The following is a 70,255-nucleotide window of genomic DNA, read 5'->3' on the forward strand; positions in this document are numbered from 1 at the left end:
TAGCCCCACTATGTGAAGGGCACAGCAGAAAGGGAAAACAAGGAACCGTGCTGGGAAAGGAGCCAGTGAGTCACGTGGTTGAGTCCTAACTGCATGTGTGAAAATTTAAATATGAGAGCATAATTTCTGGAGCGCAGGAGCCAGCGTGGTAGCTCAGAGGGCGAAGATATTTACTGCAAAGCCTGGGAGCTGAGTTTGATCCCCAGGACCCACACATGGTGGAAGGAGAGACCTGACTTAGCCTCTCTCTTCCACGGTGTGCAGCCAGTGACGTATGCCTATAATCCTCAACACTTAGGCATCTGAGGCAGGAGAATTGCAAGCTTGAGACCAGCCTGGGCTATATAGTGAATTCTAATCCAGCTAGGACTACAGAGTAAGGCCTAGCCTCAAATTTTAAAAATTAAAATAAATATTAAAAGACTAAAACAAGATGTTCTGGCTAAAATACTAGAACTGAGACTCTTTCGACTAACCTGTGTATATTTATAGCTTATAAATTATACCTTAATAATTCATTTTAAAGAAAAAATCCTGTAGTTGTGGAGTGCACGCTCTCTCCCCGTCACTCCCTCAGTTCTGCATGAGCGGCCTGCTCGGGCTTCCTCTCAGCATGGGTACCTCATGTATCACATTGTCTGTTGAGATTTACAGTCTAGCCTGTGAAACCACATAACAAGGCTTCTGTCATTACCACAAGCCCCACCCAGATCCAAAAGCAGGGGATGCAGATACTCATGGAGAAGTGTCAGAATCACACTGTGGGACGTGAGGAGTGCAGTTGGGGCCATCTATAGAAAAATCCAGCCTTCCAAAGCCCACCCTCTGGCCACATCCCTCCCACAGGAAAGTACAAAATATAGGCCACCCCGGCTTTGACTCAGAGTCTAGGATTTCAGCAACCAAATCAGGCCCAGAGAAGATGAGGTTTCACACGTGCGGTTCACCAACCTTTCAAAATCCCGGAGCGCCTGCTCCCACTTAAAAATGAGCTCTAGGGCTGGCAAGATGACCCGGTGGGCAGAACAGAGCAGCCAGCAACCACCATCACCGGTAGGAGAGAGCCAGCTCCTGCCAGTTGTCCTCTGACTTCCACAAGCATGGCCAGGCCGCTGCCTCTCCAGATAAAGAGATGAGCGCAATAAAATACTTCTAAGTGAGATCTGCCCAGCTTGTGGGGTGCTCAAGAGCTCGCCCTGAAATTTGGGTAGCATCTTTACAGCCTGCCAACATACCTGGAATAACTTCTGCATTCCTGGGACCACATGGGTGTGGATAATCTGCCCAACTGAGAAAGACAGGCTCTGTCAACATAAACTGAGTGTAGCCTGGTCCTCCGGTTGCCGCGATATGAGCTGCTTCCAAGGACTTGGACGTCATCCCCAAAGGTGCAGCCTCCCTCTTCAGGCTTCTTAGCTTTAGAACAGCCAACTTCCAAACCCCAGAGCCAAATTCCAAGCTGACTTTAAAGGGTTTTTGTTTGTTTCTTTGTTTTTTTTTTTTTGTTTGTTTGAGACAGGGTTACTCTGTGTAGCCCTGGCTGTCCTGGATCTTACTCTGTAGACCAGGCTGGCCTCAAACTCACAGACATCCTCCTGCCTCTGCCTCCCGAGTGCTTGACCATGCCCGGCAACTTTCGAGTTTTCAATATCAGCCACCCCCTCCAATTACACAGAGGGCTTACTCACTGGTCCTTTCAGAGAACCAGCCAACTCACCATCTTAGAAAGCGTACAGCAATTGCTTATCTTTGCCATTACTTAAACTATTTATGACACAGGACATTGAAGTGTTAAGAAAAAACTCTCTTAAACACACCTACAGACACACATCGTATACACACACCCACAGACACACATTGTATATACACACCTACAGACACACATTGTATATACACACCCACAGACATTGTATATACACACCTACAGACACACATCGTATACACACACCCACAGACATACATTATATATACACCTACAGACACACATCGTATATACACACCACATACACACATCGTATATACACACCCACAGACACACATCGTATATACACAGACACACATCGTATATACACACCTACAGACACACATCGTATATACACACCCACAGACACACATCGTATGTACACACCCACGGACACACATTATATACACACCCATGGACACACATCGTATATACACACCCACAGACACACATTATATACACACCCATAGACACACATTATATATACACACACCCACAGACACACATCATATATACACACCCACAGACACACATTATATACACACCCACAGACACACATTGTATATACATACCACAGACACACATCATATATACACGCCCACAGACACACATTGTATATACACACCACAGACACACATTGTATATACACATCACAGACACACATCACATATACACGCCCATAGACACACATCATATATACACGCCCACAGACAAACTGTTTGAGTTTCATTCTGTTGCTTCGGCACAAACACTCCAACTGTGCCAACTTAGGGAGACAAGGCTTATTTGGCTTCCATTTCCTGGCCACAGACCGTCATTGAGGGAAGCCAGGCAGGAGTCATGGTAGCAGGCTGCTTAGTAGCTTTCTGACTCCATGCTTGCTGACTCTGGTTGATGCTTAGCTAGCTCTTAGCAGCCCAGGACCGCTTACCCAGGACACGGCACTGTCCATGGTGGACTGGACCTTCTACATTAACTAAGTCAACCAAGAAATCAAGATAATCTCTCCCTCCTGGGGTGGTGGTAGTGCACCCTTTTAATTCCAGCACTCAGGAGACAGGCGGGTGGATCTCTGAGTTCCAGGACAGTCTGAGCTATACAGAGAAACCTTGTCTCAACAAACAAACAAACAAAAACAAAAAAACAACAACAAAACCATAATTACTCAATTGAGTCTCCTTCTTCAGGTGATCCAGCTCTTTCCGTTGGATTTGAGGTCTCCTCCCAGAAGGGAATTCATACTGGGTAGTGAAGGCATGGTCAAAAGCCCAAGACTGAAGAGGCCACAGTCCTTAGGGAGAAGATTTACTAATGCTGTTGGCTGATGCTCAGGTTGTCAAATTGCCTTTCAGATATTTGCGTTTGTACCCACAGACCTGTGCGGCTCTCTGTCTTGCTGCAGAAGCGTCTGTCTGCTTGGACAGCACTTACTCATGGCAGTCAGAGGGCTGCTAATAAGTGAACAGGGTGCTCATGAGACACTCAGAGGTCCCTAGATGGGACAGCCGTATCCACCTCCCACCCCCAGGGCTCAGGGAACATCCCCAAAGAAGAAACAGAAAGAGCGCAGGAGTCAGAGGATGTGTGTGTGTGTGGGGAGGGTGCTTCAAAATGGTCCCGTCTAGATATGACACGGCCATTTATACAGTTTCCAAAACAAAATCAAATCAGTCAAAATTCCAGCTTGGAGTGGGGGGACTTTCAAGGCCCTGCCCCTAGCTGAGGAGCTGTTGGCAGCTGTTGGCTGCTGAGGAAGGGAGATTCAATTTCTTTGGGGTTGTGGCCCCTGTCATGCTCCTCCGCTGGATAGCCCCACACCCATGCATGAGATTGAATCAGCGAATTATTAAAAAAGACATGAAGGTGGGGGGAGGGAATGTGTTTCGAGGTTGGGGAGAGAGGGGAAGTGTGAGTGGACTTGATTAAGACACATAGTATGTAAGTATGAAGTTATCGATAAATAAAAATTAATTTAAAATAATATTTTTAATATTTAGCTTTTAAAATAGTAAGTTTCTATTTTCAAAAAGGAAATTTTTGGAAAAGAGATACAATGAGACAGAGGGAGAGGGTAATTGTACTAGCTAGCTAGGAGCATTCTTTGTTCTAATGAAAACAGTGTGTTACTGGCTTTTGTTTGTTTCTCTGTTTTTTGCTTTTGTTTTTTCAAGACAAGGTTTCCCTGTATAGCCCTGGCTGTCTTAGAACTCACTCTGTAGACCAGTCTGACCTCAAACTCAGAAATCTGCTGGATTAGATAGAAAAACCAACAGAACAGAAGAAAAAAATCCATAAATACATGTAGATGCACTCAGGGATGTTCTTATAATGAAAATGAGGGGGGAGGTGAATTATTCAATAGGATGATCAGGCACCAGCCAGAGGGAAGCGAAGCCGGAAGCTCACTTGATGCCTCACACCAAGATAAAGGGCCATGGCAGCACACACCTGGGAGGCAGAGGCAGGCAGATCTCTGTGAGTTCGAGGCCAGCCGGGTCTATATAGTGAGCTTCAGGACAGAGTTACATAGCAAGACCTTGTTTCAAAAATTCACCCTACCCGCCCCCCAAAAAGTGTGCATCTATCTGTTGACAGGGGTTTCTGTCCCACCCTGTCCTGCAGTCATTCAGTCCCAAATAAACACACAGAGGCCTACATTAATTATAAACCAATTGGCCCTTAGCTCAGGCTTCTTATTAACTCTTATAACTTATATTAGCCCATATTTCTTGTCTGTGTTAGCCATGTGGCTTGGTACCTTTTTCAGCGAGGCAGTCACATCTTGCTTCCTCTGTGGCTGGGTCATGACAGCCGACTGAGCTTTCTTCTTTCCAGAATTCTCCTGTTCCCCTGCCTCTACTTCCTGCCTGGTAGCCCCACCTATACTGCCTGCCTGGCTACTGACCAATCAGCGTTTTATTAAAAATAATACAAATAAAAGGATAAAAGACATCGTCCCACAGTATCTGTTAACATGATTAACAAACATATGTACACCTTAGAGAAAACAAAAAGCTCATTAAACTGATTCTTCCTAAGTCCCATTTTTATACGATTTCTTAGGGTCAAGATATGGTCTCTGCCGTCCCAACAAGCTAAGCTCAGCCACCATCTCCAGAGTGCCAGTTAAAGAGACAGTAACAGTGCTCCATGGCCTACAGTGATCATTGGTCTACAGTGCTCCCTGGCCTACAGTGATCATTGGTCTATAGTGCTCCCTGGCCTACAGTGCTCCGTGGCTTACGATGCTTGCAGTACAGAGCTAGGAGAGACAGCGTTTAGATCTCAGCACCATATAATAAGGCAGACATGTAGGAAAATGCTTGCAATTCCACCCTGGAACAATCTCACACCCTCTTTTAGCCTCTGTGCATAGAGGTGTGTGACCTGTACATGTGTGCACACACACTCACAGAGATATGCATATAAATGAACAAATGAATGAATTAATAAAACATTGAAAATGTTTTCTTTAGAAAGGCCTGCAGAGGTTATATAGACCCTCTTGGCCCAGCTGAGATGACAGGGAATGGGTCAGGGAGGGAAACTTTGCACTGAATATTAGTTTATTTTGTTTTTCATAAAACATACGGAAAAGTTTCTGCCTGCCAGTTAGATTCTCCACCAGTGCAATAATCCTAATCACACCAAATCAAAAGGAATTAGAATAAGCCCAGGTTTAATAGGTACCAACACTCCCAAATGGCTTTCCAGCTCCCCAGAGAGGAGCTGGGGAAGGAAGACCAGAAAATCACGTGTTTGTTCTCTGGGGGGCAGTTTAAATGCCTTTTGGGAGTGGTCTTGAGTATCTCTGGGGAGGAGTCGTTTGGTGGACTTTTTCAGTAGTGGGGTCTGGACTGAGGCAACTCCCAGGGGAGGAGGCTTGGGATGGAACTTCCACCTGAACATCCCAGATTCTTTGGATATATGGACACCAGGGTTTGGGATGAAGCTTTAACCCAAACCATCCAGACTCTTTGGGTATGGATGCCAGGGGCTGGGGTGAGGCTTCCACCCAAACACACACCTCTGCACACACATCTAGTCCTGGGCATTGAACTCTATCTAAATTTTATATATGCTAACAAGAACTGTGTTGATAAGCTGTGTTCTAGCTCTGGTTTTAATTCCCAGCATTGCATACAAAGGCAGAACATAAAAATGATCTGTTTCCTTGTGTATGAATTGTAATAGACATTGACCGTGTTGGGGAGATAGCCCGGTAGAGACTGCTGAGCTTATAACACTAAATGGAATTCTATACCACACCCCGCATTAGTCAGCATTCTCTAGAGAACCAAAGCTGGTAGAATAAATAAATGCATGTAGGATTTATTAGAGTAACTTACAGGCTGTGGTCCAGCTAGTCCAACAGCCCAAGAACCCAATAGTCCACGGTTTAGTGCACAAGGCTGGATGTCTCAGCCAATCTTCAGTATCCATTGGAATGGGTCTTCCCACCTCAAATGTTTTAAAGAAAAATCCCTAAGAATTAATACAAAAGTCTCAATTGTTAGGAAAAAAAATTAAAGAAGATATACTGCATCTGATGAATGAAATTTGAGGTTAACTTCCAGCTTCCACACAAGCATGCCTGAACACACACATACGTACCCCTGAACACACACAAACACACAGACAGGCACCCCTGAACATACACACACACACACACAAGTATGACTGAACGCACACACAAGGCACCCCTGAACAAACACACAAATACACACAAGGCACCCCTACACACACACACACACACAAGCTGTTGATGGTAGCCACTTGGAAAAGGCTTTTTTGTTTTTAATTTTTGCATGCTTTGATTTATATGAGAAATACACATTGTTTCTGTAATCAGAGAGCACAGATAATTTTAAATTACTTACTGATTGATTGATAGAGGAGGCTGAGGGTTGGAAACCCTGAGTAATGTGTATTAATGCTGTATGTGTATTTTGATGAGGACCCCAGACTCATGGGAATTGGCAAGGCCTTCCTCTGATCCATGTTGGACAGCTGACAGAGCGCACAGAAAGCAAAGACTGCAGCTTCCTCCTCCCAAATGTGTGTGGCCTGAGACTGCTGCTCCTCTACAGAGACTCCTCCCCAGGCCAGCTGGCTAACTCCTCCCTGTGTATGAATTCACCTGTAGTGAACTCACCCAGGCTGTATTGTAGTAGGTGCCCTCCATCAGAGAGTACAGCTATTCTGTAAGAATGTCTGTCATGTCCTCATTCCCTCCTTGTCCCTCTCAGGTTTCCAGGACATAGCAGAACCCAGGGCCTCATGTTTTCTACTATTGAGCTGTGCCCATGCCTCTGTTTTGATGTGTGTGTGTGGTTCGCTTGCTTGTTTCATTGAAAGGGACATGATATCTATTTCTTTGTTCCTCCTTGGCTGTTTTGTGGCCACTATAAACTGTAGTGTAATGGAGTCCTGGCTTCTACTCTCCTCTGTTCAGTAGGGTTTTTTTTTTTTCTGTTTTTTTTTTTTTTTTCTGACTCAGGCTGAACCCTTCATTTAGTATTTAAAATCAGGTCTTATTGCCTCCATCTCAGGTCTGCTACTCTGAAATTCAAGATAAGTTTCTTTCTTTCAAAAGTTGTTTGGGGCTTGGGGGTTGTAGCTTAGTACTAGAGTGTTTGTATGCAAAGCCCTGGGCTTAATCCCCAACACACACACATACACACGCACACATATTGTTTTGCCTCTTTCAAAGACTAATTTTTTTTCTTATCTGCTGCCACAGTGATTCCACAAATAGAAAAGAATTTCTCTTGTGAACTCCTCCACATCTCGGAGGGAGCCAGAGAGGGGCTCAGAAGCAGGAAGAAAGACCTTTTCCCTTTCCTCCTATAGAAAGAAAAACCCAGACCTTCTGCGCCTCCTGGGGCAGTGAAGACTATTTATAGGCTTCGGATTTAATTATAATTCTGCCCTCTGGTAACTTGGCTGGCTGCTGCTTTAAGCTTCGGCCCCACCCTTCCTATAGGAGGAGCGGTTTTGTCTCCCTGCATTGCAGATTGAACACTACAGACTACAGAGAAGGAACCTGAAGAAGGTGGGTCAGTGTGGCGGCTACACAGCTGCCTGTGTCATCTTGGAATGAGGACCAGGACAGGTTTAAATATTCTACCACCTGATTATAAAATAGTGCAATGAGTGGAAATAAAGTAAAATTAAAACTCACCACACCGTCTCTTCAAACAATTAAAAATAGAATCCCTGTACAACCCACAAATTTTGCCTCTGGTTCTAAGCTCCAGAGAACGGATTTGTTGTTAAGGGCATGGTGGCCTTGCTCTCTACATGTGTGCTCTCTACATGAGTGTGAAGCATGCACGCCATGACACACATGGAGTGGTCAGCTTGTTGGAGCCGGTTCTCACCTTCCACCTTGGGGGACCCAGAGTCAAGCTCAGGTCTTTGTGCTTAGGAGCAGACAAGGTGGAAGCAACTTAAGAGTGGATGGACAAATGGACAGATCTACAAAGTGTGGTACGTGTGCCCAGGGGAACACTTTTCAGCCTCCCCGAAGCTGAGGAACTAGTGACAGCTGACGGCTCCTGGGTGTGGGGAGTTTTCTCTAAGGATGTGGTCCCGCTAGGTCCACCACAACTCCAGTGATGGTGCCACGCCCAAGAGTATGTGAGAAGCACAAATTAGACTCTGTGAGTTAAAAATAAATAAATAAAAGAAGTATGAAGTTGGGAGGGAAGATGAGGTGGGATTGGATCTGGAAGGATTTCGTGGGAGGATTGAACACAATCAAGATATACTGTATGCATGCAGGAAATTCTTAATGAATTCATAGAAATATTTTCAATGAATACTTTTCATCAAAATGAAACACACATGCTGCAATGTGGGATGGCCATATAACCATTACAGCAGGTGAATAAGCCATATTTTTATATGGACAGGCTCCGCGAGAGGGCTCAGCCGGTAAAGACAACTGTTCCCAAGCACAGTGACCTGAGCTTGACCCTGGGTCCCCCAAGGTGGAAGGTGAGAACCAGCTCCAACAAGCTGTCCTCTGACTACTACAAATGTGCCGTGGCGTGGGTGCATCACACTCTTGTGTGCACACACTCACAAATAAACAAGTTAAAAGGGACAAATATTATAGGATGTTGTCAGGGTTTCTGTTCTGCCTGGTTCCCACAATCGTTAAGTCCCAAAGAGATCACACAGAGGTCTACATTAGTTATAAACTGATTGGCCTATTAGCTCAGGCTTCTTCTTAACTCTTATAACTTATATTAGCCCATTATTCTAGTATATGTTAGCCACATGGTTTGGTACCTTTTTCAGCAAGGCAGTCACATCTTGCTTCTTTTGTGTCTAGGCCCGGACGCTGTCCTCTTCCCAGAATTCTCCTGTTCTCCTTGACCCACCCTCCTCTACTTCCTATCTGGTTGTCCTGCCTATACTTCCTGCCAATAAGCATTTATTTAAAATATAATAGGCAGAATACAGACCACGGTTCCACACCAATAGGACTTTACCTATATGAGATATTTCAACTGCATTGGGGGCTGGGGGGACAGTGAAGATTTCCTCTGGTAGGTATCCTAATGTTGGCAGAGTGTAGAGAAAGTGCACACCCCAGCTTCCTCCTCCCGTTGTTTACAGCCTAGCATGCTCCCTACTGAGACTTCATACCAAGATGAGCTGGACCTTGCGTCCTTTTCTGGCTGCGGATCGAAAACCTGCCTCCTTATTCAGCTGTGTCCAAAGAACTCCTGCCCCAGTTCGGTTTCCTGGGTTAGTACTAGGTGCCCTGTTATCCCAGAGAGCCTGGGCTCCCCAACTGCAGGCTTGCTGTACGTGTGTCTGTGGTTTCTGTATCCCGTGTCACCTCACTCAGGTTCCTTGAACCCAACTCCTGCAGGGTGCAGCAAATAAGAAATAATTATCTCCAACCGAAATGTAACAGATTTTCATGTTTTTTCTGTGCATGCTACGTTTTCCACCCTTTGAACTTGTAATAATATTGTAACAAACATTGTCTTCTGCTCTCAGTAGAATGTCAGACCTATGAAGACAGGAACTTTAAAGTCTTAATTCACTGCTGTGTTTCCAGAGCCTAAAATAAGTGCTTAACACACAGAAGAAATCCAATAACTTTTATTTATTTATTTATTTATTTATTTATTTATTTATTTTTGAGACAGGGTTTCTCTATGTAGCTCTGGCTGGCCTGGAACCCACTCTCTAGACCAGGCTGGCATCGAACTCACAGAGATCCACCTGCCTCTGCCTCCTGGCTGCTGGAACTAAAGACATGTACCATCATGCCCAGCTAAAGATTTTACTTTCTAAAGTATGTGTATGTCTGTGTTTCTCTGTGTAACAGCCCTGGCTATCCTGGAACTCACTCTGTAAACCAGGCTGGCCTGAAACTCCACCTGCCTCTACCTCCCAGGTGTTGGGATTAAAGGCGTGCACCACCACAGTCTGGCTCCTTGTAGCATTTTTATATCTTTACTGGTTTAAAGTTTTTCCCCAAAGGTGGCGTTTGAGCTGGAAGGAGCGAGGGCGGCAGAGAGAGAAAGTAATCATGCAAGGGATGAAATAGGACATCCAGTGAAGGGGCAAATAACTGTCCAGTCCCTGTAGACTGGAAACCACCAGCCCAGGGATGGGGCGGGGAGGGTTGCAGCAGTTACAAGCCTGGAAAGGCCACTCAGCAGTTCAAACCCTTACATGTTGGTCTGTCCCCAGCACCCACATGGTGGCTCACAACCATGTGTAATTCTGGTCCCAGGGGTTCTGATGCCTCTTCTGACCCCCATCAGCTCCTGCACACATGTGGAACACATACATGTACTCAGGAATACATACATACATATGAAATAAAGTAACTTTTGAGACAGGATCTGGAGTAGTCCTGGTTGTCCTGGAACTTTCTAGGTAGACTAGACTGACTTCAAACTCACAGAGATCCACCTGCCTCTGCTTCCCTTGTGCTGGGATTAAAGGCCACTACACCCAACTATAGATAGTTTTTTACAATTAAAATTGCAACTTTTTTGCCTGCTGTCTTCCAACCTATAAGCAATAGATGGAGTTTATAACCATGGGAAACAAAACATCCTGACGGTCTTCATATTTCCCACCTAGTTTTAGTACCCACAGATGATTCTTTTTTAATTTTTTATTCTTTTTTGTTTTATTTATTTATTTTTTAAAAGATTTATTTATTTATCTATCTATTTATTGTGTATACAACATTCGGCTTCCATGTATGCCCACACACTAGAAGAGAGCGCCAAATCTCATTACAGATGGTTGTGAGCCACCATGTGGTTGCTGGGAATTGAACTCATGACCTTTGGAAGAGCAGCCAGTGCTCTTAACCACCAAGCCATCTCTCCAGCCCCACTTTTTGGTTTTTCGAGATGGGGTTTTTCTGTGTAGCCCTAGCTGTCCTGGAACTCGCTCTTTAGACCAGGCTGGCCTTGAACTCCGAGATCCGACTGCCTCTGCCTTCAGAGTGCTGGGATTCAAGGTGTGCGCCAACACTGCCCGGTTCCAGGGATGATTCTTAGCTGATACAATTTTTGCCGAGACAACTGAAAAAAAATATAAACTTTCGATTTTCACGTGTAAGTCTAAAACTTGATACTAAGTTTACACGCGGTACAGACCTGATTCTGTTACTTTTCCTTCCTGAGTGTTTAGCTAAGTAGCCCTGGCTGTCTGGAAGCAGCGCAGATCCCACCGAGAGAGGCGCAGAAGGGACTCTCAACCTCCATCAGCCCGCCCCTCTCTGCTTGATTAAAAGATCCTAATCGGCTTGAGGAGATTAAGGGCTCCAACGGGCTGTTCCCACACCCCCGCCCTGGGCTGGGCTGCCAGGGGAGACCGAAGGGGCATCGACCCTGTGACCCCTTAGCCAGGCCCCAGCCCGGGACTACCCGGTAAGTAGAAAATGACCCACTAGGTGGACTCGGGTCCTGTGTGAGGGCGTGGGAGTATCCTCTCCGAACCAGAGGACAGTGACTGGGGAGGGAAGATAAACAAGTCGGGACGAGCAGGCCAGGCCAGGCCAAAGAGACCTTGGGGCGGTGCCCTGCCCCCATCTAGGGTCCAAGTGTGTGGAAGCCTAGACATCCTTAGGGTTGGGAGGGATTTGAAAAACCGGCTGGAGCGGAGAACCCTAAGGGAGCGTTGGGGAATCTCAACTCTCCCCTTCTTCACAGAAGAAGGCAATGACCGCGTGGCTCCTGCCAGCGAGTGGGCTTCCCGACGCCGGGTCCTGCGTCCCTGTGTGGCAGACCTCGTCCAGTCTTTCTCGGGTCCTGTGCTGGTCAGGTTCTCGGCTGCCCGGACTCCTGCTCCTGTTACTGCTCCCGCCGCCTGCTGCCCTCTCGGCCGTGTTCAAAGTGGGGGTCCTGGGCCCCTGGGCTTGCGACCCCATCTTTGCCCGGGCCCGCCCTGATCTGGCTGCGCGTCTGGCCGCTGACCGCCTGAACCGTGACCTTGCCCTAGACGGCGGCCCCCGGTTCGAGGTTGCACTGCTGCCGGAGCCCTGCCTGACCCCGGGCTCTCTAGGGGCTGTGTCCGCTGCGCTGTCTCGAGTCTCTGGTCTGGTGGGTCCAGTGAACCCCGCAGCCTGCCGGCCAGCCGAACTACTAGCCCAGGAGGCTGGAGTAGCGCTGGTGCCCTGGGGCTGCCCAGGCACGCGAGCGGCGGGTACTACAGCCCCGGCGGTGACCCCCGCTGCAGATGCTCTCTATGTCCTCCTTCGAGCATTCCGCTGGGCGCGCGTGGCCCTCATCACTGCGCCCCAGGACCTGTGGGTGGAGGCGGGACGTGCTCTGTCCACAGCACTCAGGGCCCGGGGCTTGCCAGTTGCCCTAGTAACCTCCATGGAGCCCTCAGACCTGTCTGGAGCTAGGGAGGCTCTCAGGAGGATCCGGGACGGGCCTAGAGTGAGAGGTAGGCTCCCACGTAGAGTGAGGGGAGATGGGCGGGTCCTACGGGTAGCGGGCAGCTTAGCGAGCGAATCTCTGTGTCTGCAGTAGTGATCATGGTGATGCACTCGGTGCTGCTGGGCGGCGAGGAGCAGCGCTACCTACTGGAAGCTGCAGAAGAGCTGGGCCTAGCTGATGGCTCTTTGGTCTTCCTGCCCTTCGACACTCTTCACTATGCGTTGTCTCCAGGCCCGGAGACTCTGGCTCCACTTGTCAACAGCTCCCAGCTTCGCAGGGCACACGATGCTGTGCTCACACTCACGCGCCACTGTCCTCCGGGAGGCAGCGTGCAGGACAGCCTGCGCAGGGCCCAAGAGCACCAGGAGCTGCCCGCTGACCTCAACCTGCAGCAGGTAGACGGACTAATGAATAGAGATGTGGGAGGAGAGCCAGGGAAGTGAGCGAAAACGGACAAGGAGAGAAGGATGGAACCAGCCGGAAGAGGAGAGTGGGAAATGGGAAAGGGAAGGGTGGAGACAGTGGGAATAAGGAGGGTGGAGCCAATGGGAAAGGGGCGGTGAAGACAGTGGGAAAGGGAGGAGGGTGGAGACAGTGGGGAGTGAAGCCAATGGGAAAGGGAAGGGTGGAGACTGTGGGAATAAGGAGGGTGGAGCCAATGGGAAAGGGGCGGTGAAGACGGTGGGAAAGGGGAGGGTGGAACCAGTGGGAAAGTGGGGGTGGAGCCAATAGTCAGTAGCCACGCTGATCTGGAGTTGTGTGGGTGCTGTAAAGTTCTGGTCTTAGAATTCTTAGTCTGGTTGCTGTACCTATATCTCCTGCCTGGCTCCTGGCCAATCAGCATTTTATTAAACCAGTATGAGTGGCAAATCTTTACAGTATACAAAAGCAATAACCCATAGCAGCAAAGACTGGATGTATATTGTCACTGAGGAGGCAGTTACAATATGCACTTAAGTATTAATTATAAAATAATGGCTTTTGCATGAAAAAGTGATAACTATAATATATATCTATACATATATACCCAGAAACACACATATATAAAGCTAAAGTATATACACTAATATTGTCTTGTTTAAAAATAAATTTCTAAGTAGTTTGAATTTTCCCATTAAAAAAAAAGTAGTTCTGGTCTTGCTTAGGGCATTCATTACTATGATTACCCCCGAGAGTAGGCAATGAGACCTCTCAAATCCACCTCCAAGGAGTAAATCCTAAACGGCCACGTCATTTTTAGCTTTCTTCACAGCAGGCTTAACCCAGTACCCCAAAAACTTCCATAACAAGCAGCTGGTGTTCTGGGAACGGCAGGAGATACAGATTCACCCTAGCCCAGAGACAATTCTTCTGGGGTCTTGACTTTGTTCCCTGGTCGCACCGGAGCTCTTAACTACATGGAGTTGGGACTCTAGAATCAGATCCAAAGGCAGTTTCCAACACCCAGGTAGTAATCAGAATTCCTTGATCTCCCGGATCCCAATTCAGATCATCTAATTCCTCCCCGGTCACACAGGAAGTCTAGAAACTAGTGAGGCTGAAGGGAAGCTAGATATCAGTAGGAAGAAAATTAGCAATCAAGAAGATTGTACTCAGCCGGGCATCGTGACATGGGTTTGCAGTCTCAGACACTCAGAAGATTGAGGAAGGAGGACAGAAAGAGCTGTGGAGTAAATTCAAGGTGGGTCTGGCCCACTGAGGGGCCTGTCTCAAAAACAAGAGACGATCAGACAGCACAGTGAAGGATGCTTGCCAGAAGAGTGTGAGGCCTTAGGATCAATTTTCCCAAATGAACAAACATCCATAACCGTACTCAAAAGGGACCCCCCGAAAGAAGGCTAAGGTGGGGAGTGGGGTGCAGAGGCATGCTGAACTCTTCCCCACCAATGCCTCTAGATTTCTCCCCGGAGACGTTTGGGATAGAAAGGAAGAAAGAACGGAAATAATCGATAAAAAGTGAGATGGGATGGGGGAATCGTCCGTCAGGGGAAGGAGAGGGAAAGATGAGGGCAAAGACGCTTTCATAAGCTGTCAGTACGCGGTGCTGCCAGCTGTCCACGCTGGAGACCCGGTCTCCCCTTTGTCCCCCACAAGCCCAGGCATGAAGCCCGGTTACTTTTTCTTCCTGAAGGCCTTTAGAGTCCCTTCATACTCTCCTTCCTCGCTGATACTGCCCTGACTCCGGCTGCAGCATTTCTGGGCCCAAATCTGGGATCTCCCATCTCTAGTGTGACCCAGCTTCTCCCCACCACCAGCGAGATCCGGCTTCAGAAATGGGGTGCCCTCTACATTTTCCATCCGTGGTTCAGAGCCCCCTGATTGTTTCTGGATGGAGTCCTGCACCCTGAGTTGGGGACCTCCATTGTCCTGTCTAGACGGAGGGCTCCTCACATGGCCTAGCAGGACTTGAGTCTCCATTTCTCTCACACCTTCCACGAGCTTTGGCCAGACTAAGCCACTTTAGGTTTCCTGAATGCGTCCTCTCGGTTTTTCTTCTGCCCCATTCTCCCCTAGATAATTCTGATTCGTGACCTGGGGGAGGGTCACTACTCCAGGAATCTTCCACCTCTTCCTCCCTTCTCCTCATCCCTCCCACTTCCCACCCCTTCACTATTGCACTTCCTTAACCCTTTTGTCTCTCCCCCTAAATGGAAGAAAACCTCGCTCACGGCAGAGGACTCTCACACACAGCACGGTGTCACTGGTGTTCCATGGTGTCCACCATCCCAAGAAATAGGAATTGGGAATAGTGGTGAGGAGACCACCTCTTTGGAGTTGGCATGGAAGAAACACTGATAACCAAGCTAGGCCTGGTGATGTGGGCAAATAATCCTTGCTACTTAAAAGGCTGAAGCAGGAGGATCAAAACTTCAATATCTGGGGATGTACCACTGTCTGCCGAGTTCCCACCTAGAAACAGGAGGATCAGAAGTTCCAGGCCCTCTGTGTGTGTGTGTGTGTGAGTGTGTGTGTGTGTGTGAGAGAGAGAGAGAGAGAGAGAGAGAGAGAGAGAGAGAGAGAGNGAGAGAGAGAGAGAAAGGAGGAGGAGGAGGAGGAGGAGGAGGAAAGAAGGAAGGTGGGAACAAAGGTAGATCCAACATCTGCCTAGGCTGCAGAATGAGGTTAAGGTCAATCTCAGCAATGTAGAAAGACCATGACTCAATAAAATAAATACACAACAACAGGAAGACATGAGCATGAGCAAATGATGGGGGGCTTTAGATGAGTGGCAGGTGATGGCGTTAAAAGTATAAGCCAGGCAAAAACCTAGATGGGAAGGTCTAGGCTATGGCGAGTCACAGTCGTGATGAGAGGAGAACTCAGTTCCTAAAAGGAGCTGCAGTCTACACCAACAGACACTGGGGTGAATGGAGATAGGAACCCTCAGAATCAGTGGAGCTAATAAAGGGACAGACAGGCCAGTGAATTCTCAGCCATTTATGGGCTCTAAGTCCTCACTCTCTGCTCTCCTCTAGGTCTCCCCACTGTTCGGAACCATCTACGACGCTGTCTTCCTATTGGCTGGGGGAGTGACGAGAGCCAGAGCAGCTGTGGGTGGTGGCTGGGTGTCAGGCGCATCTGTGGCCCGCCAAGTTCAGGAAGCCCAAGTCTCTGGCTTTTGCGGGGACCTGGGAAGAACCGAGGAGCCCTCCTTTGTGCTGCTGGACACAGATGCATCAGGAGACCGGCTCTTCACCACACACCTGCTGGATCCCATCCGAGGCTCCCTGCTCCCTGCTGGGCCCCCGGTGCACTTCCCGAGAGGTGGACCTGCACCCGGGCCAGATCCTTCCTGCTGGTTCAATCCAGATGTGATCTGCAATGGAGGTGAGGGGAGCACCCTCCGCGAGCACCCTCAGGCTCCTACTAAGAGTCAGCATGGACAAGTCACAAAGCTGTGGGACAGAGGGAACTCCAGTTTTTCTCCCAGGTCCTCCTTTAGCCCATGGCTTACTCAGGACCCCTCTCAAGGATTTCCAGAACCCTTGAGGACCCTTGTAGCATCTCTAGACTCCCCCTTTGAGGAATCTGTGATCTTTCACCCAGCTCCCAAGCCCATTTCTTAGATTTGGCATGACTTATTGAACGCCTCCTTCTCTTAAGGCACTCAAGTGTCCTCTCTTTGTCCCTTCAGGAGTGGAGCCAGGCCTGGTCTTTGTTGGCTTCCTCCTGGTGATAGGGATGGGACTGACTGGAGCCCTCCTGGCTCATTACTTGAGGTGAGAAGGGGAAGTAAGACACCAGGTGAGGTCCACAAGACGGGGAGAGTCGCCTTGAGGAGGGACACGAGGATCCAGGGAGTTGGCAGAGTTCCAGGGCATGTTTGGGGAATAGCTACATCCAAGTCCACCTCCCTGAACTAATGTCACCCCTCTGCTCTATCCCCCGCTGGCCTCTTATGGACCTCATGGGGATGCCCACCTCCCCGCACCAGACACCGACTTCTACATATACAAATGGTCTCGGGCCCCAACAAGATCATCCTGACTCTGGAAGATGTTACCTTGCTCCACCCACAGGGGGGCAGCTCTCGGAAGGTCAGGAAAGCAGGGAGCTAGGATCCACAGGACCCTTCCCTGAGCCTCTCCCCATCCCCAACCCCCTCCCACCCACCAGCTCCCACATGAGAAACTTAGCTCCTGCCCCAGCTTTGTCCTTGGAAATCAGAGACCTCATCTACACAATAGGGGGGACAGTCGATCTTGGGCTGGTGTGAAGGTCCAGCTAGAAACTGCATATCTGTTTTGTAAACTGTAGAGTGTGGTGCACTAAGTGCCCTTTCCGCCTGGCCTGTAGATTTCTTTTCCTCTTCTCTGTCACCCACAGAACTCAGCCTCACCCCAGGACTCTAGCCCCAGAATAGATTCTGATATTTGTTTTGACCTCTGTCCTCAGATGGCCCAGGGCAGTAGATCCAGTCTGGCTACCCGGAGCACATCAGACATCCGCAGTGTCCCCAGCCAGACCCCAGAGAACACCAACATTGGCCTCTATGAGGTGAGCTGATCCCCAGTTAGCCTGATCCGTACTTCAGGAAGGGAAAAAAAGGAAGGATGCTGGGACCAGAGTCAGAGGAAAAGTACTCTGGCTGGAGTGTGTGTGTGTGGGGGGGGGGGTAGGGTCAGGTCGCATCTCGCAGGCTCCAGGCAGGGAGATGAAGCTGGGCACAGACTTAGCCACCCAATCTGGAAATCCTCTCTGTCACAAGTCCAGGTGAGGACTTCCCAAAACCCAAAAGCTGGAGGCTGGGGGTGCTGTGGAGTTTGCTGGGATCAGCCTGCAAGCTGGTACAGCCAGTGAGGCCAATTCCTTCTCTACTGAGAGTCCCTCGCCCCACCCTCTCAACATTTCCAACCAGTTCTGGTCAGCTTCACAAACATACTTCAGGGAAGGAATGTCAGAGAACACTAACAACTGAGCCAGGACATGTGCGAGTGCCACGGGACTTGTGAGCCACGAGACTTGTGATCCACTGGACTTGTGAGCCACTGGACTTGTGATCCACTGGACTTGTGAGTCACTGGACTTGTGAGCCACGGGACTTGTGAGCCACGGGACTTGTGAGCCACGGGACTTGTGAGTGTGCCATGGGGCATGCAAATGTGGCACAGGACATGCAAGTGTGGCACAGGACATGCGAGTGTGGCACAGGACGTGCGCGTGTGCCTCGGGATGTGTGAGTGTGCCACGGGGCATGCGAGTGTGTCATGGGACGTGTGAGTGTGGCAGAGTGAGTGAGGGGTACTGAGAGGAGGATTGGAGAACTCAACTCAGCAAGAGGAGTGCGGAGAGCGCCCAAGCTCCTAGAGAGAAAGCAAAAGTTTTTACTGTGTCACCTGAGACCACGGTGACTGCTTCTCAGAGACACGTTACTGTTATTTTAAGCAGGTTGTTCTTTGCATGGGCCCACCCTCCGCCTATGCTAAGCCTTTCTTCTCTCTGGCCATGCCCACTAAATGCAACTCCCAGTCTTTAATGACCATTATAAAGTATCTTCACGTTATATCCAAATGCCGATCAGGAATCGGCACCAAGTCCTCATAACTCTCTTGTAGTTCACATCTCTTAGCAAGGCCCAGGGCAAATTAAGAACAAAGGGCTCCTTGTTCCAGATGACAGCAGCAGATCACTGCAAGTGGCCACACCATGGCATAGCATGGATTGACCCTGCAAGCAGGCAGAGACAGTGTGGCCAGGACCAGGGGGACGACAGCTCCCTGCAAAACTAGTTCCCAATAATCCCTGCCGGCTCTAGCACAGTGCTCTCTCCTAACAAGGGGTAGTGATGTGGGCTGCATATGCGTGAGTGTTGATGGCTGTATCTGAGGAGTGAGGAGCACCACGCACGGCTTCACACCTTCCTCACTGCTCTGACCCAGCTACCTGCGGAACATACGGGCATACGTTGAGCTGCTTGTATCTGATATTCTGTCTTACGACAGATGTGTTCTGGGTCAGTGGAAATGGGAGCTCCCTAGGGCACCTTGCATCTTGAGGCTTTAAGGACTGAATACCTTGACCTTCTGCTACAGGGAGACTGGGTTTGGCTGAAGAAATTTCCAGGGGATCGCCATATGGCTATCCGCCCAGCCACCAAGACAGCCTTCTCCAAGGTAACCCATGATGAGGAGTAGATGCCCATTCTTGGCTTCTTTTTGTAGCAGGCTATGGGGGAAATCCTCAGGTTTTCCTTCCATGCCAGAGAGGCCCTCCCACCATCCTCTCTCATGACATTAGCTTTTTTCTTTGATGTTCTTATCACAACTTATATGTGACAAGTGACATCCTGATTTATCACAAAAGTTGTGCGTTCAACCACAGTCTGTCTTATCTGTCTCCATTGTGAACTGGCAGCTGAATGAGGGTGCTACCGTATTCCCAGGACCCAGCACAGGTCTGGAATACCGGAGGCCAGTGGATTTGTGTTGAGTGAAATGATTTAAAAAGACAAACAAACAAAAAAAAAACAGTAAAAATGAGGAGGCAGTGAGATGGCTCAGCGGACCAAGGTGTCTGATCAAGCCTGACCACCTGGATTTGTTCCCCAGTACCCACATCAGTGGAAGGAAAAAGCCGACTCCTGCAAGCTGCCCTCCGATCTCCACATGGGTGCCATGGCACATTTGTGCCCACACAATGCACCTACGCAGATATGCGCACACACAAACAAACCTTTTTTTCAAGGAAACAAATTTAAATGGGTTTCCGCTTCCGTGAGGACACACAACTGTGCGGAATGCCCCCGCTGTGCCGACATAGAGAACAAAGTGGGCAGCTGGCAGTAGAAGAACTCATTCTGGTGCCTTCAGCTTCCATGTCCCTCTTCCCCTGGCGCTGAGCATCTTTGGTTTGACCTCTTTCCAGGAGGCAGCCACGGGAGCTTGTGATCACAGCTGCCAGTGACTTGAGTGGATTGCCTTTGGGGTGTGGGCGAAGTCACCAGGTCTTTAGAATGAAAGCAGCCCCTTAAAAGGGCATGTGGCCCCGGGGAAAACTGGAAAGCAATGGCATTTGGTCTCTCAGGTCCTTCGTTAAAGACTGCCACGTAAGGAAGAGCAGGTGGTGGCTCCTTCGACTGCTCTTTCCCCTGTGGCTTCACTTAACTCTGCAGTTAATTCAGTCCCTCAGCAAAGTGGGGCCTGGCTGGGCCCTAATCCCCAGTGTGTGTTTGTCTTTTCATTTGTTAGTTTAGCCATTCATAATCTGAGCAGAACTATGTGGAGAAGAACGTCCTCACACCTCCACTCTATTTTACTTACCATATTCAGTCCTACATTTCCAGTTTGGATGCCCCCAAACAGGCACTGAATACGGGGGGATAATAATCGGTGCTCTGTGCATTGCCTCCTGGGGGAAAAAAAATGCCAATCGGTTTCTGCCTTTCAGCTGCGGGAGCTCCGGCATGAGAATGTGGCCCTCTACCTGGGGCTCTTCCTGGCAGGGACAGCAGACAGCCCTGCCACCCCTGGGGAGGGCATCTTGGCTGTGGTCTCAGAGCACTGTACGCGGGGCTCCCTCCATGACCTCCTGGCCCAGAGAGACATAAAGCTGGACTGGATGTTCAAGTCTTCCCTCCTGCTGGACCTCATCAAGGTGTGTGTGTGTGTGTGTGCCTGTGTGTGTGTACCTGTGTGTGTGTGTGAGAGAGAGAGAGAGAGAGTGTGTGCATGTGTGCGCGTGCGCGTTCGCAGGACGTAGAGATGTGCTGGCAGAGGAGGAGTCAAGAGAACTGAGGTTGCCTCTTCCTCTACTCCTTCCAAGGGAATGAGATACCTGCACCATCGCGGTGTGGCCCACGGGAGGCTTAAGTCTAGGAACTGCGTGGTGGACGGGAGGTTCGTGCTCAAGGTGACAGATCATGGCCACGGGCGACTGCTGGAAGCGCAAAGGGTGTTGCCTGAGCCTCCCAGTGCGGAGGGTAGGCGTCCCCAGCTGCCTCCCTGGCCCCGGAGCATCCCTAGGATCCGCATAGCTGCAAGTGCTTTTCCCTCCATCCCCTCCTTGCACTGTTCATCTAGCTGGGGACATGGAGTTTGCTAGGGAGAGCCTAAGCTCTGGGGATGTGGATAAGCGGGGCTTTGCTGAAGGCTGGCTCCGGAGGTAGAGTCTTCCTTAGGCACCGCCTTCGTGAGGGCAGGCGACTTTTTTTTTCCTGAAAGGCTTTGAATCTCAAATAGTCTCTGCTCTGAGATATTTGAGAGGCTATAGGGTTAATTAGTACCAGTGAGAATGAGGGTCTGGACCTCACCGCAGCCTCTCTCGCAGCCACGCCCCTCTTTCTCGCTCCTAGATCAACTTTGGACAGCCCCAGAGCTGCTTCGGGACCCTGCCCTGGAGCGACGGGGAACACTAGCTGGCGATGTCTTTAGCCTGGGCATCATCATGCAGGAGGTCGTGTGCCGCAGCACCCCCTATGCCATGCTGGAGCTAACACCCGAGGGTAAGGTGCCTTGGGGCCGGGTAGGCACCCTGCACTTAAAACAGCCAGGCCAGACCCAGCGTGGCTCTTTAATAAGGTGAAGCTCTTTTCTTAAAGCTGGGGTCTGAAGACAGCAATGGGAAAGCCAAGCATGAGGCGGTGTTCCAGGGCACAGACCTTAACAGCTTCTGTCCTGACCCTGAACCCACCCTGCTCTTCCACCACACAGACAGGTTCCTGTCTGATTCTCAGAGATCCTAGGAAAGCCGAGGGGGAGAAACAGAGGGGTCAGAGGATCCAAATCCAAACCACGCATCATCTGTAGGATTCTCACCCCAGCCCTTACTTGTCTTACGCTCAGAGATGTTTGTTTGTCTTCATCACCTCCCCACTCAGATTTCAGGGCCCTCTGGTTACGCCTAGAGATCCCACATCACACTCCCCCACCAACTAAAGCCTTTATCTACTTACTTATTGGTGTATAGAGTATGTGTGTGTTTACATGTGCAGACAGTTGTGTGTGCGCGCAAATGCAGGCCAAAGGTCAATGTCAGGCGTCTTCCTTGGTGGTTCTCTTCTTTGTTCTTTGAGACAGAGTCTCACTGAATCCAGAACTCACCAGTTAACCGTGCCGGGTAGCCAGCAAGTGCTGGGAGGCCGCTGTGTCTGCCTTCCTGGCTCCAGGGTTACAGGTGTACTCCACCCTGCTGGCTTTTAAAAAGTTATCTGAATGTGGCTGCCGGAGACCCTAGCTGAGGTTGGGTCTTGCATGCCAGGCACTTACCTGTAGTTTTTGCTGGCTTGTGGCTGCTGCCTGTGTGCAGTCCCTGTTTCCCTGGGGGGGGGGGGCGAGAAGTCAACGCACAGACTCCAGGAGATTCCCATACAGAAGCTCTTTACTGTAAACAGGTTAGGGGTTTTATGGGGTTAGGAAAATTAAGCTGCCGCAGGAGCGGTTCTGGTTGGGCCTTTGAAAACTGGTGTGTTGCGATTAGCTAGCAGCGCGTGTTATTAGTGACTGTGCTTTTGATCCCCTGACGGGTTGTCTTGGCCAATTGTGCTTACTCACCGTGAGTTTGCATGCACTGTTGTCCAGCCTCACTTACTGACTGGGCCATCTCCTAAGGCTTGGAAGTGTTAATTAAAAAAAAAAATCCTATCCAGGAGGGCCTTTAATCCCAGCACTGGGGAGGTGGATCTCTGTGAGTTCGAGACCAGCCTGATCTACAGAGTGAATTCCAGGACAACCAAAGCTACACGGAAAAACCTTGTCTCGATAAAACAAATAAACAAACAGACAGACAAACAATCCTCTCCCTCTGGGAAGAAGCTCAGTTGGCCGAGACTTGCCTCGTATGCACGAAGTCCCAAGCTCAATCCCCAGCATCTTATAAACTGGGCATGGTGGTACAAGCCTGTGGTCCTCTGATACACAGCGAGCTGGAGACCAGCGTGGAATCATGAGTGCCCCCATCTTAGGCTAGAGTCAGAGGTGGGTTTTCTCTGGGGTCACCCACTTCTCACAGTCTCTTCTTGCCTCTAGAGGTGATACAGAGGGTGCAGAACCCTCCTCCACTGTGTCGGCCCTTGGTGTCAATGGACCAGGCACCCATGGAGTGCATTCGGCTGATGGCACAGTGCTGGGCAGAGCAGCCAGAGCTTCGGCCCTCCATGGACCACACCTTTGACCTGGTAAGGAGCTGGGACTGTGCGGGGACTGGGCTGGGCTCTGGGGTCCCAGATGGACAAGCAGGCTGGCAGGAGCTTGACCTTTTTGGCTCTTTCCTTAGGGTTAACCTAAGGACTACAAATTTGGTAGGGATGGTTTGGAAAGCAGACGAGGGCTTGTGAAGGCCTTTGGAGTGGGAAAGAGAACTCTGGGTGGGAGAAATACTTAATTCAAATCAATAACATTGAATTAAGAGTCAGATTATGTAATTTGTTTATTGGGACAGGAAAACTTTTAGCCTGAGTTCAGTGCCTTGTCAATTCCAGCTCAGAGCAACTCTCTGAGGGAGCCCTCATTTTCCACATACCCGCTAGTAATATCTGCAAACGCAGGAGTGGGAAGGATCTCGGGTGTACACATGAGAGAGTACAGGAGAGGGCCATAGCAGCCAAAGTCTTACTAGCTTTCTCCTCTCCTAGTTCAAGAGCATCAACAAGGGCCGGAAGATGAACATCATTGACTCTATGCTCCGGATGCTGGAGCAATACTCCAGTAACCTGGAGGACCTGATTCGAGAGCGCACAGAGGAGTTAGAACAGGAGAAGCAGAAGACAGACAGGCTGCTCACACAGATGCTGCCTCCGTGGGTGCCCATGTGGAGTGTGGGGAGAGGGTGGGAAGATGGGGGCAGCCTTCAGGTGACCTTGCTGCTTGCCATTCCTAGATCTGTGGCTGAGGCCCTGAAGATGGGGACACCTGTGGAGCCTGAGTACTTTGAGGAGGTGACACTATACTTCAGTGACATTGTGGGCTTCACCACCATTTCGGCCATGAGTGAGCCCATCGAGGTGGTGGACCTACTTAATGACCTCTATACCCTCTTCGATGCCATCATTGGTGCCCACGATGTCTACAAGGTGGAGTGCGCAGAGACAAAACCTCCCGCCCTTCAGTCTTGTTTTCTGTGTATACCTCTGTGGCTTAGAACCTGCTGTTTAGAGCAGGCTGGCTTCAGACTTGTAGCAATCCTCCTGCCTCTGCCTCCTGACTGCTGGTTTTAAGGCATTGCCTGGCTCTGACTCTCAGTTTAAATGAAGCAGTTCCACCTGCCTCCAGACACCAGCTAGTTTTCCTCAGCCCTCCCATCACGAATCTCTTCCTTCAGGCCCCAGTGCAACTCCTAGCTCACAGCGTGGCTTTCCAGGATGTCTGCCCTGCCCCGTTTAGACCTCCAGACAAGTGACAATGATTTAAGTATTAGGGGAAGGGTGCTCAGAACTGAGCAAACACAACCCCTTCCCCCAGGTGGAAACAATTGGAGATGCCTATATGGTGGCCTCAGGGCTGCCACAAAGGAATGGGCAGCGGCATGCTGCAGAGATTGCCAACATGTCACTAGACATCCTCAGCGCTGTAGGTTCTTTCCGCATGCGCCATATGCCTGAGGTACCAGTGCGCATTCGCATTGGTCTGCACTCAGGTAAATACTCAGCTCCCCCCCCCCAGCTTCTGGGTGCCAGATTTCTGCGATAGGAGGCAACGCTTGCTGGGGGGTGGGCTGGGGAGGGGGCTTGCCTTGAAGTAAATACACAAGGGTGTTGTTATTGGGGGAGCTAATAGAGAGGGTGTGTGCTAAGGTCTCCCCAGGCCCTTTGTGCAGCCTAGCTGCAGGGCACCGCCAGCTTTGACCCAGTCTCTGCCCGCCTGCCCTCTGACCTGGCGTATCTCCCCAGGCCCGTGCGTGGCTGGTGTGGTGGGCCTCACCATGCCTCGGTACTGCCTGTTTGGGGACACAGTCAACACAGCCTCACGAATGGAGTCCACCGGACTGCGTGAGTGTAACAGACCAGGAGAGCTGGGGGAGGTGGAGAAAGCCCGGACAGGGGAAATGGCCCAGGATGGGGAGATGGGAGGTGAATTTTGAGATCATGGTGTCCCTCACTGCCTCAGCTTACCGCATCCACGTGAACATGAGCACTGTTCGGATTCTTTGTGCCCTGGACCAGGGCTTCCAGATGGAGTGTCGAGGCCGCACAGAGCTGAAGGTGCGTGGCCCACACGCTGCTGCTTTGTAGGGGACCCTACAGATATCGGATCTCCCCGTTTCACCTAGACCTAAAGATTCTCCATCCCTCACCCTGGTCTGCCTAAGCCCCCCTCTTTTGTGTTTTCCCAGGGCAAGGGTGCTGAGGACACGTACTGGCTTGTGGGCAGACTGGGTTTCAACAAGCCCATCCCCAAACCACCGGATCTGCAACCAGGGTGAGTGGCTGACTTGAACCTGCTGGGTCACAATTGGATGGCTGGAGACTCAGTGGCACCAGCCATTGGGCCCTCTGTGCCTTTGCCCTCTCTTCCTGCCTCCTACACCAAGTCTGGTCCTCATCCCAAGCAGCAATAACAAGTCCTGACATCCCTCACCCCTATTTCTCTTTGCTGAGGCTGCAGTCTCCTTCCTGCAGGGCCAGCAACCATGGCATCAGCCTGCAGGAGATTCCCCCAGAGAGGCGCAGGAAGCTAGAGAAAGCCAGACCAGGCCAATTCACTGGGAAGTGAAGTTCCCCGGAGACAGGTACTGTGTCTCCCCTCATCCTCAGAGGCCACTCACTTCTAGGGGAGTACTTCCTAGGGATCTGGTCAAGACTAGGTAGGAGCTGCCTGCAGGATGTCCCAGCCAAGCCAAATGTCCCTATTCCTCTCTGATTTAGGGGGCAGAAAAGGGATTTACGCCAGAGGAAGCATCAACATTAGGCACACTGGTTTTGTGGGTCTGGGGTGATCCAAGAATCCAGATTTAGGAATTTTTCCTCAGACCTACCCCTTCCCCTGAACATAAACCAGGCTTCTCAGAGAGACCCCTCGGGGTGTATACTACACCACGACAGAATTTTGGAGACAGCATTTGCCAGAGGCCGGTGTGCAGTTGTATTTGCAGATCTGTCAGATCGAAAGGTCTCTCCATGGTCTTCATGCAAGAATCCCCAGGCCCTGGTCCTCCTTATGTGCACTCTTCTTCCTCTCTGAGACAGCTGCTTCCCTCAGGATTATTCTGCACAACCCTTCCTGAAGTTGCTGCTGTACATCGAACTGACGCCTGACATCGGCTTAAATGTTGGCTTCTGTCCAGTTCCGCCTGCAAGGGTTTTGAGCCCGGAGTCTGCTGCAAACCAACTAGTGACCTTGGGAAGATCTGAAGTGCTCTCCAGACCCCCCTCAGGGATAGAATGAGGGGGGCTAAACGGTTTCTACCACCATGTGGCCCTTACAGTGAGGCTTTAGAGTGGCTGGCCTTGGGATTCAGGACACTGTGGCATACGACCCCCAGCTCCAAGGACCCTGGGCTCATTGAGGGTTGCTCCACTCTCTAGGTCCTGGGAGACCCCAGAAGTAAGGATCTGGTGTCAGAAACACCGGGGGACCTGGAGGCCTCGTGTTCTACCAGGGCAGGGGTCACCATGTGGCCTGGAAAGACCGGGGCTCCTTTAGCCTTCATCCTATCCCCTCTCCATCACCCACTGGTCAGAGACAGGGTCCTTTTCCAATAGGCAGAAGCAAATCACTTGCCCAAGTGCAGAGAAAACTTGTTTTGATGCTGTGGGGGAGGAAAACCAGCTGCACCCAAACGTTGCTAACCAGAATGGCAGATGAATAGTTATCTGTTCAGGTGTTGGTTAATTGATAGTTGAAAACAATCATTTCTCCTGAGATCTTTGCCACAAACATTCACACCGAGTCCTGGCAAAACCCCAGCTGAAGTTTCCTTTGTAGAACCCTGGGGTGCCAGCGCCTGGGCTTTGGCATGTTAGACTCTTGCTGTCTCTGTCATTGGCACAGATTCTGAAAGATTTGGCAGTAGACACCCAGTAGGTAGTGAGTACCCAGGACCTGGTGGTGTGCAAACTCTGTGTGCATGCATGCGTGAGTGCGTGCATGTGTGTGTTTGTGGAGTGTGCACGTGCATGCTGGGGGATGAGGGGCAGGTGTGGTAGCACATACACCGACAGGCAGAGGCAGGTGGATCTCTCAGAATTTGAAGGCAGCTCAGTATACATAGTGAGCTCCAGGCTAGCCAGGGCTGCCTGTAAGAACCTGTCTCAATAACACAACTGTGTATAGTTATATATGGAATAGATAAGCTAGGGCTACAGAGATAGCTCAGTAGTTAAGAGCACTTGTTGATCTTCCAGAGGATCCAGGTTGGATTCCCAAGACCCACAGAGAGGCTAATAAAGGTCTGTAACTCCAGTTCTAGGGGATCTGACACCCTCTTCTGGCCTCTGCAGGGACTGGTAATGTACGTGGTGCACAGACACACATGCAGGCAAAACACCTACACACATAAAATAACTTTTAAAATAAATCTAAAACATTTTTAACTTTCTTTAAAAAAAATTTTTTTTAAAACCCACATAGTTACCCCTGAGTAATCTATAAGGTACCAATTCAAGGACTCTGGTGGACACCAAAGTCCTTGACTCTCAAGTCCCTTGTCTAAGACATAACTTTTTATATAGTACCTGTGTACTTTAAGTAATTTCTAGATGATCTGTACTACACATGGTAGAGAATAATGACAGGAAAAAATAGTACATGTTCATTGCAGATACCTTCCTAGGCCTCCCTGCACAGCACACATCCATGGTGATGGTGCCGACACAAAAACCACAGTCTCGTCATAAGGGAGTAAGAGAGAGCTATTGTGGGCCCTTCTGAGTGACCATGGCCTAGGAACACAGATTTCAGTTACCCCAAATTCCATGCTCCAACATAGAAGCAGTTCCTTAGGGTTTTTACAGAAAGGAGAGAGTCATAAATCAAGGCGACTCTAAAACACATTGGCGGCTTCAGTGAGGTGGGAAGAGCTGGTCTATGTGCCCAAGATGCTACTTCACGGCATTCTTGGCTCTTGGATTGGTGGAAGCTAGCGCTCTGCTAAATTTACAGTTTCTAGAAAGTTTCTATTTATTACCACAAGGTTAGTTCGGATACAGAGCGGGGCAAGGAATGGCTGTTCCAGAGACTGGAAGTAGCTCAAGGTAAAGTAATTCCCCTCTGCACCTACAAAATTCCATTCTCTCCACGTAGTGAATTCCAATCCATCTGTCAGTCTCTGTGGACACACACTCCTTCTCGGAGTTTCCTGGTCACAGGAAGATAAGTTCAGGGATTTTGGTTCAGAGTTGAATCCGTGGACGTGGCATGGGAAAATACAAAGGGCCGACTCTACCAGACTCCCCCACTCCCCCCCCCCCCCCCCCCCCCCCCCCCCCCCCCCCCCCCCCCCCCCCCGTCTCCTGAATGGGAAAAGCACCACATGGGGCTTGCATTGCCCCCTTGGCTGCAGCCACTTTAATCCAGGGCATCGCCCTCCAGTCCTCATGGTCCTCACACTCACCACTAACTGCAAACACCAAGCTTTATTTTGAGAGCACCGCTGCCTGGCATCTGTAGACATTAAGCCTAGGATGTTAAGATCACAGCTACTTCTAGAGCCTGCTTTTTCCTCCTCTTCCTCCTTTTAGTACTGATGAATGGCTTCCTCCCCCTTCCCAATGGCATTTTTATTTTTTTTAGGTAAATGCAGCACTTTCAGTTCTGGTTAGCTAAGTGGTGCTGCTGTAGGCTGTTAATACAATTTTAAAATTTTAACTATGTTTATAAATGATGAGTTAACGTTGAAAGCAAAGCAAAAAAGATACAATGTGCACACTTGCACAATCATTTAAAAATATATTTACATTATTAAACATCTTTTATAAACGTTTTCTCTGTACTTGGGTCCCAGAGTTGAAGGGCAGATTCCAAATTGCTGGCCTTGGACCTGACTGGGGATGAGTTCTCAAAGATCCCGTCCTTCCTTCCCTCCTGTTCTCTCCCACTCTTCCTCCCCTTCCTGTCTGGGATCTGGAGTCGCTACTAGTGTGTAATTCAGGAATTCCCGAGGAAGAGTCACCCTGGGTTAGGTGCTGGGAGACTAGCCTGGGCAGGCTGGGGCAGGGCAGCCCAGGAAAAGGGAAGGATGAACTGAGGGCCATACTTAACCTGAGGATAAAGGAGGAGTGGGCAAGGTTCACAGGTCCCTTGGCTCCTTTGACTTAGCATCCTTTCCAGACTGGCTGGTAGTGGTCTCAGATGACTAGATGAGGTAGGGTGAGGGTGTGGGCCCTTGCTCCAGAGTTCAGAGGCAGTGGGAGAAGGGAAGAAAGGCTGAAAGGCTCCTCCCAAACCTCTCTGTCCTTCACTTTTCTCCATTTCCCCGTCCCCGTCTTTGTCCCTGTTCTTCTCTTCTCTATCCTAGAGCCCTCTTGCCCCGTTTCTCCCTGCCTTTCTCTGCAACGTCCCTCACTTCTGAGGACCACCCCCCCCCCCAGGTCTAGGTTATGAACTGCCAACCTTAGAGTCCTGACTCAAACACTCCCTGCCTCTCATTCTGTTGTCCCAGGACCCAGGCAGCTCCCAGCCACTAAAGCACCTGACACTGTCGCTGGGCACCCCACACATTCAGATGTCCTTACACTACCTCGGCCAGTCGGCCTGCCCGGAAGCCCACACTTGGGGCTGTTCTTGCCTCCGGGATGGCTCTGTAGATGGAACCTGCCATAGCCAAAGCAGGAACTTCCCCCAGCTGCTGCTCGGATGCCGAGACATGCCCAGGGCTCCCGGGCGCCTTTCCTGTGTACTGATGTTTCAGTCTGGGTCCTGCTTTCTTGCTTATCTGCGGTGAGCTGCACCTTGGCAAGGGCTTGTAACACAACATTGTAGGGTCACCCATGTTTATAGGGATCCTCTGGATTCTGCACCCAGCATACCAGGTGGTGCATCCTGGTATTGGGGTCCTGGGATGGTGAAGGCTGAAATAAAGGTGCGCTCCCTTCCATCACATGGGGTGTGGTCCTGTTAATCCCACTGGAGGAGAGTAAAACCACTGCACAATTTCGAGATAAATTGAAGCAAACTTTGTTCTATTTGGGTGCACCCAAGAGCTGACCAGAGTCTGCCTCCTATGTCAGGTTAGAGAGAGCAAGGCTGACTCTCTTCTCAGGGTCCTTTTAAGGAGTAAAATCACAAGTAGCTGCAAAGCAGGTTTACAGAAGCAGGACAATGAGCTGTTAGGAAGGTACAGAATAAAACCTAAAGGAAAAAAAAATCCAAAAACAAAACAATCATCTTGTGGAAAACAATCATCATCACGTGATCACTGATAAGAGAGGGTCAGGGTGTTCTTAAAAACAGGATATCATGGTTGTCTTAGTTAGGGTTTCCATTGCTGTGAAGACACGCCATGACCACAGTAACTCCTACAAAGGAAAACGTCTAATTGGAGCTGGCTTACAGTTCAGAGGTTTAGTCCGTTATCGTCATGCAGAGAAGCATGGGGGCACACGGGCAGACACGGTGTTGGAGAGATAGCTGAGAGGACCAGCTTGAGCATCCATCCTCCAACAGGGCCACACCTCTTGTCAGTACCACTCCCTGTGAGCCTGTGGGGGCCAATTTCATGGAGCAAGTCAGGGTGCTCTCATAAACAAATTGGCCAGGTTCCAGGAAACAGAAACTTAAAAACAGAAACTTGGTTTTTACATTTCATGGAAACTTATTATTAATAACAAAATGGTTTCTGTCTTCAAGATGGAGTCAGGCAGGTTCCTCATTCCCTCCTTGACTTATGTGTCCCAGTCAAATCTTTGATATGGAGCTGTTATTAATAATGTCGTCTGGCAGCGATACTTCTAGCATTGTTCATCTAATGTGTGATCAAGATGGTGACACTTGGAGGGTCCACGGCCCCACTGTGATCACGAGTGGAAACATTAGAGGACCAACCAATGGAGGGGAGAACCGCGTTAGCCATGTTCGCAAGTCAAAACTTTGAGAGATTTTGTCTATTTTTATATAGATTATCAATTATCCGAGAAAAATCAGAGATATTAAAACAACATATACCAGTAAATTGCTGACAACCAAGATTATGTTTAAAAAAAAGGTTGTCTACGGTGGCCCTATTTTATTTTGTAGAACCATTATTCTCAAGTCTCACATTTTCTGATTTATTTTGGCTAATAAATTGTGGTAATATTAGTAGTTTTGGCAATTATCAGGCTAGTTTAGAGATTTTTTTCCTTACAACCTGACAATGAGCCCATCTTAAAGCCTGTATCAGAGCAGATGTGTCCCTGGGCAAGGCTTGTGCCCAAATGATCTTCTGGCCCAGGACTACTGCTTCTTCCCTGCCCCACCCCTGCAAACCTAGTTCCTTCATGAACGAAGCTGCTTCCATCCAGGTAGAGACACACATCTCTGGTAGTGAGAGTCCAGCATCTCCAGACAGTCATGGATGGGTTCCTCAAGGTTGTCATCTGGAAGCAGGATGGAAGGATTGATGGCCAAGGATCTGTCAAAGATCAATCTGCCCTTATCAAAAAGAAGAGCTTGGGACTGAGTCGGCTGGGCATTCGCTCTCCACCAGTGTGTGGCAGCCCTCAGCAAGGTCACCACGGTGTGTGGATGGTCACAGTTAGAGCTGTCCCAATGTCAGCTTCTTTAAAGGAATGGCAGTGGCTGTGACAGCTCTTAGACAAGGGGACCACCCAGAAACTGCAGGATCCACTCTCGGCCTTTTCCAGTCTCTCAACCCATTCAGGACTCTTTTGACAATGCCGGTTCTTTCATGGATGCAAAGATGAAAGGGCTTGGAGATACCAGGGGGAGTTCAATCAGGGGCCTCTACAAGGGCCTCTTTTAAGTTCTTAAAGGCTTGACCATGTTCCTCCGTTCAGTCCAAAGGGGCGTTGCCCCGCCCGTAGCAGAGTACGAGGGTTTGGCGATTTCAGCAGAGGCAGACATCCAAAGACGGCAATACCCAACAGTTCCCAGGGACTCCCTAATCTGTTTCACGGTGGTTGGAGCTGGGGTTTGAGTTGTGGCTGTGTGTGGGTCTAGGGCAGCAGCCCTTTTCCCTGCTTTAGTTCCTGTTCCAGGATGGTAACCTGGAGCGAGCAAATCTGGACTCTCCTTATAGAAACCCAGTAGCTCCACTGAGCCAGGGCTTCCAAAAGGCCTCGGGCGGCTCTCAAATAGTCCTCATTTTTAGCTGCCAATATTAAATCAGCCACATATTGGAGCAGGAGCGCCTCGGGGTACTTACTTCGGAAGACTTAAGTCTTGGTTGAATACTTCATTGAAGATGGTGGGGGAGTTTTTGAACCTCAAGGCAGTCTGGTCCAGGTTAGCTGTTCCAATATCCCTAGTTCAGGGTTGGCCCATTCAAATGCAAAGATGAGCTGAGGTAATTTTGACGAAGGGATGGAGAAGAATGTGTCTTTTAAGTTCAATACAGTGCAAGTTTTTTTTTTTTTTTTTTTTTTTTTTTTTTTTTTTTTTGCTTTTTCGAGACAGGGTTTCTCTCTGGTTTTTTGGAGCTTGTCCTGGAACCAGCTCTTGTAGACCAGGCTGGTCTCGAACTCACAGAGATCTGCTTGCCTCTGCCTCCCGAGTGCTGGGATTAAAGGTGTGCGCCACCACCGCCCAGCTTACAGTGCAAGCTTTATGCTCTAGTGGTAACAGTCTGAGCAAGGTGTAGGGATTTTTAACAATCAGGTGAGTGGTTTCTACCCTTCTTTCATTTCCCTCAAATCTTGTACTGGTCAATAGTCTTGAGTTCCAGGTTTTGGGATAGGTAACAAGGGGGCATGCTAGAGTGACTGGCAAGGAATCAGTATTTTTGCTTCAAGAAGGGGCCTGATGTGAACATTAATCCCTTCCCTGGCTTCCAAACAGATGGGCATTGCTTGACTCAAATGGGCAAAGCCAAGGATGCTAGTTTTACTATGGCAGGTGGCACATGTTTGGCCAGGCCAGGAGTATTGCCCACTGCCTAAACTGTGAGAATTTCCTAAATCAAGAACTTTTTCAATTCCCCATCCAGGGAAAGGGTTAAATTTTGGTGGATCAACTGTCCCTCACTTCTCATGCAGGTTATGGTTAAAGCCTTATCAGGGCCTCCCAGTTGCAACCCAGGAGTGTCTCCTGAGAATGATAGTATTGCCTGGAACTTGTTCAAGAGGTCCCACCCCAGTAAAGGCTAGGGACATTCAGAAATAACAATAAAAGATTGAGTCACAGATTCTTGTCCTAAGTTAACAATCCGGTAAGTGGTCTATTTATAGTCTTTAGTATCCCCTGTTGCCCCTGTATTTCCATTGTTTGGTTAGTAAGGGGTTTTGAGGGGCTCCTGTGTTTACCAGAAAATTTATAGTTTTGACCTAGATGGCGAAGGTTACCAGAGTATTCTGGGAGCCTAGTTTGAAGGTCTCGCTGATCCTCCATAGCCAGGACTGGCTTGGGTGTGGGGTAACCTACCTGTCTCTGCTGTGGGCATTCATTCTGCCAAGCCATTCTTTTGTAGTAGGTATATTGGCCTTTGAAGCTATTCCCAGGAGTGCCTCAGTTTCTTTTATGGGAATCATTCCCTCTGCCCTAATGAAGAGGGTATGGAGAATCTGCTGACAGGCGTCCTACATGGGAAGGGGATTGAAAAAGATAGAACCAATTGGAGAAATTAAGGAATCAAGGTTAGTGCTAAAAGGGGTTCTGGTTCTTCCAGCTGTAGATATCTGTAGTGGGGAAAGGGACCTGCAGGTGTCAATTGAAGAGAAGCTGCCATAGGAAAGCAAGGATGGAAAGAGAGTACTATCCCAGAGTCAGGATCAGGGCCATTGGGGAATCCCCCAGCAGGTGTGGGGAGCGGAAACAACAGGAATGTAGGGAAGAGTTAGGGGCAGAGAAGGCAGGGAGGAAGGGAAGAACTAAAAGAGGAGACAGGAGGAGACAGGAAAGAACTAGGTGGCAGGATAGGGGTTGAAGCAGATGGGGACAGAGTGAGGCCATGGTGGTGGGGGCTGAGGTGGCAAGGGGGAGGTTGAGGTGAGGAGGGGAGTAGGGGTAAATATGCCTATATACAGGGAGGAAGAATTCTTCCTCCTGTGAGTTCTGCACAGTGGGTCAGAGGATGCCCCTGGGTCTCTTCTGCAGGCCTTTGAAGGACCCACTACTGACATCAAGGCCTAACCACCTTGCCAATTGCAGAGGTTACAAACTTTCATTCAGAGGAACAGGTTGGAGGTTGCTTCTTCCCAGGGTAACATGCATCCATTCTGATCTGTGTGTCTGGGTTTGTTGACTGATAATGTGGGCCATTCAATCTCACAGAATGTTTGAAGGTGACTCTTAGTGACTATGGTGTGTGTTTTGAAGTTTGTCAAAATTCTTTAGAACATGGATTATTGGGCTCTTAGGCTTGCTAACTTTATTCTCATACTGTCCATCTATTCAGTCTCTCCAAGTCCAAGATAAACCAATTAACACAGAAAATTCAAGAGACGATAAAGTAATAATGAAGCCAAAGATAAGATGTATAAATACAAGACAAACAAGACACAAAACAAGACCAGAAACTTCAGATGAGTGATGCTACATCTTGCTCTTGTCCTGGACAGGAGAGTATTGGATCTTATCAGACTCCTCATCTCAGATTGGGATTCCAACAGAACCAGATGTTACAGAAAATTGCTATGACTTTACCAGGGGAGACCTCAGTAGACCCTTGCTGCTTTTCTCAGCATGGTAGTTTATTCTGATAGTCTGTGAAACAAAAAGCATGCCTTGGAGCCTTGAAACATCCCAAGGTGTGAACCTCCTGAAGAGGCACTTCAGCCCCAGAGTCCTGGAGTGAAGGTCCAGCTTTAGAATCTGGGTGGATGGTCTGATCTTGCTGGGGCCTCCAAAATGTTAATCCTACCAGATTAGAATAAGACCACTACAATTTCAGGCCAAAACTAAAACAATATTTGGAGGCAAAAGCAGGTAGATTTCCATGAGTCCAAGGCAAGGCTGGTCTATAGAGCAAGTTCCAGAACAACCAGGGCTACACAGAGAAACTCTGTCTTGACAAACAAACAAATAATAAAGTCAATACTTTTGTGTTGTAAGGGGAGCTGCAGGCTGCGTCCCACCACCCGGTTAGCTTATACCCGAAATAACCACACAGAAACTGTATTAATTAAATTACTGCCTAGCCCATTATCTCTAGCCTCTTATTGGCTAACTCTCACATCTTGATTTAACCCTTTTCTAATAATCTGTATCGCCACTTGACTATGGCTTACCGGCATGAGTCTAACCAGCGTCCTTTTTGGGCAGGAGAACCATGGCATCTGCCTGATTCTATTCTTCTTCCCAGAATTCTGTTCTGTCTTCCCCGCCTACCTGAGTTCTGCCCTATCAACTAGGTCAAGGTAGTTTCTTTATTCAACCAATGAAAGCAACACAAATACAGAAGGACCTCCTACACCACTTTTGAGAAAGAAAGAAAGAAAGAAAGAAAGAAAGAAAGAAAGAAAGAAAGAAAGAAAGAGAACTGTGGCCTGTGAGGGAGGTTTAAGGGTGTATAAGAAAGAGATGGTCACCACGTGCTGACTCCACAAAGTGTCAGCTGATCTTGCCCCTGTGGCAGACCTGATGTGGTTGTTAGGAATCTAGCAAGGAAATGTCAGGATCTAGGGTGGGAAACTGGCTCTTCATTTCTAAGCCAACAAGAGTGCAACGCAGTCTGCTAGATTTGTGAAATCTATGTTGACATCTTTGGGAATTAAATGACTAATCTTTGACAAGGAAATTGGGATAGGGACAGATCTCCCTTCAGCTCCCAGGAAGGGAGTAGAAGACAATTATGACATTTGGGAATCTGGCATCCTGCAGGGTATACCCATGTCTCACATCCCAGAGACACACCTATTCCAGCTAAAGCCGTTCTGTCATCCCATGGATGCACCGCATCACCACCCACCCATCCTCCAGTCTGGCAGTCTTGCCCTATTGAAGGTTACATGGCTAGTGAGTGCAAGATAAAGGAACAAGTTTGAGCATTTAGACTCGGCCTTGGTATGGCGGCAAAGGATTCTGGACTCTGTTATTAACAGTCTTTCCTGCTTCGTGGCCTCTTCATTGTTTTTTTGTCAAGAAGACAATCAAAACTGCAAGTCACTTGCAGGAAGACTATGGGCAGGTCTGGATGGTGAGGCACGAAAGTGAACACACTTTCTATTTATCAAGTTACTACCTTTAAAGCTTCAGTCTAATTGAAACCATCCATCTCCCCGGGGATTCTGGGAGATTCCTGCTCATAGCTGTGCCCAGCACAGACCTGAGGGAGGAATTTATATCTGCTAACTTCATTTTCTTGTCCCACGGTGACTGCTCAGTCAGAAAAGGGGACTCACAGAGTGGCCTCATTAGACTCTTACTCTTGTCCAAAGCAAGGGCCATGGTAGAGGCTTGACCGGCCACCAGCTGGGGACATTTTCTAATCTGGTTTGGGCTCAGCTGCTGATGTCTCAAAGAGTCTGTCCTTGCCCTGATGGGACATACGTGTGCAGTACGTGCTCCAGGAAGCTGACAAGTTGAAGCTGAGGGGTCTCTTGTCTGCTCAAATCCCTTCCTAGTCCCCTAAGGCAAGTGGGTCATCACAGCCATCTTGAAGATGTTCGCTAATAAATCAAACACAGACCAGGTGTGCTGGCACCTGCCTTTAATCTTAACACTCAGGAGGGAGAAGCAGGCTGATCTCTGTGAGTTCAAGGCCAGCCTGGTCTACATATCAAATTCCAGGCCAGTCAGAGATAGACAGTGAGATCCTGTCCCAAAATTAATAAACAAACAAACAAATAACTAAATAAAAATCTTGAAAACTGGGTAAGCTCCCAATATTCGCATCTGAATCTTAATACTTTGTGTGATTCTCTGGGGTTGGGTTTCAACTTTCTTCATCACTGAGGACCCTCAGATGGGCACAGCTCTACTGAGTGTAGCATCCTCTCTGCCTGCATGGCTGCCTGGGGAGCCTGGACAGGGACACAGTTTCAAGTCACACTCTATTTGTCCTTTACCATGAGCTGCTGCAGGAACTGTCCCCCTCCCCGGCTTGTTAACAGCCAGCCTGCTGGGCTAGGGTTCCATCTGTCTCCTTCCCAGCCTTCTCTGCCCTAAACTCTATGTAGCCAGAAATGACTTGCCCCATTGAGTGATGGAAGACTCCTCCTCCCTAGATACCACGAGCTATTATTGCTGCGATGAAACACCATGACCAAAAGCGAGATGGGGAGGAAAGGGTTTATTTGACTTACACTTCCACGTTGTAGACCATCATTGAAGGAAGCCGGGCCAGGAACTCAAACAGAGCCAGAACCTGGAGGCAGGAGCTGATGCAGAGGCCACAGAGCAGTGATGCTTACTGACTTGCTCGGCCTGGTTATCAGCACCCAGGACCACCAGCCCAAGGACAGGCCCACCCTCAATGTGGGCCCTCCCACTTCAATCACTAATTAAGAAAACGCCTTACAGCTGGATGTTATGGAGGTGTTTTCTACATTGAGGTCCCCTCCTTGCAGATCACTCTAGTTGTGTCACCGCACCAGTTATCCAGGGACGTGGGATGCTGCCCCCCACCCCTCCCTCTCCCTCTCGTCTCCACCCGTCCCTGACACAAAGACTGGAAAATGGAAGCACAGCTTATGACCGGCCAGTTCGCAAATGCCCAGAGCCTTGGGATGGCAGCACTGGCAGCCTAGAATGTGGAGTTCTCAGTACTTCATTGTTTTAAGTGTGGGCCCTTTTTTTAATTCTGTGGCCACAGGAACAATTTAACTCAAAACTTTATCATAGTAAAATTAATACGTAGTCAGCTTTCTGTGCCTGTGGGATCAGCATCCTAAAATTCAATCAAATATAGATTGAAATTTGGGGGCAAATTTTTTTTATTAATTTGCAAGTGTGTGTGTGTGTGTGTGTGCATGCATGTGTGCATGTGGGGGAGTGCATGCATGTGTGTGTGTGTGTGTGTGTGTGTGTGTGTGTTTCAGCACCATATGTGTGACTGGTGCCTGAAGGTATCTGATCCCTTGGAGCTGGAGTTACAGACAGTCGAGAGTCACCATGAGGGTGCTGGTAATCAAACACAGATCCTCTGCAAGAGCAGGTGTTCTTAGTTGCTAAGCGCCTGTCCAGCCCTGGAAACATTACATGCTCGCTGATCGCTCTCTGCTACATAGGTAAGCCTGTGAAGGTTGTGTCTACACTGAATACTACATGTGAACAAACCTTTTGTGTATGGTTTTTCCTTCACAGTGCAGTGTAACTGCTATTTCCACAGCCCTGACATTGATAGGTGCTGTGTATGAGTAGTTAAGTGATGGCTTAAAATGTATGGGGGGAGGCGTAATACAGTTCTGTGCACAAAGTTTCTACGCAGACACAAACCACTGCACATACTGGATGTGAATGAGTAAGTATCCTGGTGTTTCGGTGTTGGTGGCAGTCTTGGAACACCTGCAGCTACTGAGGGGGTAATTCTCAGCATGAGTTAACATACAACATTAAAAAAAAAACATTAGTTAGGTGTGAGACTAAGTACTCAGGAGGCAGAGGCAGGAGGATCTCTGTGAGTTCAAGGCCAGCCTGATCTAATGATTTCCAGGCCAGACAAGGCTACATAATGGGACCCTGTCTCAAAAATGTATTGTGTTTATTGATTGGTTGTGTTTATGTGTGTGAGCACACACACACACTTGCCACAGCAATTGTGTCAAAGTCAGAGGACAACTTACAGAATTTAGTTCTCTGCTGAGCGGTGGTGGCGCACACCTTTAATACCAGCACATGGGAGGCAGAGGCAGCCGGATCTCTGTGAGTTCAAGACCAGCCTGGTCTACAGAGCTAGTTCCAGGACAGGCCCCAAAGCTACAGAGAAACCCTGTCTTGAAAAACAAATGAACAAAGAATTTAGTTTCCACCTTCCATCATATGGTCCTAGGGATGAAACTCAGGTGTTAGGCTTGGTGGCGAACACCTTTATCCTCTGAGCCGTCTCACCAGCCCACGTTATTTTAAAATGTCAAATAAAATTAGCTTTGTGCACTACAAAGCCCTCGTGATCCTTTCATCTTAACCAGTATAGGACTGTTGGACTAGAATGCGCAGACTCAGCAGGAGGCTTTCCCATCATCTTAACCAGTATGGGACTGTTGGGCTAGAACACGTAGGCTCAGCAGGAGGCTCTCCCGTAATCCTCCCTCAAACCACCAAGCGAAGAAAATAAATGTCCACCCACCCTCTGGCTCTGCCTCTCACCACCATTCTCACACTGATGACCAGTGCTGGGTCCCGAACACCTGCCGCTAAGCTGTTGTCTCCATCGAACACCCCTGGTCTGATTGGGGGCCCCACAGAGTCTCGTGCATATCACTTGCAGGTCCCTCACCGAGGTCCCTAAGGTTATCTCCCTCTCTGTTTAGCCTTCCAGGTCAGATTGACTTACAGAGGTCCCGCCTTACTCTCTGCCTGATCTGGGGATTGGGAGGGTGATGGACCGCCCCCCCCCCCAACTGCTACAAGACCTCAGGACACTGAGGTTCACAGTGAAAGGCTCCAGACAGACCTCACCAGAAAACAGAGCTGGGGAAATTACTGCTGAACATTTTATCCTCACTACAGCTCCTAATGGATCCTGGCCCTTGGAGGACAGGTCTAGACCAGACCTCCTCCTCGGGGGAGTCCCTAGGCCCCGGTGGTACTGGAACACAGGGTAACACCCATGTGCACTAAAGTGGTTGAACCGGGTGATCTTAGATTTGCCCCCAAAATGGGAGCTGGGCCCAGAAACTGGTCCTTCCAGGAATCAGAGCTGCCACAGAAGGCCCAAGGCACACCCTGTGCTGTTCCTTTGCAAGTCAGAAATTGGGGGGAGGGTTTGCAAGTAGAGATTTGTGAGCTTTTTTTCTTTTGAAGATTGGAGAGATTTGAGCCCATCCTCATGATGAAGGGAGGAAACCAGTGTTGACGGAGAGACACTGGATGGGGTTCTAGAGAAAGGTAGTTTTGTATCCAATGGGAACAGACCGGGGTATGAGAAAGATTACACCAGGTGGGGAGAGGGACAACATCATAAAGGAATCCAGAAGGATGGCGCCAGCTGGGACTAGTCCTTTGTAAGCTAGTTCACTGCAGATCCTGAAGCTCTCTGCTTGTGTGTGGTGAGTTTGTCCTTTGAGTGTGCCTGTAGCGTGTAGCGGGGCAGATTGGATGTTTACTACATGCTAGAAACCATGCTAAGCATTTTTTCCTGAGAAAACTCACTTTATAGACTCCAGAGCCAATGAGTCAGGGGCCATTATAACCCCATTTCACAGCTGGGAACACAGAGGCTCACAGAGGTTGGTTGTATGACTCATTTCTGGTTACAGGTTAGCTACTCAGTGAGTGTAACTGACTAACAAAGGGGCAGAAACTGATAGGATTAAGTCACTGGGGAAATGCTAGTAGCCAAACCACTTCCTCAGAGGCAGGGAGCTGTGTCTGCAAGTCATTATGGGAAGTTGCCAAGGAGCTTTCTGGACTGTGGGCAGGGAAGTCAGAGGAGGCTGTGAAAGGACCTGAGGTTAGATGAGAGGGGGAACACACAGAGCAATGTTCATAAAACATCCATAGCCTCGAGGTTGTCAACTTCCTGGGTTCCAACACCCCTGGATGTGGAGACTTTCAGGAAAGGGCCAGTCCAGTGTCAGATAATCACAACAACATTATATGTCACTAGGAAAGCACACAGCATGGAGTCACCAGGGGCGATCCAGGAGTGGAGCAGCAGGCACTCAGGGACAGCTGCGATGGATGGAAGGCATGGGACAAACAAGCGAGAAAGGGCTGGAGTCTGCCCAGTCGTTGCTGGAGCAAAGGGCATCTCCTCCCTCACATACCAAAGCAGACAGAGGTCTCGTGTGCTACAAATTTGTCTGCTTGGAAAATCGTCCCAATTAGGGTCACTGTTCCCGTGACGAAACACCATGACCAAAGCAACTTGGGGACAAAAGGGTCTATTTGGTTTACACTTCCACATCACAGTTCATCCCTAAAGGAAGTCAGAACAGAAACTCAGATAGAGCAGGAACCCTAGGCAGGAGCTGATGCAGACCATGTGTGTGGGGGGGGTGCTGCTTACTGACTTAACATGGTTTGCTCAGCCTGCGTTCTTATAGAATGCAGGACCACCAGCCCAGGGGCTGGGCTCCCCCAGCAATCACAATCACTAATTAAGAAAATATCCTAACCAAAAGAGAGAGAGAGAGAGAGAGAGAGAGAGAGAGAGAGAGAGAGAGAGAGAAAGAACACTCTACCAGCTTGTCTGATTTTATGATCTTATGGGAGTCAGCTCCCTTCCCTCTGCTGACTCTAGCTTGCGTCGGGTTGGCATAAAACCTAGCCGGCAAATACGTGCATGAGGACATCATCAGACTTGGTGGAACAAGCTGCATATTCAGAGCTGGGCGCGCTGACATTTGCAGAGGCCCCCAGACATTTGGTTCTTATTTTCTCTCACATAGCTCAGCAGCAACAGGGGCCAGGGAGTAGGCGGTGACTCAGCCAGAGGCATCTGGGACAGCGCAAGGGTGGGAGGAAGATGTAGGGCAGTGGTTCTTAACCTGTGGGTCACAACCCCTTTGGGGGTGAATGACCCCTTCACAGGGGTGACCTAAGACCATCGGAAAACACAGAGATTTACTTTATGACTCATAACAGAAGCAAAATTACAGTTTCGAAGCAGCAGTGGAAATAATGTTATGGTTGGGGTCAGCACAACATGAGGAACTGTATTAAAGGCTCACAGCATTAGGAAGGGTGAGAACCACTAATGCAGGGTGTTGGAGAGTGTGGTTCAGTTTAGGAGCTGCTCTCACCCACTTGTGGTAGCAAGTGTCCTCCTGCAGCCAGCTACACCCCTAGCCTGACACTGTCTAGTTTAAAACCCAATTATTCTTGCAAGGAGCCACACTGAATCGTGTAGAGCATTTTACGCTGCAGTTTCTACCGTCCAGAAAGAGTCTCCCCACCGCTTCTGAGAGCCCGCACCACCCCCACCACTCACGGCATCTTCAGCCTGGCTACAGTAGGAACAGTCTGTGCAGCGAATTCTATGCTCTCCTCCCACTGAATCAGGGGTGGCCCCTGCCTCAAGCGAGGTCAGGGAGAACCCTTTGCTAGGGAGCTTGGAACTGGAATGAAGACATTCCAAAACCTGTCTGTCTACCCTCACGAACATGGATCCAACGCACAAAACATGAAAACACAGGATGCGCTGGTAGCCATTTTCTGCCGATGGAAAGGAACGGGAAGAGGAACAGTGGGGTGGAAGGGAGACAACAAAGTAAGAGTGCACAGAGGACGGATGAGAGCAGTGAATTCCTGGGTAGGACCTCTCTGCTGTCTCTGAGGCTCTGTTGCCCACCTCAGCCTTACACTCTTCTAGTAGAGCCTCCATTTCCCCAGGTTCTCTCTAGGGAGCTCTTGTTAGTTATGAAGGATGAGTCCTAATTAACCCAACTGCCCCGTCTCTGGAGGACAGCACTCCGGTTCTGCATCCCTCTGTTACGGATCTGCCTGATCTGCCTCCCTCCCTCCCTCCCTCCCTCCCTTCCTGCCTGCCTCCCTCCCTGCTTCCCTCCATTTTTCTTTCCCTCCCTCCCTTTATTCCTCCCTCCCTCCCTCCACTCTTCCTTCCCTTTCTTTCTTCTCTTTATTTCTTTTTTCGTTACCAAAGCGAAATTCTGTGTAAGTGTCTCAGGTCTTCCCAATTTACAGGTTATAACCAGGCATATGTTTCTAAATGACAAGAAAGAGAACAAATCTATTTTCAACACATTAGAGAGGATCTTCCTTTTGCTGTTTTGTTTTCAAACCTTGACATTTGCTTCACAGTGTTCATGTTCCAATGAGCCAGGCATGGTGGACACATAGATAATCCCAGCACTAAAGAGGTGGAAGAAAGAGAATCAGGAGTTCATGGCCAGCCTTGACTATATGGCAAGTTCAAGGCCAACCTGGGCTGCATGAGACCCTGTCTCAAAAGCAAAACAAGCTCCAAATGAGACAATGGTTCTCATTTCTCTGGGGCTTGTCGTCCAGTGCCTTTTACTTCCTGTAGTTTTCTACCCCTCAGCCTCCATGATGGCACTAACCAGCTATATGTGAGGAACTGGATGCACAGCCATAAGACTACAATTCCTGCCAGGTATAGTAAAGAGATTGGGGGAGGGGTGAGCAGGCACACAAACAGCTGCGTGCCATGGACTGGCACTCTTCCCGCCCACTTCCTTCCCAAGCAAGAAGAGACTGGACACTATCTGAGGTGACCCCGAGAAGGGTGGTGGTGCCTCTGCCACTGCCCTCATCTTGTCTCCTGCCCTCATCTTCCTCCTCATCCTCCCCCTTGCTCCCAATAGAACCCCAGCTTCCTGCATGCTGGGCAGGCTCTACCACAGAGCTACCCCTGGCCCATTAACCTTTATCATGTGGGTCAGCTCCAATCAATTGATTGTCCTGTTTGTCTAGTTATGATGAGAAAGATTTTGCCTCAGGCCAAGGGCAGAAGGCAGTCACATCCTTTGCCAAAATATGACATGAACCATCTCTAGCCCTGTTGTAAGGAGACTGCTTATTCATCCTGGCTGCCCAGAACTGAAATAATCACACAGAAACTGTATTATTTGCAATACTGTTTGGCCAATTAGCTTAAGTGTATTTCTGGGTTACTCATATCCTAAACTAACCCATCTCTATTAATCTGTGTATCACCATGTGGCTGTAGCTTACCAGGTAAAAATTCTGTCTATCTCAGGTGGGGGCTACATGGCTTCTCTCTGACTCCGCCCTTCTTTCTCCCAGCATTCAGTTTAGTTTTCCCCTCATATCTCTGATCTGTCCTGCTATAGGTCCAAAGCAGTCCTTTATTAACCAACCGTACGTACAGCATACAGAGGGGAATCCCATATCATAGTCCAGTTGCTAATATTGTCCCCCTCTGAAGTCTCTTGACCTGAGCCTCCACAATCTGCAAAGCTCTCAGCGCCACTGTCCTCCAAAACTATGCTTAGATAGTCCATTAAATCCCTTATAGTATTTGACCGCTTTTCTAGTCCAAAGTCCCAAGAGTTTCAATATTCCCCCACCCCAAAAAATTACTGTCAGGCCTGTCCCATTCCAGGTACCAACTTCTATCTTACTTGCTTTTCTATTGCTATGACAAAATGCCACGACCAAGCTAACTCTTTGTTTTTGTGGGCCAAGTTTCTCTATGTAGCCTTAGCTGTCCTATGACTCACTCTGTAGACCAAGCTGGCCTGGCACTTAGAGATCTACCTACCTCTGCCTTCTGAGTACTGGGATTAAATGTGTGCACCACCATGCCCAACTGACCAAGGTGACTTACAAACTAAAACATTAGCGGACTTCGAGTTTCATAGGTTAGTCCGTGATGATGGAGAGAAGCAGGGCAGCAGGAACAGATGAGAGCTCACATCTTGATCTGTAAGTAGGGGTCAGAGAGAACCCTGGGAATCGCCCTAGTCTTTTGAAACCTCGAAGCCCAGCATCCATGATACACCTCCTAATCCTTCCCAGATAGTTCCACCAACTGGAGACCAACTCTTCAAACATGTGAGCCTATGGGGGCCATTTGCATTCAAACCACGGAAATACACTGTCAAGATTGTCAGGAGGTCTTGTGAGTGAGAGGACCCAAAGGCCCTGATTATAGTCTGAGGGTTCCTTTCACGGGGCTCAAGAGAAGAGGGGCTGGTTACGAAGGGACAAGGTTTAGCTGGTTCTCCACTTCTTTGTTTGTTTGTAGTTTGTTTTGTTATTGTTGGATTTTTTTTTTCAAAACAGGGTTTCTCTGTGTAAGGGCCCTGACTGTCCTGGAACTCTTTGTAGACCAGGATGGCCTTGAATTCACAGAGATCTGCCTGCCTCTGCCTCCTGAGCTCTGGGATCAAAGGTGTGCACCACCACACCCAGCTGCTTTCTCTATTACCATTGTTAGTTTAGGTCCTATTTTTTCTACTGCTCAAGTTCCTTCCCACAGTGCATCTGGCTTTAATCACATGCAGACCAATTAAGCATAAATGTAAGATGGTAAGTAGGTATACTAAAAGACAAAGTTTTACTCAAGTACCCTTTATCAGTTCCGGCCAGATGAGCCCTCCTAATCCGGGTACTTTAGGAATACATTTGAATAGAAATTTGTTTAAGTTTGATTGTTCCAGAAGTGGAGAAACTTTGTTCAGAGATGGGAGTGGTTGCAGAGCCCAGCAGGTAGGAGGCTGAGAGGGCTCTGGGCTGCTAGATGCAGATGTGTTGTTGGGAGGGGAGCATGTACCTGGCCATGAAGAAACCACATTACCAAGTTTCTTATTACAAAAACAGGGCAGCCTTGTTTCAACCACAAGGTTGAAGAGGCAGAGAATGGGACAGCCTGGCTCAGCTTAGACAAGCGAGATTCAGCAGCTAGTGTCCATCTTCCTGTCCCAAACCCAGTGGGAGTCCCAGGACACTAAACCGTGCTTGCCTGCCACAAACATTCAGTTTGGCTACCTGGGTTTTTCCCATCAGTTCAAAGGATCCTGAAGAGCAAGGGCCATGTCCTCTTGGAGATTTTGTTGTTTGGTTCTCAGCATCCATTATACCCAGACCCCTCTCAGAGATGGTTTTACCCCATCAGACTGGTGGAGGAGATCACTAGGTAGGAGCCCCACACCATCACTTTCTCCAGACTATCAGTCCTGGGGGGACTCCAAGTTCGAGGCCAGCCTGGTCTGCAGAGCTAGTTCCAGGACAGCCAGGGCTGTACAGAGAAACCTTGTCCTGAAAAACCAAAATGAGAGAGAGAGAGAGAGAGAGAGAGAGAGAGAGAGAGAGAGAGAGAGGAGATTTAAACAGCCTAGAACTCTGGCGACATTTCCCCTTGCATCAATCTGCTTTACCAACACTGATCTCCTAAATATCGGCTGTTAGAGAACAAACAGTCCAGATCTTAATCTGGGGATAATAGCCACCTTTCATATTTTACATCGAATCACCCATCCCCCTTCCCAATCAGACAACTGTGTGCGTGCCTAGTACCTGGGAGCCAGAAGAGGGTGTTAGATAGCCTGGAGCTGGAGTTCCAGAAAGAGAGTTGTGAGCTGCTGTGTGGGTGCTGGGAATGGAACCTGGGTCCTCTGGAAGAGTAGTTAGTGCTCTCAACTGCTGGACGCATCTCTTCAGCTCCAGGATATTCCTCTTTCAAATGTCCCTGGCCACTCTAAGTTGAAGCCAGGATGGAGAATCAGTGTAAAAAGATTTGCTCAGTTTGGATGTGATAGCACAAGTCCGTGGGAGTCCCTTTTTCCAAATAAAGGAAAAACAATAAAGGTTATCGATGTGAGCTTAGAGCCAACATGCATGAGATCCTGGGTCCGACTCCCAGAACCTCAGAAAACAACAGAACAAAGAAGCCTTTGTTCATCTCGAAAGAAACTTTTTGACCCCACATCCACTGCCATGCTCCATCTCTCTGGTTCCCTATGCAGTAAAATCGACCCTACACAAAATGCCTGTCATTGGTGGTCACAGAGGAGACCCTACATGAAAGGATAAGGATGGGAGGGTGATAATGAATGATATCATTGAAGACATCTTCTAAACACTTCTAAACATCATCTAAACAAGTTTCCAGACAGAAGGGCCCCACTGAGAGCCCTGCTCTGAATAAACACAGCCGTGGCAGGTCACACGGAAGCTATGGGTAAAGACATGATCCTCAGAGCTCCAGAAAGGATGTCAGGTCATCTGATAAGAACGAGGAACTCAGATGGCCCGAGACTCATTTGAAGCAACCCTTTGAAGCAGACCAGTGTTTTCAAAATCCTGAGCAGTTATTTCCAAACTATTGCCAAGCATATAGGTGGACATAGGTGTTTCTATACGCAACACTTACCTTCTCGTTCTTCTCTTTGCTCTTAAGAGGTGTGTTTATAGACAAAAAGAGCAAGCAAGCAACACAGCAGAGAGGAGCATGAGAGGTTGGCAGTAGAGAAAGAGTCCGGCTGAGCAGCAAGTGAAGTTACATGGGGTGAGTTACACTGCCCAGTGTGGGGCTGAGAACCAACTCTGGTTCTTTGAAAGAGCAGTAAGTGCTCTTAACTGCTGAGCCATCTCTCCAGTCCCTGGTTTATGCTTTAAACCTAATGCTTTATTAGTGTTACAGGAGGGTAGAGGCAAAAGTGTGTGTGTGTGTGTGTGTGTGTGTGTGTGGCAACTTCCTGCGAGTTAAAACTTGGAGCTTCCTAGAAGGAAGCTCATTAAAACTCAAAAAATGTGGCTGGGTGTGGTTTAGGCATACACCTTTATTCCCCGGCACAAGGCAGGCAAAGGCAAATCTCTGTGATTTTGAGGACAGCCCGATCTTCATAGTGTGTTTTCTCCAGAACAGTAAGGGCTATGTAGAGAGACCCTATCTCATAAAACCAAACCAAACCAAAAGAAACAAAACCTTAGGAAAGTCTAAGGGAGGCTAGAAAAAAAAAAAAAAACCCTCAGGAGTAAACAACTCACAAGTCTCAGGAAGTTCCTAAAACTTATCAGAAGTACAAAGCCACTCCCTCTCCAGAGTTATATTAGCAATGAGGACAGCTGAGGAGAGGAGACTCTCTAACCTGTAAGTTGTACACAGAGTTCCAGCCTTTATGAATCATTATCCATGCTAGGATGGGCTTTTAGGAAGATTTTGAGTCATCCGTGTTCCTATAAGTAGCCCTTCTCGAGCTTGCCACAGCGCCTGCACAATGACTGGAAGTGTTCCTGGAGGTCGCATCTTGCCTGGGTCTCCTTCATCCCCAGCTCTCACCCACGTGGTCCTGCCATGGCCTTCCCGCTGCCCGCACCATGGGCCTCGGGTACGACTCCTCAGTGCGAGTTGAGTGGATTGCAGCCAAGACATTTGCTGCTGGGACAGCTGCTCTCGGTTACCTGGCTTACAAAAAGTTCTATGGTAAAGATAATCGTACCAAAGCTATGGTGAACCTCCAGATCCAGAAAGACAACCCCAAGGTCATGCAGGCCTTCAACATGGAGGGCCTGGGAGATAAGGCCATGTACTGCCGCTGCTGAAGGTCCAAAAAGTTTCCGTTCTGTGATGGGGCTCACATAAAACATGAGGAAGAGACTGGAGACAATGTGGGACCTCTGATCATCAAGAAAAAAGAAACTTAATGGACATTTTCAGTGCTGCACCCCAGAGTGTTGTGATGTTACCTGATCGTTTAATTAGAATTAATTAATTAATGAGAAAAAAGTAGCTCTTCTCCATATATATATATATATATTGTGTATATATAATTATTTCACTTGATGCTATCATTACTTCAGTCTGTAATCAGTTCCCTATCTGGGGTGAATAGATATGTGTGTCACATCTCTGCAGGAAAAGACTCACACAGCACAGCTAGCATCTAAATGGGGACACAACAGAAGTGGCTGTTGCTGTGGCATAGTGGTCTGATGCTCAGCTATAGATGGACATCTCCATCAGTCCCCTGCAAGGCTTAGGGAACACTATGGAAGAGGCAGCAGGAAGAGAGGAAGAGCTGGGAGGAAGAAGGGGTGGAATGATGTGCAGCTAACTCCTTTGAGTTGAAACAGTCCATCCTGGAGGGAGCAGAGAGGCATGGGATGTGTTTATATGATAGATATTGTAGGGCCCATGTCACGGGGACCCCAAGAAGACCACCAGAGACACAGACTCACCGAAATGCAAAAGCAAGGTTTAATTTTGCAAATTGCAATAGGAACCTCTTCTCGCACATTGATGCAGTGGGGGCCAGAGGAGGAGTCCCACCCTTCTTAGGCAGGGTTTATAAAGGCAAAAAGCCACAAATCTATTGTTATGGGCATAGGGGGTATGGGTGACTCTGTGATTGGCTCCAGTCTAGGGGGTTTTCACTCTGCTGATATCAACTCCAGTCTAGGGAACTTCCGGCTCTGCAGACAGCCACCTTGGGGCCTAGCACAAAATGGAGTTGGTTTTGTCCCTTTATTCCCCCCCTCCCTTTTTTGTTGATCAACCCAATCCTGGGTCTCTTACAGTTAGTTCATAGGTATCTTCTGTCCTGAGGGGTCTACGGTTCTGAAAGCGCTGCACCATAAATTGGATGGGCCCAATCTTTCCTTCATAAATTGGACTAGCCTATTGGGTATACACGGTCCAAAAGTCAGCAGGATCAGCAAATTTACCAGGGGTCCTGTCAGAGTGCAGATGAGTGTAGTCAACCAAGGGAACTATTAAACCAGGATTCAAACCATCCTTGGTTGGCTTCCCTTTCTCTCTTTGTCTCTCCCGCACCTTGGCCATGGTATCCTTTACAAGTCCTGAATGGTCTGTACAGAAACAGCATTCTTCTCCCAGGGCTGCACACAGTCCTCCCTGTTGTAAAAGGATTAGGTCCAGTCCCCTTCTGCTTTGTAAAACCATTTCAGCCAGTGAGGAGAGGGAGTCCTGCAAGTGGGAGTCTGAGGTCTCTAGGAGATCTGTGTCAACACCTATAGCTTCTTTCAAAGCAGAGTAATGTTCACTTTGAGATAGAAGAGAGGCAGTCCCTGTCCCCAGCCCTGCAAGGTTCACCCCTAGGAGGATGCTGAGTGTGAGGGTGCTCACGGGCTCCCTTTTTATTCTAGTCAGACCAGCGTCCTGCCCCATTCTATCTAGGAAACCTTGGTAGTCATGGTAAAGGAGCCAGGTACCAGTCTGATGAGGACACAGTATCCGTTAGACTCCTTTAGACCTGAAGTATGTGCACACGGAGTTAACCCCAGGAGCATGCCCACCAGGTGTCATTGTGGGGATTAGGTACTCTGCAGTGGCTGTGAGGGGATAAGGTGACTTGCAAAGAAAAGCCTTGGCAGAGGGAACTTTACCTATGCAAAGCCCCTGTCCTGTTACTTGTTCCAGGGTTAGAGAGTGTGGGGGATGCCAGCGACCTTCATCAGACTTAGCTGCTTCTCAAATAAGGCCCTGGACAGCAATTCCCTCATGATAAGGGGGAGCCGCATCAGAACAGAGCTAACAAGAGTTGGTTAGGGTTGGCCGTGAGGAGTTTAGTCAGAAGCTCCAGGAGCAGATGCTCTTCTGGCGCCAAAGGCTCAGTAATAGCTAAACTATCTGGGGCTGGTGTTTTAGGTGAAAGTGAGGTTACAGCCAATTGCTGGGGCACCGGTCTCTTTGTGGGTGGGGGAGTAGGATTTGGGTTATTGGGCCTATTATTGCTGGTTCTATTGGCTCTATCTTAAGCCGAATTACAAAGGTAGATGGAAGATATCCCCCGTATCTATAGTATATTACACTCCAGTATAGGCCTGATGACCATCATGTATCCCGTCTTCCCTGATCAGTGAAAGTAATTTTTATCTGGCCTAAGTAACCTGTCCTGCAGGGCTTGTCAGGCTGAGGAAGAGGGGGGGGACATACCAGATTGGTCTTACATATTTAAAAGTGTCTAAGTCTGATCTGCTTACACACCATCTCCATTCCCCATCATAAGACATGACACAGTCCCAACTTTTGCAGAAAGAGAATTCCAGGCCTCCACACTATTTCTGATGTGACCTGAGCACACGTAAAACCCATACCTCCTGGCGTCCACCTGGCCTGTTGCTCTATAGCCGTGATTCAGATCACAAAAGCAGAGATATAGGCCAGGCCACCAGGTGTTCAATAGGGTCACACGGGTAGTCTGGTACAGAGTTTCCTATGACTCTCCACCCTCGAGGACCCAAGTCAGTTTAAAGGGTACGTGGGAGTTGACTCCTTTAGCAGGAGCAGAGGGAACCAGCATCAGCACCAAGAGGATCAGGAACGACTCTTGAGCCGGACCTTTAGGGATTGTGGGGTGTTTGGATGCCTAGCACAAAATAGAGCTGGTTTTGTCCCTTCAGATATAAACGAACTTCACAGATCCCCAGGCTCCTCCCAAGGATATAAAAACAGGAAGGACTGCGAGGAAAGAGACTCTAGTATGCTGAGGTGACTGCGAGTCATGCAGAGGAAGCCCAGGGTTCCAACCCTCATGAACTGACACCCACACTGGGGTGGGCTTGGGCAATGCAGCTGCCTTTAAGTCTGAGATCCTGTAAGTAACCCCTCACCCATACTCCTTTAAGTCACCCCAGTTTGGTTCATAAAATCAGATATGGTCGTATTGCTGCTTTGATCTGTTGTTAGTTCCTTATCTGCGGTGAGTAGACATTTGTTCATATCTCCCCAGAACTCACGTCATACAACATGAGTGTGTGTGTGTGTGTAGTGTGAGTGTGTGTGCGTATGTGTGTACGTGTGTGCATGTATATGTGTGTATGCGTATGTGCGTGTGTGCATGCTTATGTGTGTGCATACATATGTGTATGCGTGATATTATCCCTAGTTATTCTGTAATCTTATCAATCTGGCCTCTACCCACCTCACTACAACACTGTTCTGGGTCAGCTCACGTGCTAGGTGTGGTTCACAGAAATAGATTGATTTATGCCAAGTGTACCAGTGATCTCAGCACTCTGGAGGAGGAGACCGGAAGATCAGGAGTTCAAGGTCAGTCTAAGGCACAGGAGACCCTGTCTAACACTCTATACCCCAAACAAGGGCTTATCCACCCATTCATTCTTATAAGGTAATATCACAAGCTCTGAGGTCTTCTGGCAAATTCAACAATTATTTCTCCACTTTCTTCTTGCCCAGTCTCCTAGCAACAAGTGACCTGATTGTCCATTCCCTTTTTGGAGCTCTCCTCCTCATTGTAATAGTCTGAGCCTTAAATTCTCCAGATGCCGGAGAGTTGCAAATCTGAGTGCTCCTGGAAGGCGATGAAGCCTTGAAAGGAGGGGCCTGGTTAGGTTTCGGTTACTAAGGGAGTACCTTTGAAGGATCTTAGAAAATTCTAGACCCTTCCTTGACTGTTTAGGCTCCCTGGTCATGAGGTGAGCATTTTTCTTCTAACATGTACACCTACTGTGATGGCCCCAAAGCAGTAGGGACTAGGGCCCCCCAAAACCACGAGCCAACATAAAGTACTTCACTTTTTATAACAACAAAAAAGTTGCTGCAACACACACTGAATAATCTCTGCTGTTTCCACCTCTTTTGAAAAACTTCTGAACCTTCAGGCACCTAAGAGCCCACACCCCTTGCCCTTTTCCAACTCTATTCTCTGTTAGCCAGTGGCTCAGACATCCCTGCGGTGACTTCCAGGTACACACCCTTCAGTGATCACTAGTGATATTTAATGGGCACCTAAACATTGTTTCCAAATCAGAACCCCCAAATCTGTTAGTTTCCTAAAAACAAAGAAACAAACAAAACCAAACCCCTCTGTCTGCAGCTTCCTTTTGACACTTCTCACGCATTAAACCTCTGCCTTACTGCTCTCCAGTGACCTCGGGCACAGCCAATTCCCGCAGCAAGAAACCGTCCTCCCTACACACACCCATTTTAAAAAGACATTTTTAATTTATTGTTGAGATTTTTCACATATGCATACAATGTCTTTTGATCATACCCCCTCCTAGCTCCCCTCTCCAGCTCTCCCTGAATTTCCCCCATGCCAACTTCACCTTCTCTTCCTTTTTAACAATAACCCACTGAGTCCAATTAGCGCTGCCCACACACGTGTGCCCTCAGCTCACCTGCCACCTCCTCTGGGTCTCTGAGGTCTTTTCTCTCCATCCCAATTTGTCAGACTCTCGCTTCAGCAATGTCTGATGTTTTTTCCCAGCATTCATTATCATCTAAATTTCTAATGCGTACTGCATTTGAATGTTTTTCCCCCTTGTGCTTGGCCTTAATAAGCATCCAGGCAAGGGTAGAGTCTTGCCTGAATCAGTGTCGGCAGCATCTAACAGTCCCGGCACAGTGATGGCTCTCAAAAGTATTTATTAAAAGAAATGAAGGGATGCATGTAGCCGAAGAAGAGTTATGGGAACCGGGGGAGCGGATCCTGCAACAACATACACTTAAATCTAAGCCGGCTCATAAATAAATTCAATAGCTGTACTCCGCAGCCCAATTCCATCTCGAACTTGCCCCGGGGATCCGAGTCACTCCCCTGTCCCAAGCGCCACTCATTGTCACTCCAGGTTTCAGTGTCTCAGCCCAGCTCCTCACTGCCCTAGTTCTGGTGGTGCTGTTTCTGGTGGCAATGAAACCAAAAAGGAATTCAGTGGCAGCAAACACGTTTCCCCTTAACCTGGCATGGTGGGCGGGGCCTGCCTGAGGTAGAGTCACCCAGCCTGGTAGTCAGTCCACCCCGCAGTAGAGAGCCAGACTGGTTAGGAGTATGACTAAATTCAGGGTGAGAGTATCCACCGGGGAGGCTTGTGGGGCTGGCACCTGGGACAAGGTGTCTGTCAGCATCGTGGGGACCCAGGGAGAAAGCCCTTTAGTGCCTTTGGACCGTCTGGGCAAGGAGTTCACTGCCGGTGCTGTGAGTGTTTGGGGGAGCAGGCAGTAGCGATGGTGGAGGAGGGGGCCAGAGGGACCACCCTCGGCATACTAAACATTCCTTCCTAGGAAGAGGACTTCGAGGTGACGCTCCCCCAGGATGTTGGCGCTGTGCTGATGCTGCGCGTACACAAGGCACCCCCGAAGCTGCCCCTCCCGCTTGGGTCCCTCCGGCCTGACGCCTGGTTCTGCCGCTGGTTCCAGCTAGAGTGGCTGCCGGGGGCTGCACTCCGCTTCCCGTGCTATCAGTGGCTGGAAGGGGAAGGGGACCTGGTGCTGCGAGAGGGAGCAGGTGAGGAGGCCAAAGAACTGACTGGGGATACTGCAGGGGCTCAGCAGTGGAGGCTAGGGTTGGAACTGGAGCAGCGAACTGGTGTGAACACCAGGAAAGGGTAGGGGGAGGAGGGAGGAGGGGGAGGGGGACTACACTGCTGGTCCCCGGGGTGAAGGGACCAGTGGGTGAGCGATAGTAGAAGGGAGAACATTTGGAGCCAGAGGTCAGGAGAGTATCATTTCAATCCACGTTCCCACCCATAGCCAAGGTCTCCCAGGAAGACCACCACCCTGCGCTCCAGCACCAGCGTCAAGAAGAGCTGAAGGCCAGGAAGGAGATGTACAGGTGAAGAGGGAGCTAGCCATTCTTACAGAGGGGCTGACTTAGGAGTGGGAAACCGCCAAAACAAGGACTAACATTGAGCCTGGACCCCAGGCCTAGCGGCGTTAGCAACAGTGGGCACCTGCGACTCGCAGGCCCTCTGACTCTGAACTTGTGGTTGAGCAGGGAAACTCTTAGCAAGCCTTTCGGGTGACTCTGGCACCCACTCAAGTTTGCAAACTACTGCTCTAACTAGCCATGCCCGGTGGCTTACTCCTTCTCCACCTCCCTTTGAGGCTGTTGTTTTCTCTCTTTCTCTCACCTGTGAGGTGCTTGCATTCTCTCATAAACACCGGCGGAACTGCAGACATTTCCTGGGGAACTCGGAACACGCCCCTGGAAATGAGACCCCCCCCCCCATTCTCTATTGTCTGCTCAGTGCAAAGAGTTAGAGGGGAGAAGAGCTACCTAAATGCTGTGCTCTGAGAAGGTGGGAATTGCACAGGAATGAGGGGCCCCTGAGAAGTAAAGTCAGCAACTGTACTCGGGTGGACATTCTCAAAAGAGCTTGGTGCTCTTAATCTTGGCTGCTTTCCGAGTCCTGGGCTGCTGGCTTTTGCCACCAGGTCTCTGGAGACCAAGCAAGCATCGACTCATCTTTGTCCTGGTGAGTCTACATTTGTCATGAAAGCCATGACAGTAAATCTCACAGAGACACCCAGGCGGGAGAGGGCAGATAATGAAATCTACCTCATCCTTGATGATGCGGTGTTAGGGAACTCATTCCATCTCTTTGATCTTTATTTTCTTTTTATTTGGGTTGTTAGGGGAAACAAATGAGAAGCGGTTAAGAACATAGCTAATAAAACCTGGGAGTGGAATTCTGTACCCAGTCAAGGCTCTGGGCTTGCCCTTCCGCAATGCAGTTATTATAAAAAGAAAAAACAGGGCTGGGGGTACAGCTCAGTTGGTAGAGCGCTTGCCTAAACAAGAAACCTCGAATTTGATCACCAGCACCACAGAAAGCAGATATGGTGACATCTGTAAGATGGAAGCAGGAGCATCAGAAGTTCAAGGTCACCCCTGGCTGTATTGTGAACACGGGGCTTAGTGTATATGAGACCCTGCCACCCTTCCCGAAAACAAAAACAAAACAAAAAGCCACTCGGCAACAAAAACTCTAAACTCTGAGTAAAAGTGTGTGGTTGGTGTTGTTCCTGTGTCTGTCTCTCTGTGTGGGTCCTTAATATTATAAATAAAGTGAGGTTTCAAACCCCAGCATTACTACCGTCTGGGTGCCAGCTAGAGAAGGCAGGCTCTCAGCCGACCTCATGCCACTGAGGCCCTGCTGTCTACCCAGAGATCCCAGATGAATCAAGTACAGAGTTATTTGAGACAGAGTTTGGCCACCATCTGGTGGCAGTATACTTTCATTGCAAACTGTCTTTTGATGTCAGAAGCTCAATCTAAAGGATTTTTCATTATTAAATTGTTTAGTTTTGATACTGTGGATTAAACCCACGTACTTTGCATTCTAAGTAAGCACATTCGTGATTTATATCCCCAGTCCTTTTATTTTTATTTATTTTTTAAAAGTTTATGCCTTGTGGTGGTGGTACGCACCTTTAATCCCAGCACTTGGGAGGCAGAGGCAGGCAGATCACTGAGTTCGAGGCCAGCCTGGTCTGTAGAGTGAGTTCCGGGACTCCAAGGCTAAGCAGAGAAACCCTGTCTTGAACCCACCCTGCCGAATTGTAATTACATTTTTCTTACAAGTGTATGTCTATGTGTGTAGAATATATGATATTCATATGGAGATCAAAAGGTGACTTGCAGAGATTGGCTCTCTCCTGCCATGTGGGACCTAGAGATTGACCCCAGGTTGCTAGGTTGACAGTAAGCAGCAATTTTTAATATATTTTTATCTATTTATTTTTTACTGGGGATTGAACCTGGGGCTTTGTGCATGCTAGGCAAGCGCTCTGCTGCTGAAGTGTGTCCCCAGCCCTGTGAAAGCTTCTGCGTGTAGAGAAAGGGCCTCCCCACATCGGCTTCAATTCCCACAAGCTATTTTCTGAGCAACCCCAAAAGCTTGTACAGCTTGTTGGGTCAGAATGTTACTATTCCACCAAAAGGTCTCTGGTTGTGGCTTGCATGATCGTGGGCCTTAAAGCCAGCCGCCTTAGGCCAGAGCAGAGTAAACCGATAGTTCCCCAAGCTGTGGAAGCTGAGCAGAGTGCCTCTAAATGCGATGTCTGCCAAAGCAACTGACTCCTTGGGGCTAACCCAGCTCAGGACTGCATCCCTTCCCAAGATGCATCTCCGTTAGGCTCCGGGTACTTCAAACAGATTACAAGCAGGTGTGTCAGCAGAACTCAGGGTACTTGTAGAAGTACTAACAGGGAAAATAGCTACCTATCAGGCCATGAACCGAGGCGATGCCCTCCCATTTCCCGATGCTTTTCTCCTCCCCTCTCCTCAGCTCTCCCTCCATCCTTGTCTTTCTCCCTCCTTCCCCTGCTTTCCTGATTCCCGGCTCCCAGCATTCACATCCTATAATCCAGATACTTAAGACACCCTGTCCATCCGTTTGGCTCAGCTCCAACCTCAAATTCCTTAAGGGGGACTCTAATTGACCGAGAAGTCTCTTGTGGGGACATGTGGCTTACTTAAAACCCAGTGAGCATGGGGGAAGAGTCTCAGGAAGGTCCCTGTTGGCAGAATGGGGCTAGCTGTGGCTCGGCCCCCCCCCCGGGGACAGGACTCTTCTGTTTCCATCCAATGGCTCCCCACACAGCCTTTGATTGATCATTTGCCTCTCACCTACTCCAGCTGGAAGACTTACACTGACGGTTGGCCTCGCTGCCTTGACCACGCGACTGTGAAAGACTTGGACCTCAACATCAAGTACTCCGCGGTCAAGAATGCCAAATTCTACTTTAAAGTTCATTCTGCGTGAGGACGCCACACTGTCCATTGTCCCCACCTCTGTCTCCTCTCTTCTATTCAGTTCCCTACCTCAGTATAGACACAGCTCACTCAGCCCTGCTCTAGGCATAGTTTCCTGTTCCACGGGGACAATGGCTGCCTTGGGGCACTGACTACATCAGGCGGACAGGGGAGGGTCTCCTGGAGCCCTGTGCCTTCTCACACTTCACGTGTCCCGTCAGGTTTACAGAGCTGAAAATCAAAGGGTTCCTGGACCGCACAGGACTCTGGAGGAGTCTGAGGGAGATGAGAAGGATGTTTAACTTCCACAAGACTCCTGCAGCAGGTGAGGCCCTGGGCCACGATCCGGACCTCTTTCTGAGACATCAGTTCCCATCACCACCAGGAGGCTCATAACGAACGACCACTTCACCTCGTGGCTTTAAGCAATCTCCTTGTCCTTCCTACTAGCCCTTAAAGTACCCCCCAGAGACAAAAGAAGTGGTAGGCAGAAGGGACCCTGACCTAATCCAACAGTTGTCCAGATAACTGTGACCATCTGTGTCTGTGGACAAAGGACTCACGGCAAAGTTAGGCTGTGGTTACTAATAACTGTGACCATCTGTGTCTGTGGACAAAGGACTCACGGCAAAGTTAGGCTGTGGTTACTAATAAGACTCAAAACCACATTATTAATGTTCCTTGGAAGATGTACTTATTAACACTGAGGGTGAGGCTAGGGCAGAGAGTGCTCCAGGGCGGGGGACAGAGAGATGAAGGCTCTGAAGATGGAAGAATAGGGCACTCATAAGAGAAAGAAGTTGCTGAGGCCGGCGTGGACTGAGCAAGGGAAGGGAAGTCAGGGAGAAGTCGTGCCCATGCTTGTGTGGACTGCAGCGGACTGGATGCTCTCCTAGGCACAATGCAAGGCTAGTGAGTGGCGGCCAGCTGGGGAACACTGGGTGGGTTGGCAGCCTAAGACCAAGCATGGAGATTGGCCATGGGGCTCCAGCTGAGGTCAGCAGGAGAAGGTGACTTCGTCATCACACATGGCTGTAGCTGTGTAGCAGTGAACTGGACAGAAGGGCCAAGAGACACCAAGGATGGAGAGTTCATAGGACTTAGTGGGAGGAAAAGAAAGTTGCTTCCTACGGAGTTTCTGGGCTCTGCTATGGACAGTCAAATAGAGATATACATGCCATTCCTTGGGATGCCCAGGAAGGGGGTGGAGGCTGAGCTGGAGGAAGAACCCACACTTGGGATGCATTTGAGCCTAGTGAGTCCCCCGGGATGGTATCGGGGAGATGGCATGATGATAGGCAGAGACTAAGATTTGATCTTTAGTGAACAGGCAGTAACGAAAGCCAAGGGATCAGGAGGCCACTGTAAAGAATGAAGAGGTACCCAGGATGGATGAGAGGGAATTTCATCATTCAAGGAAGGAGAATACCTGTATGAGCTATGGTGACTGGTCCCCGTGTCCCCCACCCTCCTGCAGAGTATGTGTTCGCGCACTGGCAGGAAGACGCCTTCTTTGCCTCCCAGTTCCTAAATGGCCTCAACCCAGTCCTGATCCGCCGCTGTCACAGCCTCCCAAAGAACTTTCCAGTCACTGATGAAATGGTGGCCCCAGTGCTGGGCCCTGGGACCAGTCTGCAGGCTGAATTGGAGGTGGGCATAGACTGCAAGCCCTGCCAACCTACACGAGCTTCTTCGTGCTCATCCCTATTAGAGACAGAGGGGACAACCACGTGTTACCTAACAAGAACAACCTCTCTCAGAATGCACTCCCCTTGCAATCGTGGGTCCTCTTTTTTCTGCCTGTCCCCTCCTTTAGAAAGCCAGGTACAGCCATAGCTCCCCTTTCTCCTGCAGAAGGGCTCCCTGTTCTTGGTGGATCATGGCATCCTTTCTGGAGTCCAAACCAATGTCATCAATGGAAAGCCTCAGTTCTCCGCAGCCCCAATGACCCTGTTATACCAGCGCTCAGGGTCTGGGTCCCTGCTCCCCCTCGCCATCCAGGTCTGTAAGAAGGCAGGAAACAGGGGGAGGGTCCCACTGAGTGATTGACAGACACTGACACTGCCTTCCTCCCCGCTGGCCCTACCCACCAGCTTAAACAGACCCCGGGACCCGACAACCCCATCTTCCTGCCCAGCGATGACAAGTGGGACTGGCTACTGGCCAAGACCTGGGTGCGCAACGCCGAGTTTTCTGTCCACGAGGCCCTCACGCATCTGCTGCATGCGCACCTGCTGCCGGAAGTCTTTGCCCTGGCCACGCTGCGGCAGCTGCCCCACTGCCACCCTCTCTTCAAGGTCAGTGGCTCAACAAGTCGGCCCAAGCCAGGCGTGGCGGCGCATGCCTTTAATCCTAGCACTGAGAGAGCTGAGGCAGGAGGATCTCTATGAGTTTGGGACCTGCCTGATCGATATAGCAGAGTGTCAGGACAGAGGAGAAGATGCTGTGGGACCTTGCGCCCATCCCTGGGCGGGGAATACCAAACGCCGTCACAAACTACAGCTCCTGGCCTTGCTTACTCTTTTCTGTGCTGCTCACAGGGTGGGAGGCTTTATGGGGGTAGGTCCGGGCTTCCCCAACTTTACCGTCTCCTCCCCTTGCAGCTGCTGATCCCCCACATCCGGTACACGCTACACATCAACACGCTTGCCCGCAAGCTGCTCATAGCCCCTGGGCAGGTGGTGGACAGGGTAAGCTACGCCTTTGGCAGGAGGAAATTCTTCAGTTGGAAGAATCTGGAGTTGTGGGGTAGGAGTGTCTCTGCTTCCCTAACACCAGCTTGCCCCAGCTTTTGAAGCAAGGTTCTGATGAGCAGTTCTTTCCCTTAGTCCACAGGCCTCGGCATTGGAGGATTCTCCGAGCTGATAAAGAGAAACATGGAGCAGCTGAACTATTCTGTCCTATGCTTCCCTGAAGATATCCGAGCCCGAGACGTGGAGGACATCCCGGGCTACTATTACCGGGATGATGGGATGCAGATCTGGGGGGCGATAAAGAGGTGAGGGAACCATCCCCAGGAAGCCACAGGGGCAGGGGAGGCAGGAAGACTGGGCGGGAGATGGGATGCCCTGGAGAGGTTTACGGTGAGGAGGGCTGGAGTGCATGACTCTGGGCAAGGAAGCTTCTCGGCCTGGATCGAGTTTGGAGCCAGTGACTGAATCCAGCTGCATCTTGCAGCTTTGTCTCTGAGATAGTCAGCATCTACTACCCAAGTGATGTGTCTGTTCGAGAGGACCAAGAGCTGCAGGCCTGGGTGAGGGAGATCTTCTCGGAGGGCTTCCTCAGCCGAGAAAGCTCAGGTACAGGGACCTCAGCCCTTGGGCCCAGCCCCACCCTCTGGCCTCTCTGTGAGGTCCTAAGATCCCCAGCAGCCCCCACCCCAGCCCAGCTTTCCCACAGGTATGCCCTCCTTGTTGGATACCCAAGAAGCCCTGGTCCAGTATGTCACGATGGTGATATTCACCTGCTCAGCTAAGCACACAGCTGTCAGTGCAGGCCAGGTAAGGGACGGTCGGGGCGAAAGGCATTGCCACGGAAGGGCCAGAGTCTTGTTCTCACTTTGCCCTCTCTGCCTTCAGTTTGACTCTTGTGTTTGGATGCCCAACCTGCCACCTACCATGCAGCTACCGCCACCTACTTCCAAAGGCCAGGCTCGGCCCGAGAGTTTCATAGCCACTCTCCCGCCAGTCAAAGCCACATGTGACGTCATCATTGCCCTCTGGATGCTAAGCAAGGAGCCCGGAGACCGAGTAAGTGTGGGGCTAGGAGGCAGGTTAGGCCAGGCTGGATAGGAAGTACACGTTGTTTCCCCTCCCTGGACCAAACTCAACCCCAACATCGAGCCCCCCACCACACTCGCACCTCACTAGAAGAGAAGACACGTGACCCTTGGCCATCTCACAGTAAGGATCAAGTGTCCAAATCAGATGACGAAAACTGTGGCTCTCAGCAGCGACAGCAACATGGCACTAGATGTTCCTTTAAATATTCAAATTAAATGGTCAAAGAACTTACAGATCACTATCACTTGGGAAAATGTTTAGGAAAGGGACAGGGGAGAAGCTCAACCAAAGAGTGTGACTGGGTTGGGGGACAAGCTGTGGCTATAGCCAGCTCAGGTGGGTTGCAGCTGCTCAGAAGGTGGGGACCTCAACAGCTCGACCCTGTGATTGGTCCCCAGAGGCCTCTCGGCCACTATCCAGATGAACACTTCACAGAGGATGCCCCACGGCGAAGTATGGCTGCCTTCCAGAGACAGCTGATCCAGATCTCTAAGGGGATTGCGGAGCGGAACCGAGGCCTGGCACTGCCCTATACCTACCTGGACCCTCCTCTCATTGAGAACAGCGTCTCTATCTAAAATCCTGGAGAAGAGGGTCCCGTGAGACCTACAGACCCCTTGGCCATATCACTCCAAGCTGAGTGTCACCCAGAGAAAAATGTCTTTCAAAATGTACGGGTCCCCAGGTGCTTCTCCAGGACAGCCAGGCCCCATCTAACTCACCTGTGAAACACAACTACACAACCAATAAAACCAAAGCAGACAAACCCAAACTCCTGCAGAAGACAGGACCTCACAGGACAGGGACACCGGAATGTTTGCAAACACCGAGGCTCAGCTCTGATCAAGGGCTTTGCTAGTTCAATTTGTTCGTGTCCCACTAACCATGGACTGTCACAGAATCCTGTCCCACTGCCCACAGTCAACGAGACCTCACAGTCATCACCTCAGACAGGCTTCCCGACAAAACAGGAAGCAGACCAAACAAAACCTACCAAGAGATCCATCGTCACCTACAGGCTGGCCTTAAAAATGAATAGAACACTGAGAAGGGCTTACCAAGAGGTGGACTGCCACCTACAGGCTCACCTTGAATAAAACACTGAGAAGGGGTCATTGGAGGTCAGGAACAAAGAGAAGGAGGGGCTGAACACTTGGCTCTGTGGTTAAGAGCACTGACTGCTCTTCCAGAGGACCAGGATGGCTCATAACTGTGTGTAATTCCAATTCCAGGGGATCACACACCCTTTTCTGGCCACCAGGCATGCAGGCATAATATCCATATACATAAAAATTAGGTTTGGGGTTTTTGTTCTTAAAAGAGGAGGTTAGACTACCCAGGCCATTTCTGCTTCTCCAAGCCTTCCCCAAAGTGGACTGGAAAGCAGGTCCCGTTTCCAGAGAATTAGGAATATGAACACACCTCTAATGCTTTGCCCTCGAAATTACATCTTCATTCTGGATTCCCAATATTTCATATACACTCTCTGGTTCTGGTTGTTTGTTTGTTTGCCTTTGTTCTTGTTTTTTTTTTTTTTCTGGCGCAGACTCTGAACACTACTAAAGTAGCAAATGAGCCATTTTGAAGTCACCTAGTGACTCTCATCTCTTATATTACAGGCATCAAAGTTCTGGGTCTTTGGTTTCATACAATTTTATGAAACAGTACTCAAAATGTAACATTTACACTTGGGCTGCATGCTCCAGTGGTTAAGAACACTTGCTGCTCTTCCAGAAAACCCAGGTTCAATTGGTTCAGTTCCCAGCACCCATGTCAGGTGGAACCTCTTCTGGCCTTGGCAGGCATGGTACTCCTGTACACATACACACATAAATTTTATATTTATATATATTATAATATTTATATGTATACACTATGTATATAAACCCGTCATTGCGTCCAGTAGACCCAGCTTCAGAAGGGCCGTGTGGTCCACCAGACATCTTTGAACTGCTCCTTCTCCATTGATAACGCTTTGCCAAGAGTTATTTAGACTTAGGCCTCTCTTACACCGTTTTTAGTTTCTATCGATACACAAGCCCTGGGGCAGGAGAGCTGGCTCAGTGGTTAAGAGTGTGTGCTGTTCCTCCAGAGGACCTGACTTTGGTTCCCAGCATCCACACCAAGTGGCTCACAACTGCTTGCAACCCTAGCACCAAGCATATTCCATCTCTGGCTTCCACGGGCACTTGGACTCATACGCAGCATGCAGACACACATACCTGCATGTGCTTATAAAAAGTAAAAATCAAACCTTTAAAAATAAATGAACAATTCCTGATTACTTAAGCCAAGCTGGGGTGGGGGGGAGCGGGGAGGAAACTAAGTAGATTTGAGTGTGGAGCTGTTAAACGCTGCAGTTTCAGGTGAGAATTGAAATTTAGCAAGCAGTTGGGGGCACAAAAGTTGAAGCGCACTCTCCTTGGCCTTGCAGTGGGAAGAGGGAAGTCCTGTTGACTTCTTCCCTTCCTCTTTTGCCTCAGGATTCCAAGTTCTTGAAGGGGGATGTTTTACCAACCTTGAGTGCCAGGAACTTGAGTGCCCAAGATGAGGTTGCCCCCAACATTTCCCAGCCAAGGGTTGGGTTAGGTTGGGGCCGTGTGACTGAGTCTGGCCAATGGACTATGAGAGGAAGAAGTCCAGGTTGCTTCCAAGACTAGCAGTTTCTAGCTGAGGCACCTCTTTTCCATTTCGGGTCCGAGGCTGCCTTGCAGGCATGTGACGTGAACTCCAACCTTACCTCTGTCGTCGTAAGCTTGGGAGGACAAGGTTAACAGCCGTGGTGGCCAGCACGGCAGAAGTTCTCAGTGAACACATGCTGAATGCAGAAACTGATACCCAAATAGTTCCCAAATCCCTCTAGTGAGTTTCTTAAAGGCGGAACTAGAACTTATTCAACTTTAGATGCCATATGCCCAGAAACATCCAACCACTGTTTTAAATAATAATAATAAGTGGATGGATAGATGGTAAAGATGGATAGTCTCAGGGCTGGGGCTCAAGGAGAACACTGAGATTGTCCCTTTGGGTAAGATCTTTGTTAGGAGAATTCTTAATGGTTTGGACAGACAGTCACAAGGTGGGGGCTATGAGGAGAGTTCAAGCCCCCATACCGTCAACAGCAAGATGGAGACTTTGATGAAAACACAGGCCCATGAGGCAGAGTGAGGGTCCCTTCCTATAGGCCTCAGGAGGAAGGGAGGGGTTTTATGCAGCCAGGCTGTCTGTGATTCCTGGGCAGTGGGGTTGGGGGAATCCCAGGTAGGAATGTACAACACTGAGAACGTACAGGAAGTGAGGAGGAGGGACATGTCCGGTTGAGGTGTACTCCTGAAATGAGAAGGGGAGGAGATAGGTCACCACTGCCGCCAACAGCCCTGGGATATCCCAGGGAGTCCGGCAACCTGAGTTCCATAAGTTTCCTTGGAGAAGTGAGAATGAAAGTACTTCTCTGGAATCTGGACCCCTGACTCTTTCCTGACTCACGGACAGGCTCTTACTAGGGGCTCGCCTTTCCTCTGTAGCAGCTGTCAGAAAGAGGCTGCAGGTGGGCGAGGCCACAAGAGTCCACACCCTCAAACCTAACCTGGGCACATGGATGAACTTGTGAGCGCTACTGTGCTCCAATAATAAATAGATTGTTTTGATGTTTGTCTTTTAAGTGTGTGTGTGTGTGTGTGTGTGTGTGTGTGTGTGTGCATTTCAAGACACAGTTTCTCTGTGTTGCCCTGGCTGTCCTGGAACTCACAGAGATCTACCGTCTCTCTGACTCCCGAGTGCTGGGATTAAAGGTGTGTGCCACCACTACCTTTAACTTATAATAAAATTATATATTTTAATTATATGTATATGCGTATATTGTTTGTACACCTAAGTGCAGTGCCCAAAGACACCAGAAGAGGGAATCAGGTCCTCAGGAGCTGGAGTTATAGTATTGGCTTGTAGCCCCCAGACCTAGGTCCTATAGAAGAGCAGCAAGTGCCATTGCTCTAGCCCCTCAGCATATATCTTTTGGGATGAACTATCATGTACGAGAAGGAAAGAATCCAGTGTGTCTCGGCTGTAGGAATCCAGGCAGGCAGTGTCCACCCAAGCTTGAAGAAGCTGCCCCTGCCTTCAGTGCAGGCCCTGTGAGGCTGTGGGCCCTGTTACAACAGCAGTGGAGGAATAAACAAAAACAAAAACAAAAACCTGGCTTTGTCTCAGCTGTTTTCAAAAACCACTCATTTTGGAGAACACATAGCTTAGCAACACATTAGTAGTCTCCCACTAGCTTGCTGTGGACTTCTCCTTTGCCACGTGTGCTATCAGAGAAGAGGGAATGGCACCTGAGAAGATGTTCCCATCAAATTGGCCTGTAGGCAAGTCTGTGTGCATTTTCTTGCTTAGCAACTGATGTGGGAGGGCCAGGTCCACTCCTGGCAGCAGCATCCCTGGTCCTGGGTGGTACAAGAAACGCAGCTGAAGGACTAGAGAGTTGGCTAAGTGGTTAGAAGTACTTATTGCTCTTGAAAACGCCTGGGGTCTGAGTCCTAGCACCCAGGTGGTGGCTCACACCTTTCTGTAACTCTAGTCCCAGGGGATTCAACGCCCTATTCTGACCTCAGCAGGCACCGGTCACACATGTGGTGCACAAACATACATGCAGGGAAAAGACACAAACAAATGAATTGTTTGGAGGGTGAGCTGAATGGGAACCCGGAGAATACGCAGCATTCCTCCCTGGTCTCTTCTTCAGTCCTTGCCTCCGCATTCCTGCCTGAGTTCCTGTCCTGGCTTACCTCGGTGACGGGCTGTAATGTGGAAATGTAAGATAAAAAACACTTCCCTTCCTGAGTTGCTTTTTAGTGTGGCATTGTTCACAGCAACAGAAAGCAGGTGAGGGTACCGCGGAAATTGTAGGCTAAACTATCTTCCAGGGACCCAGCAGCCACTCCAGCTGCCGGTAGTGAAACTCTCTTTGGCCCTTTATTTACATCTGCTCAGTGGGTGACTGAACAGGTGAGACGGGTTAGCACCTCTGCCTTCATACTGTGTGATCCTTCTTTGTTGTCTTAACCTACACTCAGATTCCAGCCAATTCTGAGTATACACACAATGATCATTTGAGAAATGTTTGCCCAAGACAAATTTGGGCGAAGCTTGACCTAACTCGGTCTTATCTCTCTCTTCCCGGGTCAAGGCTGACAAAGCACCCCATCCACCAGCGCCAAGAAAGGAAACAAGAGACCGTGGGAAGGAGCAAAATGAGATGGTACCCAAGTTCCCGGGAGATCCGCACCTAGCTCCAGGAAGTACGGGAATACTCCTGGTCTTTGTTAGCCTTTTCTCTCACGTCATTCCCCACCCCATGGCCATGAGACAATTTCTCTGCAGTTCAGAGTCTTTAGATTTACATTTTTCTCTTATTTACACTTATATGCCACAAATGTGCTTGCTTACCAGACCAGAAGGGTGCCAGGTCCTCTGAGACTGCAGCTATGAGCAGTGGTGAGCCTCCTGTGTGCTGGGAACTGCACTCAGGTCCTCTGGAGGAACACTAGGTGCTCTTAACCACTGAGCCATCTCTCAAGAGTCTGTCTGGAAGAAAAAGTTTCCATTTCTCCATTCTTTGGTCATTCAAAAAAGTCTTTCTTTTCTCATTTTTTTCTTAGACATTGATTTCTCCATGGTATGAATTTCTGGACCTGAGTTCAGTCACACTAAATCGCTTACAAACACACACACACACACACACACACACACACACACACACCACAACATAGCTAGTCCTTGGGCTCTTGGCCGTGGGAGAAGCGAAGGTTGTTACAGCCAACATTTGCCCAAGGAAATGATGAGTTAACTTTTCAAATTAGTGGGCCCACGGGAACAAAGATATTCTAAAGAGACTTGTGCCCTCCTTTTGACTGTCAGACAACTGAAATAATGGTACCAAAGGAATTTCAGATTCCCCAGGAATCTCACGCTGGGAGAAGGAAAGGGCTGGAAACTTGGTGCAGCCAGAAGAGGAACTTGTCTACCAGGAAGAGATTCACACAGTCTGACAGATTGTCAGACCACCTTGCAAGAAAGACGGAGCTGAGACAATGAAGGCTAGAAGGACCACTGGACCAGGACTGCACAGGTCTGCTGCTCCTTGCCCTCCGTTTAAACCTAAACCTCTGTCAGGACGCCAAAGATGGAGCAGTGCACGACCCATTCATTCGTTCTCTTCCCGACATGCCACAGTGGAGATGTAAATCACCCCCTCCCCGAGATCATTTACTTCATTGTATAAGACAGGGTCTCTCTATGTAGCCCTGGCTGTCCAGCACTTACAGTGTAGACCAGTGTCTGCCTCCAGAGGGCTGGACTTAAAGGCATGCGCATGCGCCACCACGCCCAGCTCTTTCTGGGGCTTTTAAGCAGTACTGCAGAACAAACTAGGGCATGCTAAGTGTAGGAAATGGGTCTGGGATCACACACACACACACACACACACACACACACACACACACACGACCATACACTCCAAAGTATTTCAGCAATGTAAAAGGTTTGACTTCTGAAGAAGGGCACAAGCGAGCAAGTACTCCCAGTGGGGTCTCACCAGCCTCTTCTCTCTAAGGCGACAGGGATTTTTGTACCCACGCTGAGTGCCAGAGTATGGCCTGCCTCCTATTCCTACATGACTGGCTAATTTAACACAGTGTTGTTGATCAATAGGAACGCAGCTTTCGAGCACAGTGTACAGTCTTGAACACATATTTTGGCTTCAGGAAAATGCTGTCGCGGGAGGATTTTCACTGTGGCGTTTTTTTTACTGTTTTCTTTCAGTGTGGCGCGACTCTCTTCTTAACTGCTCATAGAAAATTCCGTCTGTTTCTTTCACATTCCCCGCACTGAGCAAGCACTTTTCCAATTTAGCTCTTCCCTGGCCCAACAGAGCTCTTTCCCCATTTTTAAAAAAATATTTCTTTTCTCTTTAATTGAAGACAGGAGATCAGGCCCACTTTTTGGGACTTCCAGGACTTCGGTCAGCTCTCTAGCAATAGTGAACAGAAAGGGGAAGACTCATCCACAAGATTCTCGAATCAGGAAGTCTGACGAGGGGAGCGGTTAGGTGCAGAAGCCAACCATACGCTCCTTGCCGCCCCAGGAGGCAGTGGGTGCAGCACTGATGAAAAAAGGTCAGGCTGGTGGGCACAATGCGGCCACACCTCCTCTGCTCTGCCCTGCTCCAGGAGAGAGGAGAGTGGGGGCCGGGAGGGTGCTCACAGTATATGGACGCTTTTCCCCTGGGTGAGGTATCAAGCCAGAGAGAATCGCTACAGTAGCTTGTCACCCTGACAGACCATGGCAGGCTGCCTGTCCTCTCTTTTTATATCAGGCTCCACTAACAGTTGCCTTGGCCACCGACCTTCAGCTGTGAACAGGAGGTGACACTTTCTGCAAGATGCCGAAAGGCAGACCTCAGTTTATTCGCCGGAGCGCGTTCCGCGCTAGGCCGGCAGTTCGGATCAGCATGTTGCCAGAGAACACCAGCTGCCTCTGGATCGCACCGCAGCTGACTCGAGAACAAGAAGTGGCTAAGGGAGGAAAAATGGATATTTCCCTCACGAGGGGCAACAAAGTGCCATGTAAACCAGTGTGTGGAGGAAGCCTGGGGGAACGACCAGTAAAAAGAATTTACTGACACTTTGAGAGACTCTGTTCAAGTGAGCAAGAGAGCAAAGGCAAGTTCCCAGAGAAGGGACGGGGACGGGACGAGCCACAGCTGTGTTAAAGATTCTACGAGGCTGATTGGTTGATTGGCACTTCTGTGGCAGGCAGGGGTTTAGGAGTAAGAAGTACTTCCTGTTACTGTAGAGGCGCCAAGTTCACTTCCAGGATGGGTAGCTCATGACTCTGGTTTCAGAGGATCTGACTCCCTCTTTTGACCTCTATGGGTACCCACAGAGCCATATCCTTAATAAAAACAATCTTTTTAAAATTTTAAGAAAGGGGGCTGGAGAGATGGCTCAGAGGTTAAGCACATTGACTGCTCTTCCAGAGGTCCTGAGTTCAATTACCAGCAACCACATGATGGCTCACAACCATCTGTAATGAGATCTGGTGCCCTCTTTTGGCATAGAGGTGTACATGCAGGAGGAACATTGTATACATAACAAATCTTTTTTAAAAAATTAAGAAAGAAATATTAAGTCTACGTCAGCAACCTTCACAGCAAATGTAGGAATCTTGTTTGTCAAACAATGAGAAGCTTCAGCCAGACTCCAGGGTGTCAGGTTCCTTTTCCTGTCCATTCCCCCATAATTTCCCTCTTTCTATCCTGTCCTTAAGACCACTGAAGAACTTTCCCCAGACCCCCAAACTCACAAATTAAGAGGACAACTGCGTGTGTGTGTGTGTGTGTGTGTGTGTGTGTGTTTGTCTCCACCCCGTATGTCTACTGCTGGTGAGGCCAGAGGAAGGTATCAGATCCCCTGGAACTGGAGTTACAGGTAGTTGTGAGCAGCCATGGAGGTGGTGCTGGGAATCAAACCCCTGACCTATAGAAGAGCAGCAGTGGGGTTGGAGAGATGGCTCAGAGGTTAAGAGCATTGCCTGCTCTTCCAAAGGTCCTGAGTTCAATTCCCAGCACCACATGGTGGCTCACAGCCATCTGTAATGGAGTCTGGTGCCCTCTTCTGGCCTGCAGGCATACACACATATTATGTATACATAATAAATAAATATTAAAAAAAAAAAAAAGAGCAGCAGTGCTGTTAACTGCTGAACCGGTCTCTCCAGCCCCAGCTCGTCCTAAGGACATCTGTTTTTAGGGAAATGTGGCATTGTTTATCTTTGCTGCTCATTATCAATAAAGACTTCAGACTCTGTGAAGCTCCTGTAAGACGGGTCCTTCAGAAAGTCAGTAAAACAGACAACTCAGTTGTCTAGTGTCCAGGAAGGCAGTGATGATTAGTTGTGTTTGTAAACCCAGTAATTTGGTTGTTTGTTTTCTGCTTTTCTAGACAGGGTTTCTCTGTGTAGCTCTGACTGTCCTGGAACTCACTCTATACACCAGGCTGGCCTCGAACTCAGAGATCCTCCTGCCTCTGCCTCCCGAGTGCTGGGATTAAAGTTGTGCACCATCATGCTGAGCTTTCTGATGAACTTCTTATCCCCCAACGACTGGTCTGAGCACCCCACTAATACCTGAGACTTTTCATCTTCCTTTGTTGCTGCCTTGTTTTTCAGGCAGATTGAGGCTGAAGTTGGAGCTCACAGACTGGCCCCC

The 70,255-nt window shown here is 49.2% G+C and overlaps 2 protein-coding genes and 1 pseudogene across 4 annotated transcripts; all 3 read left to right on the forward strand.

Annotated features, from left to right (window-relative positions):
- The first annotated feature begins 8,762 nt into the window (after positions 1-8,762).
- Gucy2d (guanylate cyclase 2D, retinal) lies at positions 8,763-30,020 on the forward strand. Its single transcript, XM_050162845.1, has 20 exons — positions 8,763-11,661; positions 11,944-12,682; positions 12,766-13,070; positions 16,152-16,503; positions 16,811-16,895; positions 17,111-17,213; positions 17,572-17,673; positions 19,209-19,289; positions 20,563-20,769; positions 20,938-21,094; positions 21,467-21,616; positions 23,139-23,287; positions 23,744-23,907; positions 23,989-24,181; positions 24,570-24,744; positions 24,998-25,096; positions 25,215-25,309; positions 25,441-25,526; positions 25,727-25,836; positions 26,294-30,020. Exons 2-19 carry the CDS (start codon positions 11,953-11,955, stop codon positions 25,818-25,820), a joined length of 3,327 nt encoding a protein of 1,108 aa, XP_050018802.1. The 5' UTR covers positions 8,763-11,661; positions 11,944-11,952; the 3' UTR covers positions 25,821-25,836; positions 26,294-30,020.
- Positions 30,021-48,068: 18,048 nt separating this feature from the next.
- LOC126513875 (CDGSH iron-sulfur domain-containing protein 1-like) lies at positions 48,069-48,466 on the forward strand (annotated as a pseudogene).
- Positions 48,467-53,503: 5,037 nt separating this feature from the next.
- Positions 53,504-61,571, forward strand: Alox15b (arachidonate 15-lipoxygenase type B). Of its 3 annotated transcripts, XM_050162725.1 has the most exons (14): positions 53,504-53,650; positions 53,737-53,959; positions 54,205-54,286; positions 57,095-57,217; positions 57,433-57,536; positions 58,689-58,861; positions 59,066-59,212; positions 59,305-59,508; positions 59,815-59,901; positions 60,040-60,209; positions 60,389-60,510; positions 60,611-60,711; positions 60,790-60,960; positions 61,392-61,571. In XM_050162725.1, exons 1-14 carry the CDS (start codon positions 53,504-53,506, stop codon positions 61,569-61,571), a joined length of 2,034 nt encoding a protein of 677 aa, XP_050018682.1. The 3 variants fall into 3 exon arrangements, with proteins under 3 accessions (XP_050018682.1, XP_050018683.1, XP_050018684.1); XM_050162726.1 differs by lacking the exon at positions 59,815-59,901; XM_050162727.1 differs by lacking the exons at positions 59,815-59,901; positions 60,389-60,510 and having other exon boundaries at positions 60,040-60,199; positions 60,614-60,711.
- Positions 61,572-70,255: the final 8,684 nt, after the last annotated feature.

This window comes from Alexandromys fortis, unplaced genomic scaffold (assembly GCF_014885135.2).
Source record: "Alexandromys fortis isolate MF-2015 unplaced genomic scaffold, M_Fortis_MF-2015_v1.1 scaffold_84, whole genome shotgun sequence".
In the NCBI taxonomy this organism is placed as follows: domain Eukaryota; kingdom Metazoa; phylum Chordata; class Mammalia; order Rodentia; family Cricetidae; genus Alexandromys; species Alexandromys fortis.

What these genes read in the sequence shown, in the direction of transcription:
- Gucy2d (XM_050162845.1), top strand. Translation starts at nt 11,953, where the DNA reads ATGACCGCGTGGCTCCTGCCAGCGAGTGGGCTTCCCGACGCCGGGTCC. An exon ending in CCAAGACAGCCTTCTCCAAG is followed by an intron (nt 19,290 to 20,562) that starts GTAACCCATGAT and finishes TCTGCCTTTCAG; the next exon opens with CTGCGGGAGCTCCGGCATGA. An exon ending in GCTGGAGCTAACACCCGAGG is followed by an intron (nt 21,617 to 23,138) that starts GTAAGGTGCCTT and finishes TCTTGCCTCTAG; the next exon opens with AGGTGATACAGAGGGTGCAG.
- Alox15b (XM_050162725.1), top strand. Translation starts at nt 53,504, where the DNA reads ATGACTAAATTCAGGGTGAGAGTATCCACCGGGGAGGCTTGTGGGGCT. An exon ending in CTGGGCAGGTGGTGGACAGG is followed by an intron (nt 59,902 to 60,039) that starts GTAAGCTACGCC and finishes TCTTTCCCTTAG; the next exon opens with TCCACAGGCCTCGGCATTGG. An exon ending in CCTCAGCCGAGAAAGCTCAG is followed by an intron (nt 60,511 to 60,610) that starts GTACAGGGACCT and finishes GCTTTCCCACAG; the next exon opens with GTATGCCCTCCTTGTTGGAT.